General features: G+C 42.7%; 1 protein-coding gene across 1 annotated transcript; it reads left to right on the forward strand.

The window, feature by feature from the left end:
* Positions 1-42,677: 42,677 nt before the first annotated feature.
* Positions 42,678-59,498, forward strand: SLC38A2 (solute carrier family 38 member 2). Its single transcript, XM_083182645.1, has 16 exons — positions 42,678-42,985; positions 44,325-44,566; positions 44,761-44,839; positions 44,944-45,059; positions 46,530-46,603; positions 46,709-46,801; positions 46,894-46,975; positions 48,015-48,097; positions 48,292-48,350; positions 49,025-49,198; positions 49,364-49,443; positions 49,533-49,633; positions 51,623-51,747; positions 51,954-52,098; positions 52,286-52,383; positions 55,361-59,498. Exons 2-16 carry the CDS (start codon positions 44,448-44,450, stop codon positions 55,457-55,459), a joined length of 1,527 nt encoding a protein of 508 aa, XP_083038771.1. The 5' UTR covers positions 42,678-42,985; positions 44,325-44,447; the 3' UTR covers positions 55,460-59,498.
* Positions 59,499-72,089: the final 12,591 nt, after the last annotated feature.

The following is a 72,089-nucleotide window of genomic DNA, read 5'->3' on the forward strand; positions in this document are numbered from 1 at the left end:
GTAAAATTTAAATGCTCTTGTCTTATTTTTAATTGCTGTCCTTACTTTTTTGTCCAACCATGGTGGCATTTTCTTATTGAATTTGCCCTTATTGGCTTTAGGGATATATTTAATAGTTAATGAATGAATAAAAGTCAAGCTAATTTTTCAGTGTTTCCCACATTTCCTCTGCATTCTTCCCCTCAAACAACTGTAATACACTATGATGTCAATTTCTTTTACATATGGACCTATGATGGGGATGAATGTTTGACAGTCTGCTTGTGTAAATGTCCCAAAAAGTCCATTGCAGAAATACCCTAAAAAAACTCTCCTACACTATAAACAGGGAAGTATTTGTTTGATAAGGTACGCGCTGGTAAAGGGTTTGATCACTTTCTCTTGCTGTCACGATTTGTTTTTAAGAGTGTTGGAGAACACTCTTTGTTGATAACCCATCCCAGCCGCTGCATCTGCACAGAATTTGATATACCCACCCATACTAAATACCTGAAGGAAACCCACACAACCATGGGGAGAATATACAAACTCCTCATAGGACCATGGTGGGAATCGAGCCCATGACCTCAGTGCTGTGAGGCAGTAAGGCTAACCATTGCACCATATAAAGGTATTATTGGTACTTGTGTATTATCACAGCGCCCACCTTTTCCGTTGTAGGGCATTGTACAACCAAAAAATCGCATTGCATGCGATGCGACGCGATTGGACCCGATTTTTAATCGCACAGGCACCCAGATGCCTGATTCCTATGTTAAATGCCCCTCCAGACCCGATTTTTAATTGTATACCCACCTGGATGGGTAATGACTATGTTAAATGCCCCTCCATTGTTAACACCACCCCACTATCAACGCCAACCCGAAGCGTGGCGAGCGGAGCGAGCCAGCGAGGGGCGGCGGTACACGTCCTCTGACCTTTTCATACCCCCACTATCCACGTCGGGGTGGAGTTGATGTCATATAGTGTGGCGAGCCCGAAGCGCTATCAGACTAAAGTAATAATAGTGGCTAAAATCATGATAGTGGCTAATAGGATACCCCCCTAACAATGTTATCAGAATTACTTGTGTAGTTACTAGTTTGTAAATACATAACATATTGTAGAACTGTTCTGTATCATGATAATTACCTATTACTGATTTAACTAAAAGCAGGAAAATGGTTGGTTAGCGGGTTTGGCAATGAATATCTTTATTTTTAGGAATCTGGAATTGTATTTGTAATGCCTCTTCTAATATAAGTATTATATATTGTTTTTTTTTTTTTTTTCAGTCAATAAAAGAAAACAATAAAAGTGAAAGTGCTCCAGTAACATAACACTGTGCTTATTCCGATCTAATATTTTAGTGGGTTGCTTAGAACGAAAATAATAAAACACATAGAAGATGTTAAATGACGATGCTGTTGAAAACTGTGATGTCATTTATTTATCATTTGAATCCCCAAATTTTGGTCTAACACCTAATACATTTTTGGAAAATGTCACTAACAATAAAATGGAATCAAAGCTGATCAATAAAGAAGCGCTAAAAATATTTAAAAAAACAATAATTGTGTAAAATATTTTTTAAAAGCAATTAGCAGCCGATAAAACAAAGTAGAAGACAAAATGGAAGTGTTATAAAGTACAAAAATGGAACAGTCCATTTCCACTTACAGATATTCACAGTAGTATTAAAGACCAAATAGAAGGTTACATATTGAAGCAAGCTGCCTTATACGTTTTGCAGGGTCCATTTTAACAAAAATGCTTCTTTAAAATGTAGAAATGTAAGGCCATTTCCTCTATTTCTCAGAAAATATCTTTAGGCCCAAGTTTCCCTGTGGCTAGAAAGTGAATTGATCGCTATTTTTATGCTATTCATGCATTGAGCCAAAGAGCTCTTGTAACACTCAGATGAGATAGCGGAGCTATATATAGGCAAGTTTAATGTAACTTAAATACTGGGTGCTAAATAGTTCTACTGGTCAGATATTTATAGTTATTCATAAGCTCCAACCTTTTTCTTCAACCTTATTCTGCCTATGAAAGGAAATTTGTTTCATATAGCAAAATTCACAAACTTACTGTACAATGAATCTATCATAACATTGCTAGACTTGTATATTAGTAGTAGGTCAGGTCCTCGAATTTCAAATTTCACTTTAATACAACAGGGCAGATGTACTAAGCCTAAAGGCCCATGCACAGTGGGCGACTATGCCCAGCGTGTATGGACAGAGATGGTGACAGCCACCGCTGCGGGGAAAGCCGCTCAGTGCATACACAATGAGCGGCTTTCCCCCTGCCCGGCGCCGACGGAGGGGAGCGCCATGCAAAGCCATCCTCAAAGCCGCTCATCTGCTGGTATTACCAGCAGATGAACGGCTTTCCTGGTGATGTTGTGGGAGCGCGCAGCAGCGCTCATCGCTGGGGCATACACACTGGACGGCTTTGAGCTGAAAGCCACTCAAACAGTCAGTTTTGAGCAGCTTTCAGCTCAAAGTCGCCAAGTGTGTATGGGCCTTTAGAGTGAGATGAAGTGAATGGAGATAAAATACCAGCCAACCAGTTCCTAACTGTCATTTTTCACACACAGTCTCTGACATGGCAGGTAAGGAACTGATTGGTTGGTGGTTTATCACTCTCCGTTTTATCTCTCTCCAAGTCTTAGTACATCTACCACCAGCATTAGTAGTGCTCACAGTCATTTTTTTCTCATAGAGACTAATTCTAGATGGACACAGCCACATCTGTGACTTATACCTGGCAAACAGATGTGACTTTATGCAAAGCCCTTCACTGATGTACAGCAATGCATCCCAATGTGCAAGGACTAAGATGCCCACTTTCAGCTCCTGTAGGTGCTGAAATGCTGCTTGGAGCATCATTAGATGGGTTGTGGATTTTTAGACAGTGTCTAGATAGATAGTCGACAAGTCGAAACGTTGACATAAAAAAGGTTGACCAGGTCAAAGGATCACCCCCCCCCCCCCCCCAATTAGTGCAAGGCGTACCCTTTGCCTTCCATGCTTGCCACATAAGTGTGCCCCCCCTCCAGCATTTGTTCATCAGTGTGGCCCCCCTCCAGCATTTGTTCATCAGTGTGACCCCTCTCCAGCATGTGTCCCCAGTGGGTGTGACCCTCCTCCAGTGTGTGTGTGTGTGTGTGTGTGTGTGTGTGTATGTGTGTGTGTGTTTGTGTGTGTTCATAACTTTGAGGGATATACTCAGCATTGCGCAAAGATTCCTCATGCGAGGCATGCACCCGTACCCGGAGACTGACTCCTCTGTGCGCTGTAGGGCTAGTAGTCAGTTTGGGACAGATGCAGTGTTTCCCCCTCTCTGCCCCTCCACATCCGGTCTCTGTACCAGAAAACCCTGGCATGCCACCCACTAAAGGCCAATGGCTGCCAATCATCTCGCAAATGGGCAGTGATGGCTAACCATCTTTGGCTTTGTTCGGATGGATGGCTCAATCATGCGCAGTATACTGCAAATTTGCAGCCCTGACCAAATGGATCTGAATCGGCCCCATAGGTAGGGCAGCTACTAGCCTCTTCTACATAGCTTTATATTTCCCTATTTAGGCCAGCTGGATAGTACAGTCCATTAGGTAAATTGTATGGTACAAGTGTATGCAGTAAGATAAATTGCATGCGTTTTTTCAATGGTTGATACATCGCATGCAATATATCTAAGCACTAAAAATCTGACATGCAGGACTCCCGGGAAGCTGCCGGGGAGTTCAAGGGAAATCTAAAGGGAAAGCCTCAGATAAATCGCTAGTGTATGGTAACCTTCAAAGCCCCAATATAGTAGTCTGACTTGTCCTGAGGACAAGTCAGACCTAATTTCCCCTAAACTACCCCGGCAGCTCCCCAGGAGAACTCACTAACAATTTGGCACTTGATGTGCCATTTTTTCGATGGGATAAATCGCATGCGTTTGTGTCTGTGTTTTTCTTTTAACATTATGTTTACAGGTGAACTACAAGTCCAAGGGGGCCCAGTAATGCCCCGCATGCTGGGATTTGTGGTTTGTCAAGTCCCAGCATGCGGATGAGGCCTGCTGGGACTTGTAGTTTACCTGTAAAAAAGCAATGAGATTTTTTTTTATGAGTATCAGCCCGGTGTCAGCTGGCCAGGGATGCCGGGAACAGCCCCAGCATCAGCTCTGGATGGGTGAAGCCTGGGGTGGGCTTTATTGGGGGGGTCCCCACTCCCCCATGTACCCCATCTGGGGCTGACCAGCGCGGGGACCTTATGTAAAACACGTCCCCCGGCTGTGGCATGACTGGTGCTGGTTCCAAAGCCCGGGACTGGTTATGCTCAGGAGCGGGACCCCACAACATTTTTTTTACACAAAAATGCACATTACCATATCTCCAAAATCACACATGTCCTCAAATTCTCACATTTTAATGACTAAAAATTACACCATATCGCATTTTTTTTGCTGCAAATTTGCATCTCATTCTTCCCAAAAAATTGCAATTCTGAAAAATGCGATAAGGTGCGATTTCGGAACCTTACTAAAAATCGCATCCTAATAAATCTCACTGAAGATCTTGTTACCGTATTAAACCACCTTCATATTTCCTGTCATATTCACGCATCATTTATTACCAGTTATTTATATAGCAGACACATATTCTGATGCACGTTACAGAGAAAATTGTGATCACTCATATCAGTCCCTGTTTCATTGGAGCTTACTATCTTTTTTCCCTACCACATGTACACGCACACAGACATTATAGGGTTCATTTTTGTTGGGAGCCAACTAACCTACCTACTCAAGCACAGGATAAATATACAAACTCTGCACAGTTAAGGCCATGGTAAGAATCAAGTCCATGACCGCAGCGCTGTGAGGCAATAATGCTAACCATTACAATGTCCGTGCTGCACATGAAACTGAAACAGCAAATAGTTACAAAACCAACACAGGAAATTGAAGTCAAACACATGAAACGTTCCATTAAATACCATGTAAAGCTATGCATTTCACCGGACATCCACTTCCTCATTTAAATGCATAAATCTGCAAATAGTATAGATTACAGCACCTTACTCTAACTAGTACTGAGCTTATCAAAGACAGTACATGAAATAAAGAAGATAACTGATACATCTCAGTTCTTTTTATAATGTTTCTGAACATCATTTTATTATGTTATCCTCATCTGTGAAAACTATTACAACATAATTCCAAATGCCTCATTGTTACTGAACTTCCCACATATAGGGCCTTATTCAGATCTGATCGCAGTACAGATTTGTTCTCAAAATGGGCAAAACCATGGGCCTTATTTTGGTTCATTCTTTCTGACAAAATCCTTCTTAGATGGACAAAACCATGTGCACTACAGGGGGGGCAGATGTAACATGTGCAGAGAGAATTAGATTTGGGTGAGTAATTTTGTTTCTGTGCAGGGAAAATACTGACTGCTTTATTTTTACACTGCAATATAGATCTCACTTTGAGGTAAAACCCCACCCAAATCTAATTCTCTCTGCACAAGTAACACCTGCCCCACCTGCAGTGCACATGGTTTTGCCCATCTAAGAAGGATTTTGTCAGAAAGAATGAACCAAAATAAGGCCCCATGTGCACTGCAGATCGGGCAGATGTAACATGTGCAGATAGAGCTAAATTTGGTTGAGGTGTGTTGAAACTGAAATCTTACTTGCAGTGTAAAAATAATGCAGCCAGTATTTACCCGGCACAGAAACAAATAGCTCACACAAATCTAACTCTCTCTGCACATGTTTCATCTGCCCCCCTGCAGTGTACATGGTTTTGCCCATTTTGAGAACAAATATGTACTGCGATCAGATCTGAATATGGGCCATAAAGGGGGAAATTTACTAACAGGAATATTCAGCCACTAATTGCAGCAAAAATACGCCTGGAAAACACTCCTCATTTTCCAGGCATATTTGGCTTTAGCCAGCATGGATCAATCAGTTCCATGCAGGGTTCAGTGTAAAAAAAATGGTAAAAATAAATAAATAATACAAAAAAACAGGTGTCAAAATGATACTAGGAGCCAGGTGTCACTTCTGCTTTCTCTCCGGTGTCAACCAGGTGAATGAGAGAGTGATCGAGTCCAGATGGTAGATAGTAGTAAGCTTGGAACAAGTGAGGTGTGGAAATATATTTCACAAGAAGAAGGAATGTGCCCACTGCTTAGGTGTTGGAGATGTATCCACTGTGCCAGCAATGGGAAATGCTGTGCACTATGGTACGTACAGGGGTAAATGAGGTCTTTATAATTTGTTAATTGATGTGACTGCCCACTGATTACAAAATCTGCATGGGTGTCACACACATCATAATAAATCTTGTTCACACATCAAGAAAATACCATCATAAATGTTCACATCTGGATACTTTGAGAAATCACAATAAAAAGGGAGAAAGATAAATAAATCAACAATCTCCTAGAATGATATTAGAACAGAGAGGCAGAGATAATATAAAGTCGTCCTTTTGATTTATAACACTCACTCTGAACAATAGGAAGTTAAATGTGAGTGCTGCCAATTATATGATAATAGTTGGCAACATATATGCAAACTTGGGGCTAGGTGGACAACTCTCCACGGTATGCACACTGCACAAAGGAAATAAGTTAGTTGTGCAGTTGTGCTAGGGCAGTGGTAGCCAACCCTAGCCCTCAAGAGCTACCAACAGTTCACATTTTCCAGACAACCTAGCTGCTGCACAGCTGCACTCAATAATCACTGACACATTTTAAAAGATCCACAGATGGAGCTAATTAGCTCACTTGTGATTCTGTGAGGAGACCTGCAAAACATGCACTGTTGGTAGCTCTCGAGGACTAGGGTTGGCTACCCCAGTGCTAGGGTATAAACATTTATACTGTGAAAAAGCCAAATGCGGCGAAACACGTGTCTTTGACGTCAGGGAAACCCAGCCACACGGACCAACCCTCCTTCTCTCCGGTAAGCCAGCAATATTCTCGGCGGCGGAATCCGGTGCACACAGACATACTGTCTAGCGTGGGACCCGCCCGTGTATGTCTCTCTCTGTGCCAGCATCACAGCCAGCGGTGAGACTCACTCACGAACAGCTCATAGTCAGTGTGATCTATCCGCCATTTGTCCTTGTGCTATTTCGCGCTGCTGGCAGTGGGATCCTGTATGTGGGAATTTTTCTTCATTTGCAGGTATTCAAAAGTTTATACCCTAGTATTGCCCTGCACGACTAACTTTTTTCTTTTGTGCAGCGCGCATACCCGTTCTGCCGTTATCCCACTTCAATGGTGTCGCTAAAGACAGCATTGAATAGGGAGCCGCCGCTATTTCCCCCCGTCGGAAATAGCGGCAGCACATTGAATAACCCCCACAACCTTTTAACACCCACACTCCTATAACACCATACTTAAATGTCTATCACCCCACACACCTTATATATACATAAATTATGAGGGCTGGTGCAAGACTGGAATATCGTAAATTAGGATAATGTGATTTCATTGTTAGTACAATCCCAGTGTACAGCTCACTGATCTAATTATGAAGTAAGAGGAGACTTGTATGAATAGCCATGCTATTGACTTGAAATTCAAATTTGCAGCATTTTCCCCTATTAAATTAGATTACTGTAAAGGGGTCAGTTGTTGTATAGTAGACATTGGGGGTATTGGGGGTGATACAGCTTGGCTCGCTAAGCAGAGTAAATTTGCTATTTATCAAGCAGGGAAAGACCGCCTCCCTCCTTCATAGAGTGAATGGCTGCATTTGCATGCGAATGGATGTGTTCTCTGACACATCAATACAGATGCCGCCGTCCGGTGAAAAATCATTCGATGGTCAACGACCTTCGAATGATATTTTGCCTGTTGGCAGATAAAAGTCAGTCTGATCTGACTTATCTGGGCTGGAGATGGCCAAACAGGGGGCGGGTACTGTCGTCATGGGAAGTCAGCTATCTGACCCATGCAGGCTTCGCCATGCCTGCGTTCACAGGGGGACACCCAGCATTTTTCTGGGAGGTTAGGGGCAAGTTAATAGCACAAGCTGAGTATTGTTCGACTTAACCATCATCCCTGGAGGCAGCTGAATATGGTAACGGTGATGGTGCCTTCCCTGGTCTAGTAGGACATATCACCTACTGTACTGCTTCTGCCCGCACACCTGCGGGGGGGTGCAGTCAATTCACTGATGGACGTTTGACAAATGGTCATTATACCGGCATCCATTGACCGACAATCATAATACAGACACGGTCAATATATCGACATTCATGTTCAATTGACCAACAAGGTCGAAATTCAGACATCATGCGGACAGGTCAACATATGGACATGAGTTTTCAAGCAATTTTTGCCCCAAAACAGACTTTTTACCATCCCAGTGAACCTGGAAGGTGAAAATGTTGGTATTTATTTTGACAGTTTATGTGTGTCGGTATGATGACCGTCAGCCAAGCATTCGTCAGTAAATTATACTGAACCCTCCTGTGGTATAGATATCGATTGTTTCTGCATATCATTAAGCCTAGACTTCTGTACAGTATAACATTACTGTTTTATAGCTTTTCGTATCAGTAATGCAGCAGGAGACGTGACGCATCATTTTATTTAAACCCATCTCCGGTCACCTCTGTCAGTGTCAGTATTACATCACTTTCCATGACCTGCATTCATTAAATGAAAACTGCAAAGTCACAAATGCCCCTTTCAGACCGCACTTTTAAAACGGTAAATTGCCGTTTTTTTACCGTTTTAAAACGGTAATGTGTGCGGTCTGAAAGGTCCAGTCCCACTTAACCGGTTAGAAAATGCCGTTTTTTCTAACCGGTTAAAATGCAGGGTCCTACCCGTTTCTGAACCGGTATTTTAGCCAAAAAATCGGCTCAGAAACGGTATTTAGGACCCAGCCAATGAGCTGGGTCCTAAATTCAGCCCAGTGAATACTTAATGAGCTCATTAATGAGCTCATTAAGTATTCACAGCACTGGAGCCCCCCGCGCGCGTGTCTACACCCCCCGCGCGCGTGTCGACGCCCCCCCGCGCGTGTCGACGGCCCCCGCGCGTGTCGACGGCCCCCCCGTGTCGACTTACCCCGTGCCGGTATCTCCGTTGTGGTTCCCGGCACTGCAGCTCAGTATGCTCGGAAAGCACTTATGAAAAAAGTGTCTTTCAGAAAATGGCTGCCCCCATACGGAAGACAGTTTTTTTAAACTGGGTTTCCTATGGGGCAGCCATTTTCTGGAAGACACTTTTTTCATAAGTGCTTTCCGAGCATACTGAGCTGCAGTCCACAACGGAGGTACCGGCACGGGGTAAGTCGACACGGGGGGGGGGGGGGCGCCGACACGCGGGGGGGGGGGGGGGGGGGGGGGGGTGTGTGGGGGGGCGTCGACACGCGCGGGGGGCGTCGACATGCGCGGGGGGGCGTCGACATGCGCTCGGTCGACACGCGAGGGGGGGGGGAAGCTGCATGGAGGGGAGTGCTGAAGGCTGCACTGGCTTTGACCCTGTATTTGGAAAGTTTCCAAAAACGGGTCTGCCAGTGTCAAAAAATCGGCACTTAAACGGTAATATACCGTTTAAGTGCTGCGGTCTGAAAGGGGTTTTATCTGGCAGACCCGTTTTTGGAAACGTTTCCAAATACAGGGTCAAAGCCAGTTATGCGGTCTGAAAGCAGCATAAGAGCTTGAACAGTGAAGGAATGAATACTGTACCTTGTTGTGTGTTAAGCATGACATAGCAAGTCCTTCACTACTGATTGTGTCTGCTTGGAGCATTTCCTGCACATAAAGTCAATTCAATGTTGTTTTTCATTATAAAATTGAAGAGACTTAACTTCTAAACATTATAGAGCACTAACTGGAAAGTACACAATGATCGACTGCCAGTTACATAATATACTGGGTAAATCAATATACAAAGTAACAGTTTGTTTACGTGGCAGCAGGCATATTAGGGGGCACATAAGGGTCTATTTACTAAGCCTTGGAGAGAGCTAAAGTGGATAGAGGTAAAGTACCAGCCAATTAGCTTCTGTCATTTGTTTAAACATAGCATGTAATATGGCAGTTACGAGCAGATTGGCTGGTACTTCCAAATTATCTTGTATAAGGTGGGGGCATCATCCTGATTGGCTCATGGGGGCGTGGCAGTGGGAAGTTACAGTGTGCATGGAGCCTGTCCACATGCTGATGTTATTGTGGCTTCACCTCTACTATACAGTAACATAAACTAGGCATTCTACAGTAGGGGGGGGTGGCATGGCTATGATGATGTGGTTCAGCGCAAATCATATCAGTGGATCCCCCATGGTTTGCCCACTGTGTTCTGTAAGAGAGCTGCTGAAGGGGGGTGTAGGGGGTCCAGGGGATGTGGAAGACTTGCCTAACTTTTCAGGGGGGCTGGGAGGGCCATATGATTTCCGGGACCCTCCTGGGGTAGTCAAGTACATATGAACTAACTATATACCTGTACAAAGAGAGCAACCTCAACAGGATAAACACAGAGAGATAGATATACCTGAACTTGGGCTGGGTAAGTGGTATTTTATTTCACGGAAGCTATAGAATGGGGGATAGATATCTAGCCTTGGAGCTAGATGTATCATACTTAAAAAAGTGATCAAGTGGAGAGTGATAAACAACCAGCTAATCAGATCCCAACTGCCTGGGTTTAAAAATGACAATTAGATGATTGGCTGGTTGTTTATCACTCTCTACTTTATCCTTTTTGAAGTTTGATGCAACTGGCCCTTGGAGAGAGACAGGTATGCAAAACAGCCTATCAGCTTCTCTCATTTATCAATTACAGTCTTTGAAATGACAGTTCGACTCTGGTTGCTTTGGGTAACGACTAACGACTCCAATTTTTTCTATACATGTCTTGAAACATCTCCCCTAGGTCCATAGCCGGATTAAGGGGATACTGTACCCCAGTCCCCCTTCTGTCAGGGACCCCAGGCCTGAGCACAGTGGCATCACTAGCTCTCAAGATTCCTGTCCGAGTATGTACTGTAAGGAGTACAGAGGCTGCTGCTATTCTTGCATTGACATAATAGATGATACAGTAGATTTTCTACATTTATTTTATGGTTGTTTAAGTTGTCTTTGTTCCACTACAAAATAAGTATATAACATTACTGTCTTTCAATTAGTTGGAGCTGCAGTATAAACAGTATCAGGCATTGTTAAACTATTAGTTTAAATCTATTATACATAATCCACACCTCCTAACCAGACCCATTCCAGGAGAGACAAAATCCTCTACCTGGACGTCCCTTTTCATGTATTATAGCAATCACCTGTGATGAAATTCCTTTATTATAAATTAAATAGATGCTAACCATGTTATAGAGAGCATTTTGTCCCTTCTGGAATGGGCAGTGTTGGGAGGTATGTGCAATCTAATATACCCACCATCCCCCTGGCCCCTCTGTCTTAAGTGCCCTGGGCCAGGGCCATCTTAATGGCATTGTGGGCCCTCCCCCCCCAAAAAATGTTAACTTCCTACGGTGTCTCTCCACCTACTATCAGCCATCCAGCAATTAGCAGTTTACAGCCAGTAACTGGCTGCAGGCCGGTAGAGAATGTTTCCCGGCAGCTCTGATTTTGTTAATTTACAACCAATGCAGTTGGGTAGCAATCTCTCACAAGAAACTCCACAGGCAGCAGCAAACCCCTGCTTGAAGGCCCCTAAAACTTTGGGGCCCTAGGGCAGCTGCACAGTGAACCCATGTGTTAAGATGGCACGGCCCTGGGTCCCACCAAGCCTTAATCCTGTCCTGCCTAGGGCGGAATGGAGGGGGTGTCCATTGTTAGTATGTATATATGTATGTATTTATGTATGTACAGTATGAGTATATGCAGAGACTTCTATTTCTAGCTAATTGACAATGGGGAAAAAAAGATTTTGGAGATAAGCAAATCAGTTCATGAAATAACTAAATATATTTAATTTAGCAATATTGGTAAATTTACATAAAGTTGACACCAAAATGTCAACATGGTCTGAATGGCAATGGCAACATTAAATAATGTCAGCATTGTGAATGTCGACTACTGACTTTGGGTAAAATATCCTAGGGTTAAGGTTAGACTTTGATTAGGGGTAGGCTGTGGTTAGAATTAGGGGTAGGTTTATGGTTAGGGTTAGACATACTCTCCTCGTCACTGGACATCTACAATGTCAGCATTCTGGCAATGTTGAATAATCCATTAAACATATTGACCTCCCATGTTGACATGAGGATATTCTGGTGGCAGCATTCTTGAATGTCTTGAATGTTGAAATTTTGTACCACACGCATGCAATAAAAACAACCCTAATTAATAACAGAAAATCAAAAGAAAAATGCTACAATCACATGACTATAGGTACTCATACACGGTGCGTTCTACAAGTGAGGTGAGATGCGCGCTCCTGCGCACATCACATTGCACAGCACATAGGGTTACCACCCGTCCGGGATTACTCCGGACAGTCCGGTAATTAAGCCGGGTGTCCGGAGTCCGGACGGGTGGTGTTCCCGGACTATACAATGTTCGGGAACCGCGCTGCCACTAGTGAGTAGAGGTGAGTTTGAGTGAGGAGTCGGGAGTGGGACACGGGGAGATGGCTGCTGCACTGACCTGGCTTGCTCACTGGCTATTTCAAATCTCACGGTTCATCAGCCAATCAGGAGTGGTGGCTCCTGATTGGCTGTCGGACCGCGAGATGGCGCGAGATGTGAAATAGCTAGTGAGCAAGCCAGGTCCGTGCAGCGCCTAGCTCCCCGTGTCCCGGCCGGCGCTCTGTTATAGCCTGCCTGCCGATAACACTACACTGGTACACCGGATGCAGTGGCACCAAAGATCAGCCCACCCACAGTCTCCCCCCGCACTTAGGAATCACAGCCGGCAAGTGAGAGCGCTCCCTGGAAGCGCTCTATCGCATAACCGTCTGCCTAGAAGTTGCACCTCGTATAGCAGGTGGTCTATAGTGCCGGCGTGCAGGACCACTGGCAGCTCAGCACCTGGATGCAGACGGGGACTGATCATGTGGCAAGGGATCGAGTCCAGCCCCAGCAAACCGTGTGAGAGAGCATTAAGGTACCGACTCCTATATTGGGGCAACTGGGACGCCAGACCCCCTTCCCAGGGCTCACCCCAGCTTTACAAGCAAACTAACTATTTGTAAAGCACAGGCTCAGCCCATTGAGATGGAGACATTATTATCCTTTTGCACCAGTGAAAGTTACCACTGTTTATATGTAGCAGATACATTTTCAATAAACACTTTTTGCCATAATCTACTCCATAGCAGCACAACGTTTACTGCACATACAGACCTAATTACAGGGACTCCATATCTCTAACATAGCACAAATTGGTTGGCAGCGCTGTACATTATTTTTTCAGTATCTACAACATAAAGGGGTTGTCACACCCTGTAAGTATAGCAGCGCCACAACACATGATAGCATCACAGGTAAGCGCGGTGTTAGACTACAATCCTGTTACCTGCCTGCTTAAACTCCCCCTTGGCAATGAGCATTATTAATATTCCCCCCCTTGGCAACGAGCATTAATAATATCCCCCCCCCCCTGGCAACGAGCATTAATAATATCCCCCCCTTGGCAATGAGCATTAATTAAGCTCCATCTTGGCAATAGGCATTTGTTCTCCCCCTTGGCAAAAGGCATTTGCACTCCCCAGTGGCATCGAGCATGAAGGCCCTGGCATCCAGCACAAAACCACTATCAATTAACATGTAGGTAAGCAACACTTATATCTAATAGGCATTACGGTATATGTAATGGGCATCACAGTGTGTGGCATAATGTGTAATGGGCATTAAGGTGTTTGGGATAATGTGTAATGGGCATTACGGTGTTTGACATAACATGTAAAGGGCATTACAGTGTGGAATCATGTGTAATGGGCCTTATGGTGTTTGGTATAACGTGTAATGGGCATTACGGCATGGTGTATAATATGTAATTGGTGTGACGTGCAATAGGCATTACGGTGTAAATTTTTGGCATAACATGTAATGGGCATTATGGCATGTGGTATACTATGGCATTTTGTACACTATGTAATGGGTGTGTAATGTGTAATCGGCATTATGTTGAAAATTTTTGACGCGCGCCAACGGCACGCAATGTCTGTGTTGTTCCGATCTTCCAAAATACCTTTTCAGTCCCAGCATATCGTGTAATGGGCATTGTGGTGTATGGCGTAACATGTAATGGGCATCACGCTGTGTGGCATAACGTGTAATGGGCATTATGGCATGTGGCATACTATGGCATTTTGTATGCTATGTAATGGGTGTGTGACGTGTAATCGGCATTATGTTGAAAATTTTTGACGCGTGCCTACGGCGCACACTATCTGTATTGTTCCTCCTTTCCTAAAAACTTTTTCAGTCCTGGCATATTGTGTAATGGGCATTGCGATGTATGTCGTAACATGTAATGGGCATCACAGTGTGGGGCATAACGTGTAATGGGTATTACTGTGTATGATGTGTAACATGTAACTGTCATTATGGTATGCAAAATTAAGAATGAAATTGAAGCAAAGGTTAAAAAAATTCAACATAAGCGGGTAAAAGGGCGGAGCTGGGGCGGGACATGGGCGGGGCAGTGGGTGTGTCAAGGGGTGGGCCAATGTCCGGGAATCTCTCAACAAAAAGGTGGTAACCCTAACAGCACATAAAGTATGTGCAGCCCATACAAAAAGCACGCTGCTGTAAAACAAAGCATGCTTTTTGTACTAGATGCAATGCGATCTAGTACAAAAAGTACAGAGCCCATCACTATTTTAAAACTTTATTACCCAATCTCATAGTCGTCGACCAAATGATCCACACTCTAAAATCCCATGGTATTGGTGTTGGGAGAAGAGCCAGTGCTCTCAGCTATTTTCTGGCAAGTATAGACCCCTAGAAGTGAGTGACTTTATTGCAGGGAGAGCACAGGCTGTGGATATCTGTGTCTCCTTGTTATTTTCTTGGTACAGTCAGTCATTTCCTGTTGCTAGGTACATTTTGTTTTACTGTTTATCAACATTGACATTGTAAACTTATACTATGTGTAGAAAATACATCTGAAGATCGTTTAACCCCTTCACTGGTAATGCCGGAAATTTTCCAGGCGATGCCAGTACTAACACTGGCATTCCTGGAAAATTTCCAGGATTGGCACTGGCAACGCTGCTGTGCTGAGCTGAGCTAGCGATGAGCTCAGCTTCAGCTGCTGCCCGGCTCCAGCTCTAGCTCCTTCCTCCTGGCTGTGTGCGGTGTGACCTTACTTTTTTTTTTTAATTCAATATTCTTTATTTTTCCACATGAACATATAACATTGTACACTGAAACAGTACATAGACATATTAAAATATACAACACTACATTACATACTTAGACTAACAATACAACATTTACAACGGTCATCTCTGCATCTTCAAAAGGTTTTGATATAAAGTGCTTAAAATTATACTGCTGCTTTCATAAACGATCAAGACTTATCCATACGTCACTTAATGTTGGTCTATATTAGACTACTTATTTTATTTACCTAGGTTAGGTCCATTTGTTCATTCTCACGTGCCTATTACATTTTATTATTATCGTGCAACAATAAGTAAATAAATAAATAAATCAGAAAAAAAAAAAAAAAAAAATTTTTTATATATATATGTTCTTTTTTTTTTTTCTTTGTGTCAGTGTGTTCCATTTGTTCGTGCCTATTAAATTTAATCTTTACTGTGTTACAAATTTGTCTATAACAACATATTCCATGTATTCACTCTAATGTGCGCATTCAATTTTATTATTATGATATCGGGTTGTTTTTTTTTTTTTTTTTTATTATACCCCTTCCTAAAATATTATTATTATTATCTCTATTTTCCTGGGTGATTATTCATGTGTCTACCTTTTGTGTATATTCTCATTTTTTTCCCCTTGTTCCTTTTCTAAATTTTTCATCTTGCCGTGAAAAGTGCACACCAATTACACACCTCAAAAAATAAAAAGGAGCCTTCATAAACAAATAGATCAATCGCTTCTCTGTATTCCAGTAGGGTTTTTTTTTTTTTCTTTTTTTTTGACGTTCAATTATCTATATATTTATATTAGATCAGCTGTTATATCTTCATCGCTTAATCTGGCAACTGAGGAATTACACCATCTGTCCCATTTAGCGTGGAACTTATTCATTGTGTTTCTTGAGCTATGCATAAATCTCTCGTGTCTAATTACTTCTTTTACCAAAAGTCGCCATTCAACAAACTCAGGTGGCCTAGAAGAGAACCATGAACGGGCTATTATTACCTTTGCCATAGTGGTCATACTTATAATGTATTGGTATAATAGTGGTGACTGATCTCCCCCTATGTCTATGCCGAATATACATGCTCTAGATGTGATTTGGGATAGTGTTGGAACTGTGGTTTTGAGATCCTCCCATACTTTTTGCCAGAATATATGCACTCCTGAGCACTCCCATAGGAGATGCATAAACCCTGCTTCTTCCGCTACGCATTTTGGGCACCTTGTGTCCTCTCTTAGTCCGGCTCTATGCAAGCCCATTGGAGTGCGATATATTCTGTGCAATACAAAGTAACAGATTTGCTGATATCTAGTACTAGATGTTGCATATCTTGTAGACCGCAGAACACCTTTCCATTGTTCTTCTGATATTAACCCTATATCTACCTCCCACTTCCTTCTCAGTTGGTCCAATGGCCCATCACTCTGATTTATATCCATAGCCATATATATTTTGGACACTCTCCCCTTATTGTTTAATTTTTGCAGCATTATTTTAATTGGTGATTCGGTGATTACCAATGTGAGACATCCGAATTGGCTTTGAATGGCATGTCTTAACTGTAAATATCTATAAAAATTTGTAGCCGCAATGTTAAATTCCGTTTGCAATTGACTAAATGACTTAAACTGTCCGTTAGAGTAAAGTTGACCTATACTAACAATATCTTTTTTGCGCCATATATTTTCATCTGACAGTTTTTTTAATTCGGGATATTTTTTATTGTCCTACAATGGTGATTCAGTTTCTGTCCCTGACCACTTCCATTTGGTATGCACCAACCTCCATATCATTAATGCTTGTCTAATAATATGTGGTAAATTTGTTGAGGATGTGCCTGAGAGCAGAAAATTTAAGGGGGGTCCGCATTTGCCTGCTTGCTCCTTAAAATAGGCTTGGAACGTTTTTTCCATTGTGTTTTTTACCCACGCTTCCAGATGCATCATCTGAGAGGCGATATAATAATTTCTGAGATTCGGGAGAGCTAAACCGCCCTGTTCTTTTTTTTGACATAGTGTCTTAAACGCTATTCGTGGCGATTTGTCTTTCCATATAAAAGATGAGATTATTTTTTCTATTGCCGTAAAGACATACTTAGGGATAAAAACTGGTGAGTTCTGCCACATATACAAGTATTTAGGTTGAATAATCATTTTAAACATATTAATTCGCCCTGTCAATGTTATTGGCAACTTTTTCCAGACATGAATACGCTCCTTAAATCTTGTTGTTATAGGGTCTATATTTAGTTCTACATACTTTTGCGCAGAGGGGGTTATCCAGATACCTAGATATTTGAACTGCTGAGTCCATTTTAATGGGGTTATATTTTGGTATCCCTGGGAAATGTCTCCAGAAATTGGAAATATACTAGATTTATCCCAATTTATAGAGAGTCCGGAATATCTCCCAAATCCATTTACCACTTCTAGCAAAGTCTGGAGAGACTTTCCGGAGTCTTGCAGAAATACCAGCATATCGTCTGCATATAAAGCTATATTATCTTCAATTTCCCCTATTTTTATCCCCCTAATCTCTGTATGCTCACGTATTAAACATGCTAGGGGTTCCACTGCCATTGAGAATAGCATTGGGGACAGGGGACAGCCTTGTCTAGTACCTCTGCTCAATTTAATTGAGGTTGAGGTATAGCCATTTGCTGCTATTGTTGCCGTTGGCCTGGCATATAATATTTTGATCCATTTAATAAATTGAGGGCCATAAGCAAATTTCTTCAATACGGCCCATAAATATTTCCATTCCACAGTATCGAAGGCCATGGCCGCATCTAAGGACACGACCAAGGCCTCCGACTGCGGGTCCTGTCCCCTCTGTAGATGACAATATAGCCGTCTCAGATTTTGCGTAGTGGATTTATCTGGCATGAACCCCGTCTGGTCTGGATGGATTATAGTTGTTATTATTATGCTTAATCTAGTGGCGATCACCCTGGCAAATATCTTCACATCGGTATTCAGTAATGATATGGGCCTGTATGAGTCTGGGGAAAGTGGATCTTTATCTTTTTTTAGTATCAATATGATCACAGCCTCTGACATAGTTGGTGGAAATGAACCCCATTCTGTCAGTGTATTATATAGTTCTGTCAGATATGGTATAAAAAAATCACCAAATTTCTTATACACCTCGGTGGGAATCCCATCCCTACCTGGTGCCTTAGAGGCCGGCAGTGCGAGAACCGCCTTTTCCACTTCTGATCTTGTAAATGGCGCCTCTAACATTTGTATATTTTCTTCTGTTAGGGTTGGCATAGTGATTTGGTCTAAGTATTCTTGTATCTCAGATTCTGTAGCTGTCTCCCCAGACTCATACAGTCCCTGATAATAATCCCTGAACACCTCCGCTATATCCCTAGAAGCGTAGCATATCTTTCCCCATTTATTTCTGATGCCCGATATTAAATTACTGTTTTTTACATCTTTGGCTATGAATGCTAACTGTCTGCCGCCTGTGTCCGACTGGAAATATTGTTTATGTTTAGAGAATTGCATCCTTCTTTTAGATTTACTGTATAAATATGTAGCCCATTCATGCCTGATATCTATTAAATTGTTTCTATCGATAATCTCTCCTGACGTAATATATTTAGATTCTGCTTCTCGGTATCTTTTTTCTAAGTCCTGTTCCTCTTTTCTCCCATTTCTTTTTATCTCTGTTATTTTTTTGCAAAACGTGCCTCTCATTACTGCTTTAAAGGCATCGTGTCTTATAGCTGGGTTTTCAAACGAGCTGTTGTTAATAACATATTCCTCCCAGCTAGATACCATCTCACCATTATTGCCAATCAGATCCAACCAGAAGGGATTCAGTTTCCACGCCATCGCACCCCTGTCCATTCCCATATCTATTTTAAGCAATATAGGCGAATGGTCTGAGATACCTTGTGCAATATATTTTATTTCTGTTACCATAGGAGCCAATATAGGAGATATTAATGCGAGATCTATCCGTGAGAACGTATTATGGGTGGTTGAATAGCATGAATACTGCAATCCCTCCTGGTTCAGAAGGCGCCAGATATCTATCCATCCTAGTTCATTTATCAATTTTGAGAACGGAGTAGGATGTATATTTTTTGGAACCTCTAACCTCTGTCCGTTCTCTTTCCACCTGTCGAAATTTTTACACATAACATTATTAAAATCTCCCATACATATAACTGGAATATCTGGAGATTCCGATGTAAACTGGGTTGCCTGTCTGAGCACATCATTCTTGTACGGGGGTGGTATATAAATTGCCAATATATGTAGTAGCTTGTGGTTAATACAGGCTCTAAGAAACACAAATCTGCCATATGGGTCAATCAGACTCTTTTCCAGTTGAAATGCAACTGTCCTTTTAATTAGAACTGTAACCCCTCTGGAATTTTGAGAAAAGGTTGAATTAAATATATGTCCGATCCAGGGTTTTTTTAATGAAAGAACCCGTTCCCCGCATAGATGTGTTTCTGAGAGGCAGATTACATCCGCTCCATATTTTCTTATTTGTGTCAGAACTAGAGATCTTTTGACTTTATTATTTAAGCCTCTAACGTTCCAGCTCAGTATAGAGTACCCAGTCATCTCTCTTCCTGCATATATATTTTAAGAATATCCATGTTGGTAAATACTAAACCGTTATATATTATTATATTTATACCTTTTGATGACCTCACATACAGACATTTAACAAATAACGTACATATCCCCACATCACTACATAAATTTCCACATGTACCCGCCTCCCTAGCCCACCCTGTATAACCTCTAAGACTTAAGGTATACCTAGTTCCCATACGCCCCTTACAAACACTTATTCACCCTAGAGGGTAAAGGAGGTGTATCCTCCCTTAGCTATTTTTAGCATTTGGAGAACACTCCCACATTCATCTTATATATATTTCCTTTTTTTTCCCCCCTTTTTTTTTTCCCGGTTGGAAACCACAAACAAACCATAAAAAAAAAAAAAAAAAAAATTTCAATTTTAGTAATCAAATACATATCAGCATCTTATTCTTATTAACACCAATTTTTCCCCCTTTCCTCCTTTCTCATGACCTCAAGGCGGGTACCAAATACACATTATCCTCATATTCCTGTCAGCATCAATTTTGCCCCTTTTCCTTTCCTCTCTGGTATCGCTCCCCCCCCTCTCTTTCTTTTTATTTGAAATGCTATATCAACCAGCATGGAGAGAGTTGGAGAAAAAAAAAAAAAAAAATTTCCAACAAATAAGAAGTCCCGCAGAGAAAGATTACACATTAATGTCCGCAAGCATCTATCCATTTTGGTTTTTCGCGTTTTTCTTCTTTTTCCTTAGTTTGCGGTGCCTGCAAGACTCTCAACCCATTTTTCTGCTTCAGCTGGATTTATAAAAAAATGGGTTGTATTTTCATGTATTATTCGCAACTTAGCAGGGTATATCATGGAGTATTGTATATTCCGGGTTCTCAACTGTCTCTTAACATGCAGAAATCCTGCTCTATTTTTCTGTACCTCAAGGGCAAAGTCTGGATAGAATGAAATCTGGTGGTTATCATATTGTATTTGGCCTTTGGCCCGGGCTGATTGTAACACTGTATCGCGATCCTTGAAGTGTAACAGTTTGGCTATTAGGGTGCGTGCGGGAGCACCAGGGTTGGGCATTCTTCCAGGGACCCTGTGTGCTCTCTCCACCGAGAATTGTTTAGTAAATACCTCTCTAGTAAACAATTGTGTTAGCCAATTTTCCACAAATCTTTCTGTTTCCATGCCTTCTGTGCGCTCTGGTAATCCAACTATTCGTATATTGTTGCGACGCAACCTCCCCTCCATATCTGAGAGTTTAGATTGGGTATTTATTATTTGTGTAGTCAAATCTCCAACCTTCTTTTTTAGTGGGTTTACATCGTCTTCAAGTTGGGATATGCGCTTTTCTGTCTCATCTACCCGTTCTCGAATTTTTTGAAAGTCATGTCTGAGTAGAGAGACATCTATTTGGACCTGGCCAATTTTTTCCATCACCTTTTGCTCTGACGCAGCTATAGCTTGCAATATCTGCTGTGTGGAGTGGGTAGGTTCATTAATAGAGCTTTCTGCATCTACATGGGGGGACGGTGAGCTGGGCACACTCTGGCCGGCTGCTTTTGTCGAGCGTGAATATTTTTCCAGTTTTGCCGCTGCAGCAGCTGCCGCCGCTGCAGTCCCTGTCTTCCCCATTTTATAGATTTAGTGTCTCTTTTATGTATTTATATTCTGGAGTTTTTATGGGGTGTCAAAGAAAGATTTATATGTTATAGGCTTTTGTCTTGGTAGCCAAACTCGGGCCCAAATTCGATACACACAAAAAAAAAAAAAAATTTTCCCCTTTTCCTGCACCTCTCTAGCCCGGAACCCCTATCTTTACAGTCCAGAGCTATCCAAAGAGTCTTAAACAGTTTTTTTTTTCTTTTTTTTTTCTTTTTAGCAAGTAGGTTATATATTAATTTTTGGGCAGTTCTTACCCCTTCCTCTGCTTGCTCCTGCTCGTTAGGTCTGCTCCTGTCGATCTGTGGCTGTGAATCGGTTGTTGCAGCAGGCTTCTGCGGATCTGTAGGTGCCTCTAACTTTTCATACAGGGCAATATCCAGTGGATCTTTAATCTGGCCAGCGTCATTCGGTACTCTGATCTTTCTGGGGGCACTCAATCATCGGGCAGGGGATCTTGTGGTGCTGCCTCACTCCACTCTCATCTGTCCCAGTCCTCAGGATAGCGGGGGGGACCTTCCCACTTATTGGCAGCTAGCTGTTTATATACTTCTTGGGAGAGAGGGATAGTTCAGCCTCTTTACAGTTTTCCCAGCTGCCGCAACTGTAGCACTGCTTCTCACCCACCGCACCTCTCTCCTCTGCCCGGCTGTCTTATGTGTCTCTTGGAGGGGAGAGACAGGCTTCTCGTCCGCTCCCCCAGCCGCCGCAGCTGTGCTGCTGCCTCTTGCCCACTGCTGCCTCTCGCCCACCGCGTCCTCTCTCCGCTGTCCGGCTGTTTAGTATGCCGCCTGGAGGGGAGAGTCGCGCCTCTTCACAGCTCCCCCGGCTATCTCCGCGGCACCGCTGCCTCTCGCTCGCCGCGTCCTCTATCACAACCCAGCGGCTCAGGACAGTGTCGTCATCCGCCTGCGGCGATAAGCGTCACACGCTGCCTGGTCTCGTTCCTCAGCACTGGCGTCCCGTCGCTGTCCGGGCACGATACAGTCTTCCCAGCCCCTCACAGCCTTGCCAGGTATCGTTCTTGTTTTTAACAGCAACCTGCTTGATGGTTTTTCTCTGCGGGGGTTTCCATGATAGGAAAACACAGGATTTTAGTCAGGAGTTATAGTGGGAGCTGCAGCACACCGCTGCTACTCCATGCTACTCCAAGCTCCTCCCCTCCACCCCAACGTGCGGTGTGACCTTACTAACGTCATCCGCACACAGCCTGGTTGCTGATATATTGCACAGCAGCGCTGCCCGGCCCCAGGACACTCAGCAGTGGGTTTTTTTTAGGGAGCACTCTCCAAAAAAAAACCTGCCCTGTGGGGAACGCTCCCTAAAATAAAAAAAACTCCACTGAAGGGGTTAATAATATGCAAATTGCGGTAAAAATCTAACTTTTTGCTGTCGATTTTTTTGTCGCACTTCAATTCGCACCCAGATGTTTTCCCATTATTAAGTATACTGTACAACTCGCAAATTTAATATGATGTGATTTTTTAAAACGTTACCAAAAATTGCAAAACAAATAGACCAAGTTCATCATGGCAAGTTTGTCAGAACCATGCACAGACCAGTGTGATTTGTGCATGGTTCTGTCCAAGAAAATGTGTAAAAGTAAAAATAAAACGAAAAAAATCGGCAAGATTTCTAAAACCAGCACCAGGCTCAAGGGGTGGTCCTAGTTACCAAAATACGGGGGACAAAAGGAGTAGGGATCTCTCGTATTTTGGAAACCAGCACCCTGCCCAAACAGCCAACAGGGTAATGCCACAGACGAGGGAAACTTTTTATGCAAGTTCCCTCAGCCAAATTCATTCCCTTGGCTGGACCCTGGAGGAGTTGGGACTAGGGATGCCAATCCCGGGGCATTGTTTCAATCCCGGGAATCGGGATTGTAAAATGCTCAATCCCGGGATTCCCGGGATCCCGGGATTGAAATCTTTAAGCAGTTTAGCCAAAAAAGGAGCCCAGTCCCCCCCGCTCCGGGAGCAGGGCAGACAGGAGCGGGTGGTGTCGGTGGCAGCAGCAGAGCCGCCCACAGGGCGGTCGGCCGATGCTGACGAGGGGTCACTGTCTCTGGAGCGGATACTGGGGGTGCAGCATCTGCGCAGCGTGTGGGTCAGAGGTCACGCTGCACAGGTCGGACTGCCCATCCGCTCCAGACTGCAAGCTGGGTATCAGGAACTCCTGGGCAGCGTCTGAGCACTCGCTCAGACGCTGCCCGGCATTAGATATGCGCATGCGCATATAATCCCAAAATCCCGGGATTGGAAGTTCCAATCCCGGGATTCAAATCCCGGCGTTTTTTAGGCCAAATCCCGGGATCCTGCCGATCCCGATCCCGGGATTGGCCACCCTAGTTGGGACCCCCCTCCAGAGTTAACCCTGCCCAGGGATGTCCCCGATTCCCCTGGAGCGGTGGGCACTGGGCTGATAAATGGTTAATAATAGATTAACTATTGTGTAATGTTGAGGAACTACAAGTCCCAGCAAGCCTGCACTGCTTGCAGGGAAATGGATAACCAAAAGTCAAAGCATGCGGGGCATTAAAGGGCCCACTGGGTCTCGTAGTTCCACAACATGACAAATAGTGAAATAAAAGGTACCTGTGTATTATCACGGCGCCCGTCGCGTTGCATCGCATACCACTAATTAAGGTATGCGATGGCATGCGATGGACCCGATTTGAGGCTTTTCCCAGGATGAGTGTACAATTTTAATATCGTGTCGCATCGCATGCCATTATAATGGCATGCGATGCAATGCGATTTCAATGTTAAATACCCACCCAGACTCGATTTTTAATTGTATCCCCACCCTGATGGGTAATGACAATGTTAAATGCCCCCCCATTGTTAACGCCACCCCACTATCAACGCCAACCCGAAGCGTGGCGAGCGCAGCGAGCCCACGAGGGGCGGCGGTACGCGTCCTCCGACCTTTTCATACCCCCACTATCCATGTCGGCGTGGAGTTGATTTTATATAGTGTGGCGAGCGCAGCGTGCCACCGAGCTCGAAGCGTGGCGAGCGGACGCGCATTACTTCACAAGTATTACGCGTCCCCTCGCGGGGCGCGCTGCGCTCGCCATGCTTCGGGCTCTGTGGCTCGCTGCGTTGATAGTGGGGTGGCGTTAACAATGGGGGGAGGGGGGGCATTTGAACATAGTCATTACCCATCAGGGTGGGTGTACAATGTAAAATCAGGTCTGGGGCGGCATTTAACATAGGAATCAGACATCTGGGTGTCTGTACAATTAAAAATTGGGTATAATCGCGTCTCATCGCATCGCATGCGATCATATGGCATGCAACGCGATTTTGTGGTTGTACAATGCCCTGCGATGGAAATACACAAGTACCAAATAAAACAAAAAATAGTATAACTTTATTACACACTACATTCATTCACACATACATTACCTATGGATTCCCTCAAAGGCGGGGGGCAGATGATACATCTGCCCCCCACCTGCAGTGCACATGGTTTTGCCCATTTTCCAAACAAATTTGTACTGCGATCAGATCTGAATAAAGGCTATAGGCCTGTTCTCCTCTCCAAGTAGAATCCAACGAGTACCTGTTGAGAGGAAATTATACTCACCACATGCCTCCCGGATCGATCGCTGCCTTCTCTGCCTGGCAGTACCCTTGCAAGAGAAGCCCAAATGTTTGTTTACATTGCTGGGAGGGTTAGTCCCACCCACCAGCCAATAAGGAGCGGCCTTTTTTTTTTTTACACAAATTGCACATGTGTTATAATTCACACATTTTCATGACTAAAATGTACACTTTATCGCATCACATCGCATTTTTCATGCCTCAATTCGCATTCCATTAAAAAGTTGATTTCTTCCAAAAGTTTGCAATTTGAAAACATGCGATATGGTGCGATTTCAGAACCTTACTAAAAATCGCATCCTATTAAATGTCAACCATGAAGTGAACTGATTGGAGAAGTGGAGAAGTTATCCATAGCAGCCAAGCTTCTACCTATTAGTGAAAGGACATAGGCAGTATTATTCCAGGAGATCTTACTTGGCTTTGAGTCTTATCAGGGAATGTGCTTTAAATTCTTCTGTGATGACTGCTCTTGAAATTGTGGCAAAAGTTAAATTGCAAATGTGATGCAACCGGGAGAGGTCCCACATGGTGCATTTATTTTTCCAGTTGTAGGAGATTCAGTATAAGCAGTTGCTATAAGAAATTATAAATAGAGATGAACGGGTTCAGATCCTAGAGATCCGAACCCCACAAACTTACCTGATCCGAGGCCGGATTCGAGGAGCCACCGCTTCCCGCCATCTTTCCGAGTCCAAATCGAGGCTAAAACATCATCATCCCGCGTCGGATTGTCGCGAGACCTGGGGATATATAGTTCCCGGCGGTCTGCGCCATTTTCAAACAGGCTGGTGATTTCAGACAGCATTGATGTGTCCGTGCTGTCTGCTGAGGGGTGTGAGGGGGAAACCTGCTGGGGGGGGGGGGGTAATGATTAATGCATAGAGGGGGCTGCTAGTGCTACAGAGGGGGCTGCATTATTTTAATTAAAAAAATTACTGCTGCCAGTGCCCAGGGTGCCAGCATGTGTGCTGCATCAGTCCAGGGGTGCCCACATATGTACTGTATCCATTCAGGGGTGCCCACATGTGTGCTGTATTTGTCCAGGAGTGCCCACATTTGTGCTGTATTGGTCCAGGGGTACCCACATGTGTGCTGTATCAGTCCAGGGGTGCCCACATGTGTGCTGTATCAGTCCAGGGGTGCCCGCATGTGTACTGTATCCACCCAGGGATGCCCACATGTGTGCTGTATTTGTCCAGGGGTGCCCACATGTGTGCTGTATCAGTCCAGGGGTGCCCGTATGTGTACTGTATCCATCCAGGGGTGCCCACATGTGTGCTGTATTTGTCCAGGGGTGCCCACATGTGTGCTGTATCAGACCAGGGGTGCCCGCATGTGTGCCGTATAATTCTATGGGTGCCCCCATGTGTCTTGTATCAGTCCTGGGGAGCTGCCCTTTTTTTTAATGAAAATAAAAATAAGGTTTATTTTTTTTATTTTTATGCAAGGGCTGTTAAATGCGCTGTAGTCCAGGGGTGAGCCAAGAGTGCTGTATAATTCATGGGGTGTTGCTAAGTCTGCCGTATAATTCCAGGTGTGCTGCTCTTTTTTATAATTAAAAGAATACAAATTTTTATTTTTACTGCAGGAATTTGTCTGCTGTATAATTTCATGCCTGCCGCCATGTGTGCCGTATCAGTCCAGGGGTGCCGCCATCTGTGCCGTATAATTCCATGTGTGCTGTATCAGGTCAGGGGTGCCACCATCTGTGCCGTATAATTCCATGTGTGCTGTATCAGGTCAGGGATGCCCGCATGTGTGACGCATAATTCCTGGGGTGAGCCAAGTGTGTCATACAATTCATCGGTTGCTGCAAAGTCTGCTGTATAATTCATGGGGTGCTGCTAAGTGTGCCGTCACAGTCCAGGGGTGATCCTAAATGTGCCGTATCAGTCCAGGGGTGAGCCAAGTGTGCTGTATAAGGTACTCTTTACCTAGAAGGGCGCCCACGATTTTGATCGTGGGCATCGTAAGGAAAAAAAATCGCGTTGGTCGCATCGCATGCGACCAAAAAATCGCATGCGATGCGACCGACGCAATTACCGCGATTTCCCATAGGGAACAATGTTAAATGGCCCACAGAGGCCAAATAGGCACCCTGAAGTGTGAAATGGCCCCCCCAATTGTTAACGCCACCCCACGATCAACATCAACCCGAAGCGTGGCGAGCGCAGCGAGCCTGCGAGGGGCGGCGGTACGTGTCCTACGACCTTTTCATACCCCCACTATCCACGTCGGCGTGGAGTTGAGAATAGAAAGTGTGGCGAGCGCAGCGAGCCACCGAGCCCGAAGCGTGGCGAGCGCAGCGAGCCCCGCAAGGGGACGCGGACACCTTCACAGGTATACGCGTCCCCTCGCGGGCTTCACAGGTTGGCAGGGGGTGGACAGTGGGCGGACAGTGGGCTGGCGCATGGGGACACGCAGCATTTCTTGGGTGTGCCCAAAAAATGGTTGTTGCACCCAGAACAACACTGGACGTCCCCATGTGAATGCAGGCATGATACGGCTGATGTCACATGATGTCAGCACCTGCTCCTTTTTCGGCCATAACCGAAGCATATAAAAGTTAGTTCACACTGGGAAAAAACACATTTGATAGTCGGCATGCACATCTATTCGTAGCTGCATATAGGCGCTGGGTGGAGGGTGGCCGGCATTTGTTCGTCCAGCGGGTGGCATTAGCTTAGCAAAAGACTGCTGCTTAGCGAGCCAAGCTGAATTAAGCCCATAGTCCACTCACACGTTTTGCTCCTGCCTTGGGCGATTTATCTTTGGGGAGTATATGTTGTATCTATAATGATATACAGGGGTGGGGTAGGGGATTAAGTTCATACCAGTAACTCATTAGCATTGTAGCAAGATAGTGGTTGGTGTCTATCCCCTCTCACAGTCAGTACCATCACCCAGGCAGCCAACCTGTACTGGTGATTCATGTCATCTGTTTATGTAGGCTTCTTTGTCAGTGTTTCCCATAAAGGGGAAGCGGGGGAAGTCAGCGTTGGGGTCCAGATGAAGCCACCTCCATTGTTTAGAGACAATGCATCCAGTGTATTTCAAAAATAAACACACCAGTTTAGATGTATTGACTAGGCATTTATATTTATAAATGTCAGACAGCACTAATAACAAATGCTAATTATGCCTTCATCATGGGTGGATCACACTCACTCTAAAATCAAGCATTTGAAAATCCCCTCAAGGAATACTGTGTTTGCCCATGACAAAAACAGAAACATCTGTGTATCCAGTGCTTTTTTCTTTACCAGATAGCAGCAGGGCATTGCCCGGGTACTTGAACATATATTTAAGTGCAGAAACAATGGCAATAAAACATATTTTATGACTCTTCCCAGCTAACTAGAGGTAGCGGCCCTTATTCTAGTTCACTCTTTCTGACAAAATCCTTCTTAGATGGACAAAACCATGTGCACTGCAGGTGAGGCAGGTGTTACTTGTGCAGAGATAATTAGATTTGGGTGGGGTTTTACCTCAAAGTGAGATCTATATTGCAGTGTGAAAATAAAGAAGCCAGTATTTACCCTGCACAGAAACAAAATGACTCACCCAAATCTAATTCTCTCTGCACATTTTAAATCTGCCTCCTGCAGTGCACATGGTTTTGTCCATCTAAGAAGGATTTTGTCAGAAAGAGTGAACTAGAATAGGGGCCAATATCTGTTTCATCTTTTCACAAAATTTAAATTGGCACAATTTAATAATTATGTATTTTTTTAGTATTGATAAATGTACAAATGGCCATTCTGAAAATGCATAGCAATGGTATGTGACAGAAATTTAGGCGATTTTTGACTCAATATTTGCATCATACTTGCCTACTTTTGAAAACTAGTTTCAGGCAGATTATAGTTGGCAGTCAAATTTTGCACAGCTCCCCATTGAGGGGGCGTGTCATGCTCCACCCAAAGGGCGTGTCTAGTGCCATATAAGGAGAGATTGTGAAAAGAGATTGTGAACGTGGCACCTAGAAGCGTGGCTGTGTACTGCTACATCTGAGAGGAATCTTGTAAAATTACCTTTATCCAAATGTAGATGAGCCCCAGAGCAGTTAGTAAGAGATACTATAATTGGGAAAGTGCTGGGAAATTTTGCTGATGATTTAATGTAAATGCATCTATCTCTCATTACTTTTTTTTCCTTTCTTTTTCCCCAGAAATGTAACAGTGTAATGTGGACTAGGTGAAATGAGGGAGATTGCTAGACTAATGAGGGAGAGAGGGAGATTGCTGATATATCAGGGAGTCTCCTGCAGAATGCAGGAGGGTAGGCAACTATGATTTGCATCAAGTCAATGTTTTATACTGCTTGAAAACGTGAATACATTTTATTTGATACAATTCCTAAGTATCCAGCTCTGTCTACTTTCCACAAACCCACACCCTTACAGGCATCTAGAATATTTGAGGGCGCAGTAGAGAGCATATCACAGCAAGTGAAAGATAAGGATGAGGCTTAAAGATTACTTTTTAGCAGCATTAACTATCAATTCAAAGAACTCTGCAGATTAGACAAGGACACATGATTGTCCTTGTGCCCTCATGTGACCACCTGGGAACCAGTCACATGATGCCCACTTTGATCAGGAATGTTTGCTGGTTAGGTCTTTCTAGTCAGTTGTCATTAGAATATATGATTACATGGGGGTAATCCAGCCCCTAAAAAAAGTGTATTTATCATATATGGAGATCTATAATGAAAATTGTAGCTTGGATTTAAGACATTTCTAATTAAATTCTACTATATTTGTTTAGTTACTTTAAATTGATGTTAATGTTACATAGATGCACAAATTCAAGCAGATGCACACCTCATCTTTGCAGCCTATGATGTCTCTGTAATATTTGTTTCATGTACTTAAGGTTTGTGAATCAGATATAAACAGTGTAGACAAATAAACCTCTTTATAGCTTCGGGCACGGTGGCTCGCTGCGCTCACCACACTATATAAAATCAACTCCATGCGTAGTTGGATAGTAGGGGTATGAAAAAATGGGGTGCATTTAACATGGGAGTCCAGATAATACATAAGTACCGAATGGCTGAACATGTTCTGTAGACAAGGCCACACCAGCTACAGTGTATATTTGTTTTTATAGTATACTTTTTTTTAATCTGCTATTTAGATATATTATCACACAGAAAATAAATCTTCATGCAACCTCCTCCTGCATTTGCACTATGAGCAGCTTAGCATATGTGGTTCTTAAGGTGCCCATACACAATGCGATGATCGCACCTGTTATGGGCTGGATCGCATCGCAACGCGTGCGTTTTGCATGCGATTTGCGTGCAATGCGATCAGAAGGCAGTACGAAAAGTATGTGCAGCACATACTTTTCGTACTGTGTGATGACATGCCGGCGGGAGCGTGCATCGCATCGCACGATGCAAACGCACCGTGTATGGGCACCTTTACTGAATCAGGGCGACACAAAAAATCCCATTTATACAGTTACAACATCCAGAGATTGTCTCTATTTAGTAAGCTCTGGTGAAGGCCTTACCGTGGAAGGCATGGGGAAAGCAAATTAACTGTATAGCAACTAGGGATGGCCATCAACCATCGATGATTCAAAATCATTGATGTTTATGGTCGATGTTGAATACTTTTGCCATCGATGTGGGAGAACCAGATGATATCGATGGCATAGTAGAAATTGGTACTTGTTTCCTAGCACGGCGCCCCCGATTTTGATTGTATTACATCTTATACAATCGCATGGCATCGCATGCGATATAGCGGCCGACCTTTTCATACCCCCCACTATCCACGTCGGCGTGGAGCTGATTTTAGATAGTGTGGGATGAGTGCAGCGAGCCACTGAGCCCGAAGTGTGGCGAGCGGACACGGATTACTTTTCATGTATTGCACGTCCGCTCGCCACGCTTCGGGCTCGTATTCCACGCTTCGGGTTGGCGTTGATCCTGGGGGTGGCGTTGACTATGGGGGGCCATTTAACATTGTAAGGACCCATCAGGGTGCTTGTACAATCAAAATCATATATGATCGTATCGTATGCCATTGTATGGCATATGATGCGATGCAATATTTTATTGTACAATATCGCGTTGCATCGTATCACATACCATCGTATACCTTATTTAGTGTAATGGTATATGATGCGATGGGCGCCGTGCTAGGAAACAAGTACGTAGAAACTATGTGTGTCAATCACTGAAGGGGTGATGCATGGCCACACTCCAAACCTACACCAAGGGACCCATTGTTCCTGGAGGTGGACACCCCACAGGTCATGGTGGGACTGGAGTGTTGTGGAGGAACTAACAATGTTTTGGAGTGCACATATGTGGGTAAATGTAAATGTGTATGTCAACATTAGGCACATTGTTTACTTACGTCTGCCATCGACATCAATCATTTGAGGTCCTGGAGGTGGGGTGGTTGGGGATGGGGGATCAAGGAAGGATGAGTCAGGGATGGTAGTAGGAATCAAGGTTGTGGGGTGTGGTGGAGATTGGTAGGGGTTGGGGGTGGGTGGTGTGGAGTAGTAGGGGGGTTGGAAATGGGGTGGGGGGTAGACGGGGGCAGGGCAGTGGGTGTGGGTAGAGGAGTGGGTGTGGGTAGGGGAGTGGATGGGCAAGCTTCTCTTGCCCAGATGCGTGCCATGGAGGGTGCTGCAATGTCAATGTTGATGGAAGTGTAATTGAAGATGGTGGAATATGAAATTAAAAATATAAAAAGGAAACAGTTATTAATTCAAACAACAAACATTAACATCAATTTAAAGTAACTAAACAAATATAGTAGAATTTAATTAGAAATGTCTTAAATCCAAGCTACAATTTTCATTATAGATCTCCATATATGATAAATACACTTTTTTTAGGGGCTGGATTACCCCCATGTAATCATATATTCTAATGACAACTGACTAGAAAGACCTAACCAGCAAACATTCCTGATCAAAGTGGGCATCATGTGACTGGTGGTAAGCGTTAATTAGCCGATCGGTTGTGGCCGTACTCAGCCGGATGGTCTAAGAGTGCTAGGGAGCAGTTTTTGCCGGACCGATGGTTTAGAGGCAAAAGTGTCCCGAGCACTTGCCCAACTTCCGTGCAGTTTGGGTATACGCTCCCGTGTACACCCAGGGATACGCCCAGTTTAGCCCTATTTTCTAGCCTCTCCCATAAAAATGCGCACAATACGCCCACTTTGTCCATCTGTGATCGGACTCGTCTTTTTGATCGGAGAGTACCGTCCGCTAGCGGGGTGCTGTCGTCGCACATGCGCATTGCGTAAGGTACACATGCGCAGTGGAAAAAAACGTGTGTTCCATCTGCTCACGTAGCGGAACGATTCAACCAGAATAACCACCAATGTGCGCACATGTGCAGTTTGCTAAACAAATTGGTCACCTTTATGTTTGGCTCTGACTCAAGTCCTTATCCTTGGCTGGTTACCGCTAATGTGGAGTACAGAGGGGTAAATTTAGTAAGATGGGAGCTATTAAAGATGGGATGTTGCCTATAGCAACCCATCAGATTCTACTTCTTACAGTATTTATTTAATACCTTCTAGAAAATAATAGAATTTGATTGGTTGCTATGGGTGACATCCCTTCTTCAATAGAACTCCCATCTTACTAAATTTACAGAGCGAGGGATTTGAGTTTGATCAGCCCAAGCGTTCGCACAGTGGAGTCACCACCCCAGTATACACCCTGGTTACTACCCAGTTTTGTGGCCGCGCCCATCCGTACAGCCACATTACACCTACTCTGCATGAGTTCGTTCGCTAGCGCATTTCTACTCCTAAGGTCGCGAGCCCAAACCTGCACATGCGCCTTGCGAATGGTACACATGCGTAGTGAGCTACGATACGCTCTGCGAATTAATTCATGTACGAGCGAGGCAACCAGAATAAGACCCATAGTCCTATTGATATTGAAAGTGACCCTGAATCTCAGGGTGTTAGCCGCATTTGATGCAGATTCAATCCCAATGCGTGGACCCGTGGGATCAGGATTTAAAGCAGAAATAGACTGTGCAGGTAGGTCTATTTCGTACTGCTAGATGGAAAGCAGTGCCATGCTGCTCAATGCAGCATCCCCACACACACACACACACAACATCCCTCCCTCCCTCCTGGCTTATGCCGGTAACCCGTCGGGTCCTGTTGGCCATCGATATAGCATAGATATTGATGGCCACCAGGTTGGCCCCTGTGTACACCCCATAAGTGGCATGCTGCTTACAGATAATACTTTTGCAAACCTCATTTTGCACTCAATGCCCTTTGTTTATCTATATGGTCTAGGGACAAAATCTAGACCTTTGTTTTCTGTGTGATAAGATCTATAAGTAAGAACAAATGTACACTGTGGGGTGAGCCCAAGTCTATATAACTTGTATTGTATGTAAATCTGCAATGAAGTATATCTATATCTGTGTCACAAATCGTAAACATTGAACAAGCAATTTAAGGTAAAATCTGAGCTAGGCCCTGTCTGGTTGGGATGGAAATTCCTAGTGGACTGAACCTATCAAAAATGCCCCCTAGCTGCATTGTTCTGGGTATCCCAACCTCACCAGATTGGATTCAATGTAACATGTCAGTCAGATAATCATTAATGTAGTGTGTACAATCACAAGTTGCATCAATCCCTGAAGCCTTTGCTGTAAGGGCATATTGCCACTTATAGTTCTTTAAGTGGTTGAGGCTTTCTTGTGCTTGTAGAATGATGTCTCAATAAAGGCCCATACACACTGGGTGACTTTCAGCTCTAAAGACGCCCAGTGTGTACGGGGCAGCGATAAGCGGTGAGTGCTGATGTGCGATCCTACATCATCGCTGGCCCGGCCGCTCATCTGCTATGGAAAGTCATCCACCCCAGGAAAATCGCTACAATGTATATGCATTGACCATTTTTCAGCCCAGTGTGTATGGACCTTAAGTCTGGCAGCAAGGGTTCCACAAATTGAACAGACCGTAAATAAACAGACTGAAAAACCTTTGTAATAAACATTAACACATTTGCTCACCTCCAGTTATACCAACAGTGCCCTCCGCTCAACTATCATGACAGAATCCACATTTTAATACAATGGAACATTGCTCAGATTGCTATTACACCAAGACCTATGACAATTCAGTTTAGGGTTGTTTATATGCTGTGAACTTGAAAGGATGATAAAAATAACTAGGGTGTGCAGTAATGGAGAATCTTGAACACTTAAGGCCCCCATACACTTGTACGAATCTCCCCTTGAAAAAGTCGCAGGCAATCCCCCTTGAGCTGCCCGAGACCTTTACAGGCGGCAGGATCAGATGCAATATATCGTATGCAATCCTTTAATATATGATATGTCACATACGATGCCATCCAACCTGCTCGGCTCGGATGTGATCCTGCTATCAATCAAATGTGATTTGGATGCTTTTCATTTGATTGATTGCTGCAATCACATGAAAAGAGCCCAAATCGCATGTAAATCACCCAATGTATAGCCAGCTTTACTGAAAAGACAGTAGTGCCTCTCCAATGACAGTATAGTGAAAAATCAATTAATCTATTTAAAGTGAGTTTATAGAATAGAAGCAACAACTGAGGGTGACACACTTTCCATTGCTTTATGATTACCATGCAGGGCCTGCTCTACCATTAGGCAGCTTAAGGCAACTGCCTAGGGCACCGGGATCTAGGGGGGCACCACCAAGTCTTCAAATCAAAAAATCAAGGATGTCTATGAGGATCCTTGTTGTACTTAATGCAGGAATTGGCTGTGGAACTTCTAAGACCTCACCTCCATACGTCCCCTTGAGACATACTTCCCTAGTTTGTTGCCACCTCCTCCTTATACTCTGTTGTGGGTGGCAAAGGGGAGGGTGCAGAGGGCCTCCAGGGAAAGCAGGGGGGAGTAGGCTGAAGTTTTGCCTATGGTTCTGAGAAGCAGGTCCTGCAAATCTGTGTGTGCCCTTACTTAGTAGCCAGTGATATGCAAAGGGGTTATATTCAAGATTCTCAATAAAAAAAAATATATTGCTGTCTGCCATTGTCTCCATGAACTTCTGGACAAATCAATTTTTATGTATTTTAAAACCTTGTTTTACCCATTACACCACATTGTTGATCATTAACACAAACACAAAAGAGCCGAGTGCAGCACTATCCAATTGTTTGCTCATATTAACCAATACCACCGGACCGAGCTCCCGATAAGCGCAGCCTCTAGCTCCGCACAATATAATCGCTGCACAGATAACCCCCCTCCAGTCCTTGTAATATGCTAATGATTAGAACATATCAGACCAACCAAAATGATCCAGAAAATGGTCGATATACACCGTACATACTACCCAATAATTATTCAGTTCCACATAATGTCAAACACCTGTAAAAAGAATGTTTATAAAAAACACACACACAGAGAAGTACAAGTTTATTACACACACACACCTCAATTTTACACCAGCGTTACTTACCATTCCTGGATCCAGCGCTGGTCTGGCTGCTTTACAGCCGGCTCCCCCCGCACTGACAGGCAGCGGGGAGAACCGCTTTCTCCGTTGCCTGTCACCGGCTTTCTCCGTAGCTTCTGTAGCTCTGTCCCAGTGCTACAGAGGCTGAGAGCGTGATTGGCTGAGCTACAGTATGCGTCTCCATGGAGACGCATAGCTCAGCCAATCAGGACTGAGCTATGCGTCTCCATGGAGACGCATACTGTAGCTCAGCCAATCACGCTCTCAGCCTCTGTAGCACTGGGACAGAGCTACAGAAGCTACGGAGAAAGCCGGTGACAGGCAACGGAGAAAGCGGTTCTCCCCGCTGCCTGTCAGTGCGGGGGGAGCCGGCTGTAAAGCAGCCAGACCAGCGCTGGATCCAGGAATGGTAAGTAACGCTGGTGTAAAATTGAGGTGTGTGTGTGTAATAAACTTGTACTTCTCTGTGTGTGTGTTTTTTATAAACATTCTTTTTACAGGTGGACTACAAGTCCCAGCGGGCCCATTAATGCCCTGCATGCTGGGACTTGTGGTTCTCCAAGTCCCAGCATGCGGGGGAGGTCTGCTGGCACTTGTAGTTCGCCGGTAAAAAGCAATGTAATGATATGTATGATGGATTTAACCCTATCAGGCCGGCGTCCACTGGCCACGGACGCCGGTGACAGCCCCGGGCTTCAGCCCTGGACGGGTGAAGCCTGGGGGGGGGGACCCCTTTATTGGGGGGGTCCCCACTCCTCCAGGTACCCCGTCCAAGGCTGACCAGCCACGGTGCTCATGTTTTGGCCGGGGGACCTTGTATAAAAAGTGTCCCCCGGCTGTGGCATGACACCGCGGGCTGTTGGAGCCCGGTGCTGGTTTCAAAATACGGGGGACCCCCAGATTTTTTGTCCCCCGTATTTTTGGAACCAGGACCGGTCCAAGAGTCCGGGGCTGGTTTCAGAAATACGGGGGACCCCTATGCTTTTTGTCCCCCCGTATTTTTGGAACCAGGTCCGGCTCAATGAGCCCGGGGCTGGTTATGCTTAGGAGGGGGGACCCCACGCCATTTTTTTTTTTACTTTTTTTTTTTAGCACAAAATCGCATTTATGAAAATGCGCACATTTTCATGACTGAAAATGCGCACATTTTCATGACTAAAAATCGCGGCAAATCGCGGCAAATCGCATTTTTTGCCGCTAATTCGCATCTCATTACATATGCGAATTCGCGGCAAAAAACGCGATTTTTAAAGGTGCGATTTGGTGCGATTTTTTTTTAGTCTAAAAAAACGCACCCTATTACATTTCGCCCGGAGAGTGATAAACAGCCAGCCAATCAGCTCCAACCTGCCATGTTATAGGCTGGATTTGATAAATGACAGGTAAGAGCTGATTGGCTGGCTGTTTATCATTCTCCACTTTATCACTTTTTGAAGCTTGATATATCTGGCCCTTAGTGAGTAACTAGGGGTTCCGATGAATAATCACCCTCTGGTATTTTGTATTTCAATACTATATATTGCTTCTTGACAATGCAGATACATTAGTATCCTGGACAAAGGCACTGAACTGAAAATGAAGAAAGATAACTATAGCCATAAATTTAAGCAAATAATCAACTGTGTAACAAACTGTATCTACATTTTGGGACACTGGAGAAGTAAATATTCTAAATTCAGTTTTAAAAAAAATAGTTCTATTTGCAATGATTTAAAGGAATTCTGGAGCAAACTCAAAAGACCTTGATAAAAAAAAAAAAACACAACATAATGATGGTACTGTTTTTCTGCAGATTATCAGTTCACTAGTATCAGTTTAGAGCTATGGTCTCTATGAGATGAAAGCAGTGGCAGATAATACCTATGGGCTGCAGTCCTGCAGCCCCCCAGTAAAATCTGCCACCCTGTTCAGCATTCGTGAAGCCACATGCAGTCCGTTAAACTACAGTGAGTGGCTTCATTGTGAACGGCAGTGACTTCCTACTGAAAGTGTTGCCTGCCAATAACCCGCAGGACAGGAAGTCCCATTGGGAAGTGTTTCCTCCTTCTGGGACTGTCTATCTGGGCTGTGATAGGCAGAGAGCTGACTTTCAGTAGGAAGCCACTCCCGGCCTCGCCGTGCAGCCTTAGCGGGCTTCTATGGTCTGCAGCTGCCATAGATGCCAGGCTTTAGCTATTGCACATAAGCTAAGCATGGCACATGTCAACTGCATTGTACAGGTGATGGGACCCTGGCCGGTTATTAAAGTGTTCAGCATTTAGAAATGTATAATCTTATCAACTGTATGTTAAAGTCTGTCACAACCACCATGGCTGCTACCCAATTCCCCTGTGCTGTGCCTGGCCCTAGAACTTGTGTCAGCGTGTCTCCTGTCACAGTGCTCACCTCCGCTCCTATTCCTTGTACTGGTGGTGTGCATACTCCCGCACTGTCACCACCGGGTGACAGTGGTGGCATGTACTCCGGTGCCATGCAGGGTCCGGATGGCGTGAGATGTGGGCCGCCATGACGGGTCTGTGTTGGTTTGGTCTCTGGCTGGAATCGCCGGCAGCAGCGCATGTGCGCTCAATCCCCGCCAGCTGGTTTCTGTCGCCTACGCTGGCGGTGGCCATGTTTTGGGATCCATCAGCCTATACTGCGCGGCTCCATCTAGTGCTGTCAAACAGCTGTCCAATCGCCACACAGCTCACCCTTCAAGTACTGACTTGCCGGGCAAGTCCAGCAGTCAGTACAATGATGTCCATCCCTATGCATCATTGTCCACTCCTGGCTGTCTGTAGCATTCCCTACAGTTCCTGCGCCTCTGGTGAAGTAATCCTCTATTCCTGCTGATCGTCTCACTGCTAATCCTGTGTACCATGGAACCTGCTGCCGCCTAAACGGACTGGACAAGGTTAGCCCCCCAAAGGGGTATTATCTTTCTCCTCACTCCTGACGGTTATTCTCCACGGTTACTACTGGTTCTGCAGCTACGATCCTATTCAGCAAGGTCACTCTAACTTCATCATTTTTCCCTCATCCAATTCTTCAATTCTTTACCCAATCATTCAATCATCCAATTATTCTTCCAATCATCCAATCTTCATCCAATCATCCAAGTATTTTTCCAATTATCCAATATTCATCCAACCATCCAATTATTCTTCCAATCATCCAATCTTCATCCAATCATCCAATTATTATTACAATCAACCAATCTTCATTCAATCATCCAAGTCTCCATCCAATCATCCAATTCTTCAACCATTCTTCAATACTTCTTTCAATTACCAAGCATCTTCAACTTCTTCAATAAAGTATTGCATATCATTGACTTTTATCTTTCCAGAAACTACAGTATTATTCTTGTGCCATTATTACAACCTGTACCACAGTATCTTCATTAAATAAGGTTATATTTTATCTCTTTGCTTCACTCCATTCTGTCGTTAATGCAACAACCTTATATTAAAGCACCCAGCCTCCGCTACACTCCAGCTGGTGCTTCACGAAACGTGACAAAGTCAAGTAAAATATTAGATTCTTGAAACCCTCAGTATTATCATGTTAAATGCATTCATAATGTTATTTTTAATAACATAATTATGCTGATGAGTTTGGAGAAACACAAACATCATCTACTGTCTCCTTCCATTTTTTTTAATGTATGTTTCCAAAAAGTTAGTATAACTGCACATATTAGTCATTATGTAACTAGATTTGTATGAGCCCAGAGTTTAGTCCCTTTAGGTGCCTTTATGGGTCCTCGATTAGACCGTTTATCTATCCCGTACACCAGGGGTTACTAACCAGAGTACTTGAGCCAGAGTTGCTGACATTCCAGCTGCCCCCTCCAGAAGAGGACAGCCAGCTGGCAACAGCAGAGGGTATGTAGGGTAAGCATGATGCTGTATAGGTGGAGCGGTGTGGGCGCTGTTGTGGGCATGGTGCTTATGGTCATGTCATTGTGGCCATGCCCTTGCTATACAATGTCAATACTACAGGCATTTTATGCAGGGGGTGGATCTATGATGACGTGCACTGCAGTGGTCAACCAAGGGGGGCTGTGCACCTGCGAGAGACTAGAGCACTTTTCTGTGGGGTCGGGAGTGGCGGGGGGGGGGGGGCAAGTTTGACTTGAGCACAAGTGTCTTAAATAGTTTTGATTTAGCCATCTGTGCTCATGTGTGGATATCAATTAAACCTGGACTATTACTGAAACTTGAGGCCTGAGGTTGGGTCACACTGACTTGCACTATCAGCAGCAACCTCCAATACCACCAATAGCTCAGTAGTTTTTAGTCCGGTATCTTATATATATATATGTCAGTGTGTCTCCGAAACACTGCCATCTGTTGGCAGCGAGTGAAACTACATCTACTAGCTTGCATAGCATTTGCTTCAAGCAGGCTTACTAGCTGTTAAATCATAATGTAAATAATTTTTAAAGCCAGTTGCCTCTTTGAAGAGTCAAAGGATCTCTTAAAAGATCAATTTCATGTCAAAGGCATACTTACCGACTTTTTAATGTCACTCTCCGGGAGAAGCCCTTAGAGGACAACCAAATGTGCAGGTCGGGGGGCGGGGACAAGGCTGATGTTTAAAAGCCCCGCAATTCGCGTCATTTTAGTCCCGCTCCCTCCCCCAAACCCGCGATTTACGGCACTTCTTTCCCCAGGTCCGGGGGGGAGCGGGGACTCTGAGGGGAATGTGGGAGACTTGAAGTATGGTCAAAGGATTGTCACTAGTAATGCAGAAGTGCATGAGGCTTTCACAGTCTGCACAAAAAGTTCTGGTGAAAATTGTGTAATTGTGTAATGTCAGAGAGCCAAGCACCTAACAACAAGATTCCTGGCTCATCACTTAGCACACAGCATTTCACTGACCCAAGGTTTTTATCTGTCACCAATTGATGAACTGTGATATGTAAAGGGTTGTCAAACAGATCCTCTGTGACTTCAATTGTATTGGACCTCATAGACAGTGCCATCTTAATATATGCATACACTGGGCAGCTGTCAAAGGAACACAGCCAGCTCTACTATTAAGCAGCTTTTGGCAGCTGCCTTGGGTGCTCCAGAATCTTGGAGGAGCCCCTGACCGGAGAAATCGGTACGGCCGGGTAATAGTATATAGGAAAATGCAGTAAAAAAGGGGTTTTACTGCATTTTCCCCTTAGTACAGCCAGATGGTGAATGGCTGTCATCATCTTGATTTGCTGGATGGATGCTTCTATCCACAAATCAGAGTACAGCATTCACTACCTGCCTCTGAGCCTGCAGCCAGACAGTCTATGGCAGCCAGCATTCTGATTTTTTTTTTTTGCAGTGTGAACGGGTCGCATACCCAGATCTCATATACGGGTAAAACCCTTCTTTTTACCCATGTTTCAGATCCGGGTATGCAGGCACGGGTCTCATTGCATAAAAACCCGTGTTAAAAGGCAAATTACCGGGTAGAACTTCTTCACCTGGAAATTTGCCGTGCAGTGAGAACGGGGGTCCGTCCCTGCAGTCCCCGGTATTTTAATGCCGGGTAAAAGCTGTGTATTTCTCACTAGCAGTGAGAACACGGTATAAGAGGGTGCAGGGCTACAGGAAAGTCTCCATACCCTGACTGGAGCAATGCCCCAGCATTCTCTACCTGGCTCCAAGTCTGCAGCCAGACAGTGATTGACTAATTACGTAAGAAGTGTACAATTAGCTTACTAGTCATTAATTACTCACCTTCTGAATCAGTGTCTTCCCCATGCAAATACTGTATGAGTGAGTGTGTGACCCCTATGTGTGTCTGTGACCCACTTCCTTGTAGATCCAGAGGCAGCAGCAGGGAGAACTACATCTCCCAGCAGCCATCTCCCCTACCAGCAGCTCACTCCCAGTGGATAGGGGGAGATCCCTGTAAGCCAGGGAGACCACAGGTCCTGTAAGTACTGTAGTAAACTTTTTTTTTCTTCCACAATAGCATTTTCAAAGCAGAAAATCCTGTGTGCATTTTTTAGGAGTACACACACCCGTGGTAATCACAGATAAAGCAAGAAGTATTAGAACCAAATAAAAGGGTGAAGCTGTTGGGAATACTGAGATCATTTGGAATATGAACATTATATGCAACTGTAAATTAAAATATAAAAGTATATTGTTCTATTCAATCATTTCTGCTAAAACTGAATACATTTTGTAAATCATATCTGTAATGAAGCACAAAACTGCAGATGAATTGGGTGTATGATTATTTCTCAATGGATGAGAAAGGATTCAATGTAAAAAAATAATTATCTAAAATTGCTATAATAGTAGTGCTGTGTATTATAAGAGAAGATAATATGAGTTTGGAAATGTCTCCTAAAATACGGATGTCTCCTGTGCAAGCTTATCTAGTAGTAACTGTTTTATCCTTGAGACAAATGTTTATTGTTGTGTTTTTATTATTTTTATTGTGGGGATGATTTAACAAGCAGTTTTCTATAACAAGTACCTACTTGCTGGCTTGTGTACATAAAGCTAAAGATGTCAATACAGCAGGTAAAGTACAAAGATTAACCTGCAGAATTGGGCACGCCTCATGCCACCCACACCATCACTTTCATCATGTTATGTCACAACATATTTGTCCTTTCCCTAAAGTGTCAGCCAGTTGTGACCTTATAGCCTGTGACATGGCACAGACACATTCCTGTAGTTGCCACTAGTGCAGTATAGTGTGAGACACTGGCTGCCAGGCTGCCAGGTAACCCCAACACTGACACACAACAGGGACACGTAGCAACAACAGCTAATGACAACACTGACACACAACAACATGTGACTGACCTATTAATATATAGGTAGCAACTCTCATTATTCCATGTCAGTAATTATCAGTGACAATCGGAACATCGAGAGATTCAAAATTAGAATTCAAACACTTCCAAAATGTCCCAAGACTAGAGTACTGGTGGCCCTTGGTGGGGGCCCCGGCCGGGATGCATGTGTGTGGGGGCGGCAGCACATGATGATAGCAGCAGTCCTCCTGAGCCCGGGGCTGGGGGCGGGCGGGGGAGTGTCCGGGGCGGGGCAGACACTGTTGATACACAAAGGATGGAGGCAGCAGCACGATGCTAGTGTTGATATGATGCAATGACGCACGGAGACCCACCTCGCCAATTCACTAAGACTCCGCCTTGCCTGCATTCCGCTAATAATAAGTGAGAGTGTACCGGATGATCGCCAGTCACCGAGGGACGCAGCAGCAGTGACATACATACACACACACACACCCGCCTGTATTATACTCCAGTGTGCGCACCGCCTGCCTGCTCCCTACTACTATCATTATTATTACTTATTTATTCCGTGTTATTTATTCTCTATCTATCTGGTTTTGGTGCGTTCAGCCTACGGGGAACCGGAGCACAGCGACCACAGGTAAGAGGGGCTGAGTGGCAGCAGCACGGGGCTGCGCGTGTGACTGGCTGCGGGGGGGCTGGGACAGTGCGGGGGATGTGTCTGCTTCGGGGGGAACGTGAGCGGCACCGCAAGCAGGCGGCAACCGGCACAGGCTGTAGCGTCAATGCCCGGGCCCTATCCCTGACTATGGGGGGGGGGGGGGGGGGCAGCACCTGTGCTCGTTGATCCAGTAGCCGCATTCTCTATTCATTCATTCTATCAGTCTATTTATTTCTGGATCCATGTTAATGGTAATGTGTGGGAGCACAGCTGCTTGTGGGGCTGGCAGCCAGTACTAGGTGTAGGGTGGTGGTGGGCACACTCTGGGTGCTCCCTGTCACTGTGGGTGGGTGGGTGAGTGTGCAGGAGGGAGGATGTGCTTCTACTGTATGTTACATTCTGTCTCAATAGTGTGTGTCTGTTGCATCAGACTCTCCTGTGTTACAGTGCAGCTAGGAGAGGTTAGGGTAGGAGGCATGGGAGGAGGCACTAGGAGTGGCCATGTCTACCTTCTCTGTAGTGCCGCACTAGCTGGGTATTCACAGTATTTTTTTTTTTTTTCGGTTAACTCAGCCCCTGTACAGAATATTCTAGACACGAGTGCCTTCTTCTAGAATTGCGGGCTGTCTAGACCAGTCTACATTGGGACTTGGCCTGCAGCATTTCCTCACATACAAACACGCCATATATGTTTAAATATTCTCTACATTTAAAAGGCTTGTTTTGGAAATATTTTCCATACATGTGTTTGATTATTTTATTTCCCCACTATTGTGTTTAGTTTACTTCTATGGATCGATACAGTATATACATTATTACTATTCTGTAGCGTAATATTTAACATCAAATGCTGTCTTTCAATAGTGCTTATATAATGTCACTTGAACATAATCATTAAACTGTTAAATTATTTACATCCTGTGCATTCTCAATACTCCTCATGCACGGTATTGTTAAAAAATAGCTATAAAATCCCTTTTAAAGATTTTTAAGGTTTATAATAATATTTTTAGTCGGGGGCCTACAGCACAATACCATGCATTTGGTGGGATTATATATCTGCTCATGGCCTTGGAATGTATGTGATTGACAAATGAGGGTGGAGAGGGATAAGAGGAGGGGGGAAATGATGAGATCTTTGGTGCCTGGAATTTGCTGTGTGCCGGATGAGACTAGCTAGTACTTTTCCACTCTCCCACTACCCCCCCCCCCCCCCCCCCCCCCTTCCTCCCTTCCTCCTCTTCAAGCTTACTCGTGACCACGAAGCATCACGTGGTCAGGTTGCACACTGCAGTATTGACGTTTTCCATCCTTGCAGGCAGAGAGCCAAGCGCAGCAGTAGGATCTTCTGCAGACACACCGTCTACATCAGCTGAACTCGTGGACACAGTATTTGAACACTCTCCTCGATTTCATCTTTAGTGCAAAACAAACCGCCAGGATGAACAAACAAGAGATGGGAAGACTGGATATTTTCCCAGATGAAGACAGCGTTAGCTTCAACAGTAACGATGATTTCAATTATCCGGAATATCCTGCAAACAAGCTGTCAACAAAAGGGTTAGCTATGCAATTAATTTCTATGCATGTCTGTACATTTGATTAAATACTTTCATAATATTGGTATGAATTGTTATTATATTATTGTATAGTGTATTGTACAGCCCTATGTAATGATAAGATAATGTGTGGTGTTTTATAATGGAGAATAGAACATTTTAGCTGAATTAATGCCAATGTTAATCTCATTGCAGTCATTATGACATGGATCTAGAAAACCAAAATTTCCTGCTTGAACCTAAATTGGCGAAGAAGAAATCTGAGAAGGAATATGTAAGTGCTCCCTAATCCATGTACAGTTAAGTTTCCCATAGAGATTTGAGCCATATAACTTCTCATCAGCAGTGTGTGATTAACCTGTGCCTATGTTTTCTTAGCTTCCAGGAACCACTTCTTTTGGCATGTCAGTATTTAACCTCAGCAACGCCATTGTTGGAAGTGGAATCCTAGGTCTTTCATATGCTATGGCTAACACTGGAATAGCTCTTTTTATGTAAGTATATCATTGTTGTTTTCTATAATAAAGGATACATTATCTAAATTCCATCATTAGGCTGCAGATTCTACTTCTTTGACTCTCTAATGGTCAGAAAATAATTTTTATTGCATTATTTATACTGGGCAGTATTCTATGAAATCACCACTAGAGGCAGCGTATCTTGCATGTATTTTAGAATACGCTATAATTTTGCCTTTTCATTTTTTTTAAAGAACAATAGTACACTCTGTTTCCATTGTTCAGTGTTCAAGCTCTTGGCACTGCCATGTTAATTCTCAATCATGCAGAAACAATGGTATTATTTAAAGAATCTACCCCAACCTCTCCCCTTCACTACTCTTGTTTCTAATGAATTAAGTTGTGCATTGGAGCTACCGTATATATACTCGAGTATAAGTCGACCTGAATATAAGCCGAGGCACCTAATTTTACATCAAAAAACTGGGAAACCGTATTGACTCAAGTGGGACCCTCACTCGAGTATAAGCCGAGGGGGGCTTTTTCAGCATAAAAAAATGTTCTGAAAAAGTAGGCTTATTCTCGAGTATATATGGTATTAGTCCCAAATTAGTATATCAATTTGCCCTATACAGCTTGTACCTCCTATATCCCAAAAATTGATATTTGTAATATTCTGAAATCCAAAAAGATTTGACCGCGATTGAGATCGTTACATATTGCATAAAATTACCTTCAGACTAGGTGTATTTGAAAGATAATTTCATTTTGTGTTTACAATTAGGTCCCAACCCCAAGATATCTAATTATGGTATGCAAATATTCCAATCTAAGGACAATTACGAACCTGTATTGACTGTTGGCTATTGGGATTTTGTGTATGCAGAAAGATGCACTAGGCAACATTGATATTTCAGGGCAAAGGGTATTGCTGACGGATAGCTCCAGGCACCTCGCAGTGCTGATTAATGGCATGACATTGCTGAAATACTAGTTTCTTTAAGGGGGAAAAAATATATATATTTGGATAAAAGACTTCCTATTTTTTTCTATTGATATAGTGGCATTTATAAATGTGTAAATAGTTTTCACATAGTGGCAAAATTAGTTAAAATAAATGTTGCTCTCCTACTATATAAGAGATGGAGGAAATCCTTTAATAGCTCAGTAAACAGTTAACCTTATCATTTCGTATAAAATCCCATTCAAAGATTTAATGGAATCTGAGTTTTAGTTTTTAAGTAACAATTAGAAAATGTATTGTTTATTTACAGTTTCTAATAAAGCTCAGCATTTAATTGAGTATGTATAATATCCCATTTGTTAATACATGGCAAGTCTGGTAAATTACTTCAAGTTAAAACAAGTTCAATTATAGAATTAATACTAGTTCTGCATTATTGTGAATCTGGAACGTCATACAAAATCACGTAAATGTTTTATTAATTTTTGTTTTAACATATTTTGCTCTAAATTCACTTATGCTTTTTTTATTTTAATCTGTAGGATTTTATTGACATTTGTGTCAATATTCTCTCTGTATTCCATTCACCTTTTACTAAAGACGGCAAATGAAGGAGGTAAAACTATTTATAATATTTGTAATTAATCTGAGAAAATGTTAAACTTTTATAATGTTGCTTTTTTAAAGATACTAACATTTGTCATGGTTTTTTTGTTTTTAGGTTCTTTGTTATATGAGCAATTAGGATTTAAAGCATTCGGTTTATTTGGAAAAATTGCAGCTTCTGGGTCTGTTACAATGCAAAATATTGGAGGTACATTACTTTATTACTAATGCTATTAAGAGCATATCATTTAGCTATATTTCTGAGAGATCTGGTCCCTAATGTCTTTTCCTATTCTGCAGCCATGTCAAGCTACCTCTACATAGTGAAATATGAATTACCCATTGTAATCAAGGAACTGATGGGACAAAATGTCAATCCAGAGTATGTATATAATTTTTTTTTTTTTTTTTAAAGCCAACTCTGTTGTTGTTGTGGTTATTATTATTATCCTTTATTTATATGGTGCCAGAAGTGTTCTGCAGTGAATAGCGCAGTATATAAACAAATAAGCCAAAAAAAACATTGACTTATGGGCGCTACACACATAGTGGCCCGCTGAGTGTTCTGCATGGTTATTAATCGTGGGATAGTGACGCGGGGGGGCGCGCATCGCTATGGCCCTTACACACACAGCGATGTAGGGGCATTTTCTTAGCAATGTGGTTAAATAAGGAAACATCACTCAGAAAATGACTGTATATCCTACGTGTGTAGGGCCCATTACATTACATGGTATATAAGCATTGCTGCATCGGTGGACATGAGACTGAAATAAGTATCAAGATAGTATTGTTACTGTAGGTGCCATTGTAAGAAGTATGGAGTAGAATATAGTCTAAGTAAGAGATGGAAAAGCACCAAAGGGGAGAGGGCCCTGCTCGTAAGAGCTTACTCGCTAATCACTTTGTAAAGTCTATTGTAGGAATAATTTAACAAACATATTATTTTATTATCCCTAAACCACTGCGAAGTTAGCATGTGTTCTATGGTTCCTTAATCATTTCTGTATAATAGTCATTTATGACTGCAGAAAGTGACCAACTTTAAATCAATTTATCTAGTACTTATATAAATGTAGATATCAGTTTGGAGATTTATGTTAGTTTAGTCTTCTATGATTGTTTTATTCTCTCCAAAGCATGTGTGTGTGTGTGTGTGTGTGTGTGTGTGTGTGTGTGTACTCACACCTTGGCATAGAGACTACACCCCAAAATTTTGGATTTTATGTGACACCACAATATATATCTTACAAGTCCCTAGTGTTTTTTAAACTCTTGAACTTTGCACCCCTCTGTACTAGAACACTTTTACTCTGATAGATCCGTTACTGTGACCTTTTTATATATATATATATATATATATATATATTTTTTTTTTCTTTGTGAAAAATCATTAATTTTGTTTTTCTTGTTTTGTTTAGTGCATGGTACCTAAATGGAGATTATTTGGTCGTGATGGTCTCTCTGTTCCTCATCCTTCCTTTGTCACTACTGAGAAACTTGGGTAAGTTTGCAACATATATTACTAATATATAGAACTTTTAATCCTGATTTGATCCAGAAATATATAGTTGTAGCCAGTGAGACTCCCCCATGATCTTTTGTTCTCCGGTACTTTCTTGGGATTGATAAAGAAGAAAGTACTTTTCAGAAACAATATATTTATTAAACTCCTAAATTTGTTTATTTTTATTTCAGGATATTTGGGCTACACAAGCGGATTTTCACTCTTGTGTATGGTCTTCTTTCTCATTGTTGTAAGTAAACTTCCTAATTTGTGATATTATTGTGTGTGTGTGAGCTTGGTTTACAAATGTTACTGCATTACTGCAGCAGTCATAACATTAAAATAAGTATTAGAACAACAGATGGGTTAGGTGCCATTGTATGGTGTAGATGACTGTATTAAGGTGCATACACATTGGGCGATTTTGCACAAGCGTGTATGCACAAGCAATGATGGGGAAAAAAATTTCTGGGAGAAAAGTTCATACACACTGAGCCTGATTTTCCTGCATCCTAGGGATTTGGGTGGGGGGGGGATGGCTTTCCACCCCGTCGCTCATCTGCTGATACTAGCAGATTAGCTCCGGCGGCCGATGATGATGTGGGTGAGCACATCGGTGCTCACCTCTGCCCTGTGCACACTGGGCGTTTTTTTTAGCTGAAAGCAGCTCAAACGGCAAAACTGAGCGGCTTTCAGCCCAAAAGCACCCAGTGTGTATGGGCCTTAAGTACTGGAAGGAAAAGTTTATGCGGGAAGAGAGCCCTACTCTTCAGAGCTTACATTCTAAAGGAATATTTATACATGAGATCTCTATGTGTGTATTTAGATATTATAACATATGTAGATTTTATTACCAAGTAATACCATATTTTTAGAAACAATGTCACCATTCTGTTTTGATTCTTATATACATTTGTTCATCAGGTCATCTACAAGAAATTTCAGCTGTTGTGCCCTGCTTGGCTAGATAATCCCATGAACATGACTTTAAACAGTACCGTGTCTCACCTGACCACACACGCTCCTATGGAGAACGCAGAGCTCAACAATACAGATGATGAAATGTGCAAACCAAAATACTTTGTCTTCAACTCCCAGGTAACTATAATGCCAGAAAATCGTGCTCACTCCTTTTTAATGTTAACTATGCTCTACTATTTAAAAATATTTGAAACAATATGGATTGAATGAACTTTAGTTAATTTGAAAAAAAAACCTCCATGTGTACATGGGACATTAATATATTTAACTTTTTTGTTCCAGACGGTGTATGCGGTACCAATCCTGACTTTCTCCTTTGTCTGTCACCCAGCTGTCCTTCCCATCTACCAAGAACTTAAAGGGTATGTTCTGTTCTATTTTAGGGCAGGAACATAAGCGCGATCACTGCCAATGAATGTGCTCTAATAGTGTTCTATATACTTTTATGCAGACGCAGTCGTAAAAGGATGATGAATGTCTCCAACGTTTCATTTTTCGCCATGTTTATTATGTATCTTCTGGCTGCTCTCTTTGGATACTTGACTTTTTATAGTAAGTTATTTATTTTGTGGTATGTTATTTATTTTTTTGGCTTGTGCATAAATTTGGATTTCCTGAGCAACACAGTGGTTTTTATGTCAGATGCATAAGTCACACTTCAGTATTGGCAAATCTCAAGCAAATAGGACAAAATTATACAAAACGTCACGTTTCAAAATAAAAATGTCTAATATAAACATCAGTGATAACATTAACTTATGTATATAGGCATATATTACTCATGGGGGTAGATGTATGAAGCAGTAAAAAAAAAAGTGGATAAGTTGCCCATGGCAGCCAATCGGTTGCTACGTATAATTTAAAAGAATGCAATTGATAAGTGTTACTTCAAAGCTGATTGGTTGCCGTAGCAACTTTTCCACTGACACACTTGTCCACTCTTCCCTGCTTCATACATCTCCTCCATGATCCTCTGGTTTCCAGGCATTCCTCCATATCAGTCTTATGCTTCTCTGATCATGTCAGCCTGATCAATAGCTTACAGAACAGAAATACAAAATAGGAGAAAACCAATAAAGTATTGTTAACAAAGATATATAAAAATCACTGTTCTGAAAACAATGTATCGGGGTTTTTACCGCATTTCTGTATTCTCTAACCCCCCTCCGCAGCAGCAAAAGCTGTCGATTCCCTGCAGAAGCCTATTAGCTTCTTACCGCAGCGCTGTTTTAGGGATCCGTCATGGATCCCTCCCAGCATGCCCCATGGCCGGCGCGTCACTCTGCGCATGCGCAGATGGACTCCCGGGTCACAGACCATGAAGTCCAGTGCCGGCAACGCATCGCAAGGGACAGCTCTTATGGCAAGAGCTGTCCCTTGCGTTAATAACGGCATATGTTAGAACATATGCTGTTATTAAAAATGCAGTGGCCGGCGAAGGGGGGCGATGGAGGGATGCGGATGTTACAACATCCCGCCCTTTACCTTTTTTGTTGTTGAGAAATTTAATTATTATTTTCTGAACTTTTTGTGACCAAAGACATGTCACCCATGATTAGACTGCTATAATACCCCATATTTCCATCACCAACTACTCTGTGGTAATCACCAATTACCACATGCAACCATTGCACATTACACTGCAGTATAATTAACCCATCATGTTTTCATAGTTTATGTGTAATGGTTAGCATTACTACCTAACAGCACTGAGGTCATCGGTTTGTATATTATCACTGTGCTTGCATGGGTTTCCTCCCACACTCCAAAATTATACTGATAGGTCAGTTAGCTCCCGACAAAAATAAACCCTAGTATTTGCATATACATGTGTTTAAGGCAGACTAGATGGGCCAAGTGGTCATTGTCTGCCACACAAATGTGATGTTTCTATGTATTGTCATATTATATCTCATGATCTAAACCAGTGGTTCTCAACCTCGGTCCTCAAGGACCCCCAGCAGTGCACCTTTTCCAGGTCTCCCGGCAGTTGCACAGGTGCACTCATTAGTCACTGACACATTTTAAAAATCACAGGTGGAGCTAATTAGTTCACCTGTGATTCTGTGTGGAGACCTAAAAAAACGTGCACTGTCTTGAGGACCGAGGTTGAGAACCACTGATCAAAACAACTTTTTACAGTTTAACAAAATCATGTATTTCACATATTGTAGTCTAGATTATATATGTAAAATAAGCACTTGCCGGTTATGAAAGAGATAGACAGTAGTTAAATAGGCATTGGAGTCACAATTGTGGTGTACTAACATCCCTGATAACTAAATACATGGATAATTAACATGAAAAGTTTTGAATTAACAAGAACAATTTTTTTGAATATATTGAATCATTGTTATCAGATTGCTCCATACGAATAAGTGAAAATGTCCTTTATGTAATTATTTACACTACTACCCTCTTCCTCCATATTCTTTCTTTAAAAATGAAAGATTCAAATTGTTATAATTTAAAAGTTAATATAATTTATGTTGTATACTTTCCTGTAGTGGTAATAATTTTTTTTTTATTCATTTTCCACAGGTAAGGTGGAGCCAGAGTTACTCCATACTTATTCAAAGATTGTAGATGCTGGGGTCATATTTGTTGTTGTGCGACTGGCAGTTCTTATGGCCGTCACCTTAACTGTACCGATTGTTATTTTTCCAGTAAGTAATGGCTCTAGTTATTTTCTTCATTCTCTTCCATCATTTTTGTGTGTCTGATTCATTTATATATCGCTCTGAGCTACATGATTGCAGTTACTTATTATCATTAATACAGTTACTGTATGCAGTTACTTATTATCATTAATATTATTATTTTTTTAAATTGGTGTCTTATTTTCTAAATTCTAATGTTTTTATTCCTACAGATCCGCAGCTCCATCACTGAGTTGTTGTTCTCTGGAAAGGAGTTTGCATGGTGGCGCCACATTCTGATCACACTTGTAATACTAGCCTTCACCAACGTACTGGTCATCTTTGTTCCTACCATAAGAGATATCTTTGGATTTATTGGTGAGTTAATGACATTCTTAAATATTATAGATATAGCTTTATATATTAAAGATGTTCACCTCTTTTTTTATAAATATATATATTTTTTTTTTTATTGTAATTTAATTTGGGAATTGCTATGTGCCTGCCTTTTCATACCGTAACTTTATTAGGTATGATTAACCAATATTTGTGGTTTTTGACATAGGTGCCTCTGCTGCTGCTATGCTGGTGTTTATCCTACCGTCGGCTTTTTACATCAAACTAGTAACGAAGGAATCCATGAAATCTGTTCAAAAGATTGGGGTAAGTGTAATTCTTAATGTTTATTTTTGTTATATAAAAAAAGTGAATAGTAAGAAGATTTATATAATTAGCTAATCTTTATTGTCAGTACAAAGCTAACTAATTATTATATTTGAAGCATGGGGGGTGTTTCTATTAAGGTGTTGACCTTCAACTTTGCATCATTGCATTAATAGGAGCTGATTTACCTCAGCAGCTGCCCGTCCTTGTACAGGTTATAAATAATGCCTCAATATGGCAGCCACACTCTGCAGACCATTTCCCCAGACCAGAAGCTTGTGTGCTAATAAAATAGTTGGGTTCTAATGAAATTGGTTGGGAACTGTTGTATAATATTCCTAGCCACCTGATCTACCCCTTTCACGCTGCCAGCAATAACCTGCATTATTGTACATGAACGCGCAGCATCTCGGGTTTTCCTGCAGTCTAAAAAAGTCCAGTTGGAATAACTTGAGTTAAAAAACCTGGCAATTCAACCTGTGTAGTGTACCGAGCAGTATTGAACTCTGGATCCAACCGGTCACAGCAATGACACAGCAGATGCTATTTCACTATGCGACTAGCAAAATCTGATCTGTTCTCTAAAAGAACCCAAATGCCGTAGTATACCGCCAGGTGGGACTTTGAATCCCGCCTGGTGATTTGCGGTCGTGCAAAATGAAAACGGGCCAGGGTCACGGCTGTCGGAACGTACCAGCAGTCGTGACCCGGTATTAAATATTCCCCTAAGTCTTGGAGAGTGAGTGCCAACCAACCAGCTTCTGTCATTTTTCAAGCGCAGACTAAGATGTTAGTTAAGGGGCCTACATACGCAGAGATTTGTGCCAGAGATTCATAACGGGAGATTCAGCACGAGAGATTTCCCTAAAACGGAATTTTTCAGATAATGAGCCACACACACACAGATTTGTGCCAGAGATTCATAATGGCAGATTCAGCATGAGAGATTTCAAATCTCTCACAGAAACTTCAGGGGAATAAAAAAAGAATTCAAAATGTAAATAAGGGGTTGAACTAAAGCCTGGGGGAGTGTCACTATATACAGGGCCGAAACTAGGTGTTTCGGCGCCCGGGGCGGCAGTCATTTGGTCGACTTGCCGGACGCTGATTTGGTTGCCAATCAGCGTCCGGCAAGTGTTTTCAAAATCATCAGCGCTTCCCGCCTCCAGGCAAATAGCGCTAGGAGACGGAGTGACGAGTGAGTGAAAGCTGCCGCTACACCAGTCCCTGGACCCCTGCTGCCAACATACCTGTGTGCAGCCAGCGGGGGAAGGCAGCGTCCAGGGGTCCAGGGACTGGTGTAGCGGCAGCCTTCACTCACTCTGTCTCCTAGCGCTATCTGTCTGTGCCTGGCGGCGGGAAGCGCTGATGACTTTGAAAAGACTTGCGAGTCTTTTCAAAATCTGCTGCCCGGCAGCGCTAGGAGCCGGAGTTAACACACCACTCCCTGGACCCCCGCTGCCTGTCCCCAGACCCGCTGCCAGGAGACCCAGGACCGCACACTAGCGCCCCCCCCCCCTCCAGCGCCCTGGTGCCCCTCCAAAATATGGTGTAAATAGCAAAAGAAAGGCTGGCACTCTGGGGTCTTAACAAAACTTGCTGTATTTTTATTTTATTTATGGTCGTTTGCTTTGAAATACAGCAGGTTTTGTTAAGACCCCAGAGTGCCAGCCCGTTAGATTGTATGTCTCCTGCGGCCAGTATATATATATATATATATATATATATATATATATATATATACACACACATATATACATATATACATATATATATATATATACATATATATATATATATATATATATATATATATATATATATACAGTCACAGTTAGGGTGAGCACACCTCAGTTCAAACTCACATGGGGTGCCATCGCCTGGATTCTCCCAGCAGGGGAGTCCAAAATAATACAGCAGGTAGGGCGGCACTCACAGCAAAATAAGGCTCTCAAGGCGGAGATACGATATCGTATCTCCGCCTTGAGAGCCTTATTTTGCTGTGAGTGCCGCCCTACCTGCTGTATTATACATATATATATATATATATATATATATATATATATATATATGGAAGCCTTGTCATTGGTGGCAGTCGTTTATATATATATTATATTCTATAAAGAAACTTATCATTGGTGGCAGTGGAGCTGCGGCAGCAGGGGGACGTGTGAGCGGGCGGGCAGCTTGAATCACTTCGCCGCCAGAGGACAGGTGACAGGGGGACCGGGAGCTGCTGCTGCTGCTTTTTCCCCCTGCTCCGTCTCCGTGTGGCGAGGAGGGGGGAGGGAGCAGGGGGCGGCGTCTTCATGCGTCTTTGTGCGGCGAGCAGGGGGAGGCGGCGTCTGGCGTGTCAAGGGGGCGGTGAGCAGGATACATCAGGGCGGCGTTCAGCGTCGCTCAGAAGGCCCTGCTCACATCCGAGGCCACATATGAGCAGGAGCTTCTGAGCGACTGCTCTTGATTGACGGGCAGGTCCGTTCTGAATCTTGTGCAGATTCAGAACGGCGGGGGCGCGCATGCAAATCGCTGTGTGGGCTATACACACAGCGATTTACATGCATTTTCAGGCATTTTCTGAGTGATTTAGTAAAATCGCTCAGAAAATGCCTGAAAATTGTGCTGTGTGTGGGGCCCTTTAGGAACTGATTGCTTGGTACTTTATCCCTGTCTTTTTTTATCATTCCCTGAGGCTTACAGACCCTTTAGTGCAAATGTTCTTATTGGGGCTGATGTATTAAGCCTTAACAAGAGATAAATGCAAGTGTGATAAAGAGAGATAAGTGTCCAGCCAATCACCTGCTAACTGCCATGTTACAGGCTGCGTTTGAAAAAAGTCAGTAAGGAGCTGATTGGCTGGACGTTTAGCTCTCCTTATCACCCTTGCATTTATCTCTTGTTAAGGCTTAATACATCTGCCCCATTGTGTGTTAAATCAAAGTAAAACAACAACTGAAATCTATTTCTCTCTCTCTAGGCTATGTCGTTTCTTATCAGTGGCATTATAGTAATGATTGGCAGCATGACCCTGATTATTATGGATTGGGTGCATAATGCTTCTGCCAATGGACACTAAAAGTACATGGTGAGGAACTTTTGCTTGAGAATGGAACTGTTCACTCCCAAGCTTTCTACTGAGAATGAAAATTCGCCATTGCTTGCAGTTTCACTTCCTTCAAGATACCGTTTCTTGTAGAACAACAGAACTCTTAAGACATTTGTTCTACACCTCAACAAGGACAACACCATCTTTAATCCAAAGTTTCTGGCAAAAGGAAGTAATTTATTCCATTCTGGAGAATGGTCAACAATATCTATATGTTATTGAAGCCACATAGTTGGCTGTTGTCAATTACTGTTTCTTGTACTTGTATGTTAATACTTGAATGTGCCTACAGGAACCGTTTGATGTGAGTAAATGTTACACTGCTAAAGTGTGAGCTTGGCCGAGGGAAAGAACCCCACTCTTTGTACCAAAAATACTCATCAATTTAAAAGCACTTCTAAGTGGAAGGATACAGAAAGGATGGCTCATGTTTTCAGAACCCATAGCTGGTTTCCTGCAGTGTCTTTAAACATAATCAGTATTTTAGTAAATATTTATTTTGTCCTCGGAGCAAAGCCGTGGAGGAAAATCAGAAGGCCTGGTTTGGATAAAGACTGAATACTGTTTCTACTTGACAGTCACCATTGTATTGCTTTGGAAAGTCCAGCATACCTTCAGTACTAAAGCAGCCTTTTCTGAACATAGAAGATTGACTAATGCTTAAGCACTGACCTACGAGCCTTGTACCAATAATTTGACATTCATTTAGGTAATACATGATGTACACCATCGTTAAACAGAAAATACAAACATTGTTGTCGATCAAACCTATTATGTTACTGCTGTTAGTAGCCTAAGCATGGTACATAAGTGAAATATTTAAATGGCTAATTTATTGCAGCCCATGGCAGTTTACATCATGTATAGTATTTCTCAATATTTAAACTTTAATTTATAAAATACTGGATTACTTGAGGATTTTCTTTCTCTTCTGAACCACAAAACCTACTTGCTTATGATATGTTTACTGGGTACATTTTGCTAAATGTTTGCTATCATTCAGACAGCTACAGTCATTTTCACTGCCGGTTTAGCAACTTGTGTAACTATGTATCCAAAATGCTGCTGGTGATTCTATTTCATAGCCTCTGTTGGCCTTTAGCTATAGAGAAGTATTCATTTTGAAAGTGTACTTGTTGCTTATTCATACATAAAGCAGCCTTATAAGAATGCAACCGCAATTTAGTCTTTAATAATAATTCCCCAGGAACTAGTGATCTCACTGAGGCATAACACACAGTGCCTCATGCCTCCGTAATGTCGCTGGTTTACTGCAGGAATAGGCTTAATATCAGCCTGCAAGTGATGGGTACACTTTAAGAGCTGTAGCAGTGTTTTACTAGTTCTCACAAGCATTCTATACAGATGTAGCCACCCTCATCATGGCTACATTGCGGCCAAGGTGCACCCGCGACTTGGAGCACTGCACCGCTGGTTAATGCATTTTCAATGAGTCATGGGTTTGACTTCGACACACTAGCGGCAACATTGCAGAGGCTAGATGAGGCTGGCTACATGTCTAGGTCAATCTGTTCACCACATACAAAATTGCATAAATAAGTCACAATTATACTAATTCAGTGTATTACATATGTTAATCATATAAAACTGTTTTTGTGTATACACTATATTTCTGTTACTTAAGGTGATGCAGGTACATGACCTGTGTACATTCTGTCATAGTCCAGATATCCAGTAAGAGCAAGCAAGGGGTAAATGATGTTAAACAAATACACCTCCTTATCATGAGAATTGATATTTCACCACTTTTTGCCACCTCATTGTCTTCCACAGACGAACTTAGACTCTACTTTGCTGTTTTACAACATTAACTCATTGAAAGGCAACCTATTTTTCAATATTTGTGATGTTTGTATAGCAGAAATATGTAAATATATATAAATATTTCATTTGTAGATAAACAACTTTTTATTTGTTATGTACATTTTTATTATTATGATCATTGTCTGCGCAACAGAAGGTTTACTCAAAAGTATTTTTAGGGAACCTCTACCCCAACAAATAAGGAGAATTCGCACTGTCCATTTTTAAAGTGGGTTGTTTATTTTCCTTTCTAAGGGCCAGATGTATCAAGTTTCAAAAAGTGTGAAAATGGAGAGCCAATCAGCTCCTAACTGCCATGCTACAGGCTGAGTTTGAAAATAATGACAAGTTGGGGCTGGTTGTGGGGGAATTTGAACAAAGTGTGGCGCTCCTGGATTATACTGCCTTTATTTCAATACCCTTGGTTCAATCCCTGTTGAAACATAGAATTTGATGGCAGATAAGAACCACTTGGCCCATTTAGTCTGCCTCTTTTTTAAACATGTTACCTCAAACCATATTTGATCTTTATTTTTTTGTAAGGATATCAATATGCCTATCCCAAGCATGTTTAAATTGTACTACTGTATTTGCGTCTACCACCTCTGATGGTAGGCTATTCCACTTATCCACTACTCTCTCTGTGAAGTAATTCTTCCTCAAATTTCCCCTGAATCTTCCTCCCTCTAGTTTCAGTGCATGTCCTCGTGTTCTGTTGCTCCTCTTCCTGTGAAGAATGTCTCCCACCGGTACCTTGTTAAAACCCTTGATATATTTAAAAGTTTCTATCATGTCCCCCCTCTCCCTTCTCTGCTCTAAAGTATACATATTAAGATCCTATCGATAAGTTTGAGAAAAAGGGGGGGGGGGGATGTTTGAAAAGATGGCGCTGAAAGATTGAAGGTTGAATGTATCTTTTCATGGGGTATTTAAAGTTGATGATGATCAATGCTTGTTGTTCATATCATAGATGGAAAGTGCATGCAAAGATAATATCCAACAATAGGTTGGTGTGTTGATATTTCACTCCAAACATAAGGGGGTCAGGTTATCTTCAAGTGCCAGCAAGGGTGCATACCTGACTTACACAAAAAGGAGGTACTAGACACATATAACGGTATCTTTGGGGGATGGGTGCATACCTGTACTCCTGATGAAATAGTTGTTATCACTCCTCAAAAGATTTCTTTGAGGCATTCGCCTGCGATGGATGCTGTATGTATATAAATGTATAAGAGGTTTGGAGATATGTGTCTAGTACCCACTTTTTGTGTAAGTAAGGTATGCACCCTTGTTGGCACTTGAAGATAACCTGACCCCCTTATGATTGGCTGGTTGTTTATCACTCTCCACTTTATCACTTTTTGAAGCTTGATACATCTGACCCTATAACTGTAGATGTATATACAGTAGCACTGCCTGTAGTTATAGGGAGGGTAAGTTATTCACCGTTCTCATACATACAGGGAATCCCAGTGCTTGTCTACAGTTTACAATGTGAGTTCAGGAAATAACCATTTTCTTTCTTTTTATTTAAAATTACTAATCAACAGTTTCTAACTATGTTGACTTGTTAGGACAAGCAATCTCCTGGAAAACACTGTCCCTTATATTAATCCCATTGTCCTGTAGTAGAGGTAGTAATGTCTGATTGACTGGCCCATCAATATTATTTATAGCGTAAGACCCACCCGTTTTTATGTGAATTCTCTTTAAAGATACTAAATATGTCTCCATCATACAGAATGACATAATGATTGTTTAAACAAGCAAATACCATAATACCCACTATATGTTAATGTATATAGACTATTTTAACTGGAACAAAGTAGTAACTGCTTATTAAACTATGATTTGTTTATTTTACTTCATATTTTTGGCGTTTTATGTTTTTATAAATATCTGCATTTCAGCCTTCTTTTATAATATTGTATATATTTTAAACTTGTTTAAACAATGCTTATGCCAACCGCAAGGGTCCATTGATGTAAATAAAGTAGTGATGACAATAATATTTGGCTTTTTACTTTTGGGGAATAGAGTTAGTGTCTTTATTATGGTTTTCCTGTTGTGCTGTACAATATATTGAATCATGCAATATATGCTTCAAAACCTGTATAAATGTAAAATACAACTATTGTTAACGCCCGCAGCTCTTTTAGAGGTGTTGGTGAAGTCTTTGAGTTTCAATGAAACACTGTATGCTTTAAATTGACCTAAAATAAAAACATAATAAAAAATTGGGTCCCTATATTACTTGAACTATTGCTATATCATGCTGACATTTCAACTCCAAATGCTAGTCACTAGTCCGTCAAAATGACAGCGCTGCTGTGACTCAGGGCTCTGTCATGCTGAGGTGTGTGTGTGTCCGCCGACACTTTGTAGGGGTGAGGAGCAGCATTAGCCTTTTGTGTGTGTGTCTTATTTTGATATTCCCACACTACAGCTTGCTTGATTTTGTTATCAGTCCTGCTGTATACTGATCGTTTTATATTATACCATATTGTTATAGGTATATTTACTTTTCTGCATACATATAATAACTTCACTCATTTACATTGGTTTTGAATTTCACTACAGAATGGCTCTACATTTGCATCAACACAGCAGGTCTTCTATCTAAGGACAATGAAAATACCCTTATTTGCATGAACAATATAATTCTCTCATGACAGAGATCCAATTTAGAGAATTAAAAATGAGCTGGTAATTATTTACATTGCTATATAAAATATATATATATAGAGAGAGAGATAGACACAGCAGTTTAGCATATGTGATCCATAGCAATGCAAATGCAGGAGGAGGTGCATACCACCCCCTGCCTACATTTAGGATTGCATTTATCTGCAATGCAAACGTAGATTAAAAGGAACATTGTGATTGACAGTCACAGTGCCCTAATGCGGCTATCGCCTGAGTAAGGCTGGCTGAGACCAAGGAAATTGCATCTCATTGCGCAGTTCTTGGCCTGGTCACTCCAACAAAACACGGGAGACTCGTCCCCGTCTCTGGAAATGCCAGCCACTCATCAATTTCAAATCTATGAAAATTAATCTAAATTGATGTTGTTTCAGGGGCTAAAATACACATTTACCAACATTTAAAAATGAATATAAATAAATTATTTTCAGATTTGAAATTAATAAAATTTGACCTTTACTAAATATAACCCTAAGAATTGCTCTAGCTAAAAACATGGACTAATTCATGGAGCCAAATTTCTCAGCAACTGCGTAGACATACAGTATATTCAGCACTGCTGCAATCACAAGGAACATCTACATACTGACCTATGGCTACGCAAACTGGCTGATGTAGTAGTGACACTGGCGCAATGTTTCTTTACATACGTGATTGCAGATGAAGGCAGATACACAGCTCGAAATTTGTCATGTCTGCAATTTTGCAGCCACAAACCGTTCTACCTGTCAATCACTCTGCACATAAAATGTCAGTATGACTGCAATCACAAAGGTGCCTTGGTGCAGTGCAATCATGGCACATGCGCAGTACGCTTATAGTCACTCTAGCATAAGCATCGGCATTGAGCACAAACATGAAATAGGGCCATAGTGTATGCTTAAATGAATACCATGTGCCGTTAGTGACATCATTTCTTGGCTGAAAGATCCTTGTCTACTGGCCTGGAAACAGAACTAGCACTCAATATGCTATAACAACAGCAGGCTTGTACTCACCACTGGAAATCAAGACACACCACTATGCTTACACATAAGCTATATAATCTTGCCATTTTGCTAACCTTTTGGGGGGTGGGTGCATTTTTTTAACGCTGTTGTATAGGTGAACTAAATACAGTTTTTAATTATTAATCCCGGTAAAACCCCATTTACATAATAATAAAATAATAGCCAATTTGGTGTTTTCACATTATGCATGTTACCCTCTACTGTACAACTTATTTTTGTATGTTAGGATGTGTCTGCTTGGCAAAGGGTGACAGCAACAAAAGACATTATATGAATGCAAGAAATTAGGTATTTTGCCAGTAGCGTATTTGTAATGGATGCAGTGTCCAGAGGGGCCACCACGAACAAGCTGCACACTTAACACCCAAGCACCACAATGACAGCAGTGCTGTGGATTTTGATGGGAAAATGGCCGCTGCCCTCTGGTACAAACAGAGAAACGGGGACCTGGGCCTTCTCCACTCTTAAAACACCCCTAACTTTGGCAATTCTGTCCAGGCTGGAGTTGACTGTAATTGGACTGGCCCCACCTGCATCACGTTATCTTGATACATACCTTAAACAGGAGCCCTGGACTCTACTAGGTGTGGGTTATGAGTTAGAGACAGGGTTCTTAGCTACTCCTTTTCTTACTGGATTGTTCTTTAGACTGCTGATGTCCATTTGTCGTTAGGTGATACATTCAGAATCCTGGTCAGGTAAGTATACTTACACTACTTGACCTCTGTCGGGATTCCCTCCGGCAGGATGCTGGTATCAGTATTATGACTGCAGCCAGTCATCTGTATGTATTCCAATTTTTAGAACTACATACATATCCAATATTTTGAGGTTGTGCATGTGCAGAGTAGGCCCAGTGATTTCACGCGCATCATTAACTGCAGTATAATTGACATGCTGCATCATTTGTTATGCAGAGCAAGGGCAGTAACTAGTACACTACTGCACCCATTTTGAAGGCACACCAGGCTCAGGGTCTACTTCATCAGACAGAGGGGCAGATGTATTGAGCCTGGTGAAGAGATAAAGTGGAAGGTGATAATGCGCCAGCCAATCAGCTGTGTTTGAGAATGACAGTTAGGAGTTGATTGGCTGGTGCGTTATCACCATCCACTTTATATTCATTTTATCTCTTCACCAGGCTTAATACATCTGCCCCAAAGTGTTCAGATCCTATGGACAGTCTGCGCAAGCATTCGTACATGTGGTTATAGTGCCTGGTGCATCCTAATACATCACCATTGGTCACACTAGAACAATTTGCACCAGCCTTGTGGCAGGTGTAGTTTCTCTGTTTGTATGTTAGCAGTTGACATATGTGCATACAGGGCCGCCATCAGGGGGGTGCTGTGGGCCCAGCCTCTATGAGAAAAAGGGAAGGGTCCAGGCCCCTCATTCTGCCCACTGCACCCCCCCCCCCCCCCGACTGCCTCCATGCTGTGCTGTCTGCGCTCAGTGCGCGAAACAAAGCTGCTCCCTGAGCGCAGGCTTCTTCTCCTACAGATGCCGGCGACTAATTAAAATGTGGCACCGGCTGGTGAGCCAATCAGAGTGGCTGCCGGTACAAGAGTTCTGATTGGCTCACCAGCCAGGGCTGAATTTTAATTAGCCACCAGGATCCGGAGGTTAGGAAGCCTGCGCTCAGGGAGCAGGGCTTCGTTCAGTGCATTGAGCGCAGGCAGCACAGTGGAAGGGGGGTTAGTGGGAGCCATTGCTTCGCTCAGCTCGCCCCACACACACCACGAGCCGGGTGGTAAATGAGGGGGGGGGGGGGGCAGACTATTAGTGCTATCAGTGACCTGCATGGGAAGCAGGGGGAAAAGCTTTGGTGTGTCCATTAGCAGCAGTCCATCTACTGTTCCTCGGAATCAAGCCCTAAAGGTCACTTATAAAAATGGTATCCACAATGCTTCTCTCTACACGTGTTACATTTGCCCCACCTGCAGGGCACATGGTTTTGTCCATTTGAAAAAGATTTGGCTTTTGCTATCAACTCTGAATTAGGCCCAGAGAGAATCAGTGCATCATATGACTGTGCATCATATGACTGTGCATCATATGACTACATCATAAAACATAGGCTGACTAAACTCTGCATTAATTTCCATTGTAATTGGGAAAATGAGTTGGCTGCACACCTTGTCCTTCCTACAGTAGATTCAGATATCAGCACAGTGGTGCTTTCAGAGACTCCTCATCATACTACCAGCAAGGTCAGGAGGAATAACAGCCTTATGCAGACATATCACAATCCTTTCTCTTATTTCTCTCACAGTAGACAACGACCACACTGAACTACCTATTTCAACAGGACGATCCCTGATATTAACTTGCATGCACCTCAAGATAATGAATGTTTTATAAGTGAGCTTGGTTTATAAATGCACACAATGAAACATGAGCTCTTGGTTTAAATTACACAACAGAGGATAATGTACAGTGTAAAATGCAGAAATAGTCGTTTCTAGCAAAGTTAACTTGTGCCTGAGGTGAAACTTAATTGTAATAAGATTATGTGTTGTCCTGCTAGTGTGGCACTGACACCTTCAAGATGATGCTTACAATGTATTTTTGGTATAAAAAAAAAGTTAATTTATTGTGAGGCTGTCTAACAACACACTTGCACTGTTCCTATGGCTATCCCTAGTATTTCCGAGTACCTGAAAACCCCCCAATTTTTGTTATGTTTGAGACGTAGACAGTGTTTGGCACTGATATGTATACAAGTATAGAGACTGCGGGCCATAACCCAGTGTTTGTTGTTGATAGCCCATAAGCACTGTGGCACAAGATAACACAAGTTTAAAAAAAAATTATAAACGTAAAAAATATTATAAAAGTTAAAAAAATATTAGAAAAAACTGTTTTGGCTGTTTTTTGTACTATACCCCACTGTGTATATAAGATCTGTGAGTCTGAACTGAGTGGTAATTAAAATACATAATACTAGTAAGTAAGTATTTTTGGTACATCTTGAGTGTGCTTATTAATATGAATCATGTCAAGCAACCAAGAGAAGAGCAGAAGCAGCAAGCAAAAGCTAGCACTGCAGGCTTCTGCAACCAGTCATGACGACGATACTAGTCTTTCACTCTTATCTAAAGCTGATGCTCAAGGGTGTAGAGGCTTTAAAATATCAGGGAATCTGAAATAAAGGCCATTATAAGAAGAAGGTCATTATCATGCCTGGGCATAGGACCAGCAAATCCACCTATTGTAGTATGTGTGGAATTGTTTTTACACACATTTGTCAAGAAATCTGTAGCCTTTGTGGAAGCACAGTAAGTAGAGAAAGGGACATAAACCATCTAGGAACCTCCACACTATTACATCATCTGCAGCGAGCCCATGAAAAGGATTTGTTAAGATCAGAAACTGGTACTAAACAACAAGAAGCGTCATCTAGCTCTCTTCTCTCTATTAGATACCAGCACCTGCAATCTCCACCGCCTACAACCTCATTTTGAATAACCTCAGTAATGATCAGAGATTGTAAATGCTTAGTGACACCTCCCCTTTCCAGGATTCTTTAGAGGAATACTTTAGCACTAGGGAGGTCATTCTGGTTGACTCGCAAAGATGCAAGCCAAATCAATGCCGCCAGCTGCCCGCACGAACAGATGCCACCTGCTCACACGACGATTTTCCTTGCAAGCATGCAAATGGATGGTTTGCATAAACATCCATTCCCATCCTTGTGTGCGGGGTCGAAATAATTTAATGGTCATTACAATTATGACATTTTTAAGATGGATCTACAAATAAGAGGCATACCATACTATCGATTTAAACTAGGACATGCATGATTTACACAGGTTCTGTGGCTGGCTAACGTCACGCCTGTATTTTACCTGGTTTTAAGCAGCTAGAGAACCTGATTAATTCATGGAATTCATCTTGAAACGCTTCATGGGCCTGCTCACTTTTATTCTGGTTGTTAGCGGGTGTCACCACTTTTAATGGTGGTTAGCGGGTGTCAGCAGAGCTTAGTGAAGGCATGTGGGGCAGGGTAAACTTGTGCTCATTCCTGGGGGGCTTAGAGTGCCACCCAAATTTCAGAAGCATCATGGCTCTTACGGTAGCGTAGGGAAGTATGTGTTTACACATCTCCAACAGCCCGGGCTTAGCAGGGCCGTCTTAACAGCAGTGTGGGCCCCTAGGCAAAGTAATGCACTGGGGCCCTTACCCATTCTCCCCTCCTAGGGGTGGGGGTGCTATCAGCAGCAGCTTTGATGTCCCACGGGTGGCAGGGGGTGCTCTATCTTCCACTTAACATGTAGGACCTGGAGCAGTAACTTTTGCTAATTACTCCTTTACTGCACATGTGGTGGGAGGTGCTGGGAACTCGGGGATCAGAGATCAGGAGCCAGAGCAATCCATTGACAAAAATATAAACCTGTACACCAGACGTTTGGAGCTGGAGCAGGGACCGGCTGCTGGAAGGCGGATATCTCTGGTTTTGGGCATGATAGAGACAAGCCACTTGTGTCGACAGAAAGGGGAGAGTCCCAGCTTTTGGAATATACTCTAAGAAAAACTCTAAGTCTATGAGAGAACCTGAGAAATATGACTGGGAATTGCAATTAACAGGTCGAATGTGGACTGCTGCTTTGAAGTTGGATATCTCCAGTGCCCCAGGGCCGATTTTCAAAATTCTGGTATCCCTGGAAAAAAGATATCCTCAGTTATCAGAATAGGGCCCTTATACACCAGGGGCCCCTGGGCAAGTGCCCATTAAGCCCATACAAATAGACGGCCCTGGGGCTTAGGACAGTTGTTTAAGGGGAAAAGTTTTATCTTTTTCAGAATGCAACACTATTTGTATACTATTTTTTAAAGGGGCATGACCACACCTCCCACATCCCCCCCCCCCCTCAGTTCCTGTACCCCTCTTTCAACAACCCTGATCAAATGTCACACGTCTAACATCCTGCATAAATGCTGTATTTTCTATAAAGCTTACTTTTAAGTATCAAGCTTTTTTACAACTGTATTCTATGAACTTATAGGAACAAACCTCAGCTGTGAATTGCATACAGTTTTTAACAAAAAGCTTTCTTCAAATCTAACTTATTTACACTACTACAATATAAATATCCAGTGTATCTGCCTCTGATGCAGCCATCACTGCTAAATGTATGCCAAGGTACAATAATACAAGCGCTTTGGAAAACATTTCCTGTACGATAACCTCAATTAATGATTTGCATGCAGTGGGTTATGTATGACTACTTCTGCAAATATTTATTTGTTCCATGCTACATGTACAGTGCCTGACTGCGCACAGCAGTGACGTGAGAGGTGCACAAGTCATCCACACCCTGTGTTTGCTTTACATTTTCCATGGAAACAGGAAGGTGCTGCAACTTCTCTCTGTGAATATCATAACATTTACTTCAAAACAAAACCAAAGTTATATATTCAAAGATGAGCATGAACAGAGCACATGTGATGCCAGTCAGAAACCATGCACACTGTACTTTTCCTTTATTATATTTACACAGAAGCCAGTATTTGTATGCATAGTAGCAATGTGTTTAATTAACAGAGCTGGTTTAAATTCACATGGGGATCTAGGCAAGTTACCAGTCTGGGACCACCCTCTTCTGATCTATCTATACCCTACTATTTATTAATCCTGACAATTTATGTAAATCGCAGCTGCAAATGTATTAGAAATATGTGCAAAATATCCACTGACTGATATAACAAAGTCACATTGGGGTTTATTCTAGTTCATTCTTTCTGACAAAATCCTTCTTAGATGGACAAAACCATGTGCACTGCAGGGTGGCAGATGTAACATGTGCAGAGAGAATTAGATTTGGGTGAGTTATTTTGTTTCTGTGCAGGGAAAATACTGACTGCATGATTTTACACTTCAATATAGATCTCACTTTGAAGAAAAACCCCACCCAAATCTAATTCTCTCTGCACAAGTTACATCTGCCCCACCCGCAGTGCACATGGTTTTGTCCATCTAAGAAGGGTTTTGTCAGAAAGAATGGACTAGAATAACCCCCATTATTATTTGGCAGTTCTTGTGACAAATAAAAAAACTCATTATTGATACTTTTTAACACTGCAACAGTCTAAAACAGTGATGGCTAACCTTGACACTCCAGATGGTGTTGAACTACACATCGCAGCATGCCCTGCTACGGTTTTACTATTTTGCTATGCTAAAACTGAGGGCAGGACATACTGGAATGTGCAGTTCAATAACAGCTGGAGTGTCAAGGTTAGCCATCACTGGTCGAAAATGCTTATTTGTTCCTGATCAAATGATTCTGTTAATTTTGTCAGGAATCCAGGTTTGTATATTTATCTGGCAGTGATTTCAGGTAACAAAGGTTGATGAGTCTATTCCCTCAGTGATTCTGCTGATGCAGCTATGTTTATGTACCCTGTACTTGTCCTGTATTGGATTCAACTGAAAGATTGAATAGGGTTGCTCGCTTTTGGAGAGCAAAATGCTCCGTCCAAGGCGAACAAAGCACAAATTCTCCATAAAACTTTTCTCATTGAATACTGCCCACAGTCTTCTGTTTTGCTTATTCATTTATGTACTCTGTAGATAGGTGATGCGGATCACTTGTGGAGCCATATATATATAATAATGTATAATAATACTATTGATGATGCAAAATAAACAGTACGGTTTAGCAGATCACTTGTATGTACAATGTATTAGATCTCCATAGTGTCAATTAATAGACTCCAAAAAGTACTACAGCATGAGACCCTGTGCCAGCGGGTGCCAGACGGGGTCTCAACAGTCAGGATCCTGATAGTCGGGATCCCGACAGGCATTTACCCGACGTCGGGATCTCGACTGTCAAAACAGCGACAGCCGGGTTCCCGACGTCCACTTGCTATTTTCCCTCGTGGGGGTCCACGACCACGACCCCCATAGAGGGAGAATAGAATAGGTGGCTCGCTCGTGCCCGCAGCGTGGCGAGCGCAGCGAGCCCGCAAGGGGCTTAAGGTGGCCATACATCAGAAAGATATTGTACCCAATCATACAATCTCAATTGATTGTAAGATGGATTGTATGCAGATTGTGTGCACATCTTGTGTACACAAATCATACAATCAATCATCAGATGGATTGTATGACTGATTGTATGATGGATTGTATGCAGATTGTGTGCACATCTTGTATGCACAATCATACAGCAGATGGATTGTATGACTGATTGTAAAGCTGGCCATACATCAGAAAGATATTGTACCCAATCATACAATCTCAATTGATTGTAAGATGGATTGTATGCAGATTGTGTGCACATCTTGTGTACACAATCATACAATCAATCATAAGATGGATTGTATGACTGATTGTATGATGGATTGTATGCAGATTGTGTGCACATCTTGTGTACAAAATCATGCAGCAGATGGATTGTATGACTGATTGTATGATGGATTGTGTGTAGATTGTGTGTCCAAAAACCACCAAGGACTGCTGGGGATTTCAAGGGAAATTGTACACAATCATGAGCGCAATCGATCTTAAGATCGATCTTTCTGATGTATGGCCAGCTTTAGTTGCGCTCACCATGTTGTCTGGGTCCGGTGAGTCGGGATCCCGACGTCGGGCTAATGACTGTCGAGATCCCAACTGTCGGACCCCTGTACCACACCCGTGCCAGCAAGGAGTACACAGTGTTGGATTGGAGACTTATACTTTGTTTGCCGATGGTAACCACTGGACAGCGCTTCACTTTTTCTACTTTTTATTATGTTACAGCCTTATAACATATTGGAATAAATTCATGTTTCCCCTCAAAATGCTATACATAAAACCCCATAATGACAACCTTTAGCAGCAATTACAGCCTCAAGTCTTTTTGAATATGATGCCACAAGCTTGGCACACCTATCTTTGGGCAGTTTCACCCTTTCCTCTTTGCAGCACTATTATCTTGGCTATGTGCTTAGGGTCGTTGTCCTGTAGAAATATGAACCGTCGCCCCAGTCTGAGGATTGATAGAACTTCTGTCCCAGCAAAGGCATGTTCATCAGTGGTGCTAATGCAGAGGCATCAAGAGCATCACTGTACAGTAAATTTGAGAAAGTTATGGCCTACTGTGTTAGCTGCTGGGGCAGGGGTCTGAAATTGTTTGCATTCTAGTGTGTAAATACAAAACAAAAAAACAATGTTGCTGGTTTGATATTGCAGAATGCAGGAAACACATCATTTCCCTTGTTTCACTATTACAGCAACTACCAACATACTTCTGTGTAAGCCACTGTTCCTGTTCAGTATGGTAATAAATGTGTGTTTTTTTACCAGTTATTTTATATAGCGTGCACATATTCCGCAGCATTTACAGAGAATATTTGAACACTCACATCAGTCCCTGCCGCAGTGGAGCTTACAATCTATATTTCCTCCTACCACATGTACACACACACACATTTATTATAGGGTTAATTTTGTTGGAAGCCAATTAACCTACCAGTATATTTCTGGATTGTGGAAGGGAACCGGAGCACCTTGAGAAAACCCTCAGTGCTGTAAGGGAATCGGTACATCTGTCAGAATGCAGTTATTAGGTCGACCCCACTAGGTCGACTGGCAGAAAGGTCGACCTGACTTGAGGTCGACATGGGCCAAGGTCGACATGACTTAAGGTCGAATTTGCATAAAGGTCGACATGAGGAAGGTCGACTGGTCATAAGGTCGACATGGGTTTTTCACTGTTTTTTTATCCGAATGTCGACACAGTCGACATGGACACAGTTGGCAATGAGAATCTGACCCTCGCATCGCTCGCTTCGCTCGCAATGCTTCGGGCACGGTGGCTCGCTTAGCTCGCCACAGCTTTAATAACCTCCTCCACGCCCTAGTGGATGGTAGGGCATGAAATACCGCCTGTCGGCACATGTCGGCTCAAAAACAGTGAAAAACCCCATGTCGACCTTATGACCAGTCGACCTTCCTCATGTCGACCTTAAGTCATGTCGACCTTGGCCCATGTCGACCTTAAGTCAGGTCGACCTTCCTGCCAGTCGACCTAGTGGGGTCGACCTAATGACTGTAGACCTAAGTTCATTCTGACAGATGACCGCATCCCGCTGTAAGACAGTAATGCTAACTATTACATTGTCCATGGCTGTGGGAGGAAACTGGAGTATCTGCAGTGCTGCCTTACAGCACAATCCCTCAGTACTGTAAGGCAGTAATGATAACCATTATACACTGTCCATGCTGCCCATAAATAAATAAACATTCTTTATTATTTTCCAGAATGCATTTTCCATGTTCATCCTGAAAATGTTCTATTATTTTGTATATAAGTCTGTTTACCAAGCCTGTTTCTTGTGGCAGTGGACAGCTGCCTCAAGGCATCCTTGGACACACCATCAGATGCTCTATGAAAGCTTGCACCAGCCCTATGGTATGCACAGTTTCTTCATCTGCGTATGGCCTCCCGTAGTAGCAGTTCTGCATCTTAGAATGCAGCAGCTTACATTCACATGCCTTAACTTCCCTATGAACTCCATACTTGCATCCAAATATATTGTGACTCTCCATACAGTAACAATTGGAATGCATGCACTCAGCGACTTCAATAGTTACTGCAACAGTACTGACTTAACCTGTAATATAGAATCAGGCCCAATGTTTCTATGGAACTCTACCTTGTTACAATCTAGTTTGTATGCACTATGCTGTGACTGGCAGATCATTTTTAGCCTAAAGGTGCCCATACACAGTGCGATGATCGCACACATTATGTCCAGGATCGCATTGCAATGCAACGCATGCCCACAATTTGCGTATGATGTGATCCACGGGCAGTACAAAAAGTATGTGCAGCACATACTCTCTGTACTGTGCGATGCGATGCCCGCAGGAGCACACATTGCATCACACCGTGTATGGGCACCTGTACACATAAAGGCTCCGACGTACTTAAGCCCCGTACACACATAATAATAAGCACATGATAAAGGAATAAAAATACATAAAAACATTCATATAACATAAAAAAAATCTATAATAAAAAGCAACACTATTGCAACAATGTTTTATTTTTAGAACAGTATATCAACATGTGAACAGTTTTTCTTTTCAGTGTCAAACAGATATTTAGCTGCTTGTTCAGGTATCCTCAGCAAGCTTGTTGTCATTTGTATTACATTAGTGAATAAATAAGTTAAAGTTTCAAGTTGATTCTAGAAAAATAAAAGTGAAAAAAGTCAATTGTTGGAAGGATTTGCAGAACGTCAGACCTTGGAACCTATTCAGTTGTATACTGTATGTTATGAATGTAAATGTTTTATCTGTACTGCTCTTTCTCAAGGTCACTTCACATTAATTTTTATCTCATGTCAAAGGTCCTACACACAGGGGCAGATTTATTAAGCTCAGTGAAGTGATAAAGTGTCTGGTTTTTATCACCGGCCAATCAATTCCTAACTGTGAAGTTACAGGCATGGTTTGAAAAATGACAGGTACGAGCTGATTGGCCGGTGATAAAAACCAGACACTTTATCACTTCACCGAGCTTAATAAATCTGCCCCACAGTGAGATGTTGCTGAGCGACCTGAGCAATGTAGATCACTCAGGATCACTCAGCAAGATTGCTGCACAGTGATGTGTCAACAATGTGTGTGTGCGGAGTTATCTGTCAGGGCCATTGTTCTTCGGTGAGAACTCTGTCCCTGACCGGCAATTAACTAGATTTATCCAGCATGGTTGATATTAATCGCCAGGCAATAGCAACGCACAGGGATGCGCATCACTATGGCCACTACACATGGACCGATGTAGAGGCATTTAGTTAGATCACTTAGAAAATGCCTTGAAATTGCCACATGTGTAGGCACCTATAGGACTTGGCCCAGTGCTCGAAGTAGGCTGGTAGACACCGTTATGGCATACCGACACTTCGAGCACTGACTGGAGGAGCCCTCTCTGTGATTACTTGGCAGCAGCCGAGTCCCCATGTTCAGAAGGTGACAACCCCCCTTTTGCCATAATCACCTGGTGGCAGCTGCTCCCCCCTCCCTGAGATCAACTGGTGGTACATCCTTTGCCCCTCCC

Source organism: Crinia signifera, chromosome 4 (assembly GCF_055691185.1).
Source record: "Crinia signifera chromosome 4, ASM5569118v1, whole genome shotgun sequence".
NCBI classification, from domain to species: Eukaryota; Metazoa; Chordata; class Amphibia; order Anura; family Myobatrachidae; genus Crinia; species Crinia signifera.

Excerpts from the sequence above, each read along its gene's own strand:
- SLC38A2 (XM_083182645.1), top strand. The coding sequence starts at position 44,448 with ATGAACAAACAAGAGATGGGAAGACTGGATATTTTCCCAGATGAAGAC. Across the intron at positions 49,444-49,532 it reads ATCTACCAAGAACTTAAAGG|ACGCAGTCGTAAAAGGATGA; the intron begins GTATGTTCTGTT and ends ACTTTTATGCAG. Across the intron at positions 49,634-51,622 it reads TGGATACTTGACTTTTTATA|GTAAGGTGGAGCCAGAGTTA; the intron begins GTAAGTTATTTA and ends CATTTTCCACAG.